Raw genomic sequence first — 52,349 nt, 5'->3', positions numbered from 1 at the left:
TTTTGCCGTTTTTCGAGCAGTTGCAGACATTTTTCAAAAACATCTGGCATCTCTGCTTCAGAGAGAAACTACGCGCAAATTGAGAAAGAATTGCTGGCAATAGTCTTTGCCTGCGTTCGGTTCGACCAATTGATAGCAGGAAACCCGAAAGCCACAGTCAAAACAGATCACAGGTCTTCAAAATTTTAGAAGTAAAAATGGTATTTGAAAAAATAGGAATAAATACTAGTAGTTAGTGAGCAACACTAAATTTCATTTTTTTATTAACACTAAACTAAACTACTGTAATTTAATTTACGCTAAATCTACCGTAAAAAGATAACAATAACAACGTCGTTAATTAAAAACCATCTTCCTTTTATCCTCCGCAAATTGCTCCAGCGCTAATTTAGTAATTTTTCCACGATTGTTGTTAACCATCTGCCGATGAACACTTAGCAAGCAGAGAGCACTCAACCATTGTTGACCTCAGCCAGGTTTTCACCCGACGTAATGTGCTGAACAAGAGTTCAATCGTGCATGTTGTACATGGTAGAGCAAGTGCAATTTTAATTGCTTTCTCAGTAGCAGGGAAAAATGAACGGGCTTCAGCAAGCAGGTCTATAAGATCCCGTTCTTCCAAGTTCTTACCGTCTGCTCTCATGCTGTTGCAATGTTGATACCAGGCTTCCACTTGTCCAACAAAATTGTCAACTTCGTGAAAAATTACGAAAGCTCCGGTTTTGCGCTTGAACTCTTCCAACGGCTTGCGAATTACGTTAGCAGGATGCAGCAAGGACAACGCGTAGGCAGGTGCACTATCTTCACTGAACCGTGTTTCCAGTGAGGTTATCAGAGAATCAAGGTAAGGAATTGTCACAGCTCGGTTCCAATACTCCAAGTTAGTTGATGCAGGCCGGTGCCCGGTACTTTTGCCGCTGCAATGTCCTTAATGGATCAACCGAAAAACCTGTGCAATTCCACGTAACATAGGGCAAGCATTTTAGTCAATTATTTTTGATCTGGCTGATACTTTACACAGGTGTTTCAATCGGCTAAAAATGTTTTTTTTTGTGCTTACGTATGCGTTAAAAAATGGATTTTTTTCTGATGATGGTAAAAAATAACTAAGACAGATAATTAGGTTAGATAAAGTTCCTATGGAAGGTAATTATGCTAGCTTACTTGCAGAAAAAATCTACGATCTCGCGTGCGGAGTTTCGGCAGTTAACCGAAACGTTCGCCATGGCAGACGAAAACATGCGTGTAGGCATGTTTTTTAGTTATTTTTTCGTTTTATTTATCAATTCCTTCTCAAATTTCGTGACAAAATTGTTGGAGTAGATCTTACGCTTCAGGCTTGCCAGAAATCCTCGATTAGACGCAACTTGGGGGCGTTGGGCGGGTTCGCCAACTTGGGTACATCGACATTTAGCCGTTCCATTTCCTCAAACGATCTCTTCGAATAGTGAGCCGACTCCAGATCCGGCCAAAACACCGTGTCTTCGGCCTTATGGTATTTTTTGGTGACCGAAGCAACTTCCGGCAGGAACCTCGTGTTTTTAATTCCCCTGTTCACGGCCAGTCCGGAGCGAAAAAAGAGCAGCTTTGACATCCCATTCTCGCTGATTGTCAGCCACAGCAGCACCCTCTTGGGGAACTTGGTGTGTGAAAGAAATTTCACCTTAGTGCTTACTTCTGTCGTGGGGGAAGTAAAATACAAAGTGCCCTACCAGTCGTTGCCATCCAGGATGAGACAGGTCTCGTCGTCCATCACCGCCACCACGTCGTGAATTGCCGGGGAAATCGATTTGACCATCTTATTCAGGCGCTGCCGCTGCGTCATTACTTGCAGCTCCGAGACTAGTGAACGGGACTGCTTCCTGACTTGTATGTCCATGTTCGCCAAGCACTGTTCTTGTCTTTTTGGCTTCTTGTCGCTCAGGGTCGTCGGCCGTCCGGAACCGGGCTTTCTTTCGATGCGTTCGATTTTTTTGAGGTAATGTCTTGAAGGATTTGACTCCCGAGTGTGTTATCGCAGCATGCAAACAAAATTTTTCCCGTTTTGGAGTACCGCAAAGAGTAGTGTCTGACAACGGTAAAAAATTTACCAGTTTCAAAATGTTTAAGTTTGCTGCTGATTGGGACTTCGAGTTGGTTGCGTCTGCTCCCTACCATCAACAAGCGAATGGGAAGGCAGAATCAGCAGTGAAAATCACTAAGCATATAATGAAGAAATTAGAAGAGAGCGGATCCGATTTTTGGTATTCATTGTTGCACTGGCGAAACATACCGAACAGAATAGGTTCCAGTCCTGTCACACGTTTGATTTCCCGTTCTATGAGCTGTGGCGTTCCGATGACTATGTGCAATCTTCAACCGAAGGTCGTGAATGACGTTCCGGTAAAAATAGAAGAGAATCGCAAGCGTACAAAATTACATTGACAGGAAAACAAAAAACTTACCAGAGCTACAAGTTGGATCTCCAGTCTACGTTCAACTGAACCTAGATTCGTCGTAACTTTGGAAACCAGGAACGGTTTCTCAGCAGTGCAATGATAGATCATACTTGGTTAATGTGAACGGAACAGAATATCGTCGTTCTTTAATTCACATCAAGCCGCGCAAGGATCCCGATACGATGCCAATCCGTAGGTCATCTTCAGAGGACTTATCACAAAGCCCCAAAACCGCTGTATTCAACCAAGATTGTGTCTCTGCCGTTCCTCCTAACCAAACGATTGCTGATTCAACAACTGTAGTACAGTCGCCAGCTGTGATGATGTTACCTGTATCACCCTAGTGTTGTCACCGTTGAAAGAAATGTTAACATTGAAAACACCTGGAGTTTCTCCAATTACACCGACTGCAACTATACCGACAACAAATTATCAACCAAAAGGGTTACCCGTTTACCAGACAAGTTGAACGATTTTGTTTTGTAGTTTACCTACTTTATAGAAAATGGAAGATGTTATGATATTCAAGAGCCAAATTAATCAACTTAAACGGACTTTACAACTTATTAAAACATACTGTACGAAAGATGTTAAGCTTAGTAAAGGTTAACTCTTGAGTTGAAAACCATGATTGCCCGGTGCATCGAATTGTCGATGTTGTCATAGTTAAATCTTGATCTTAGTTCTGTAAACACGATCTCCAATAATAGAATGTTGATTATCTGTCTTAACATTTCAGATAATTTCTCATCAAGGTAGTTTTCTTGAAACAAGATTAGAACTGATGTACTGTTAGTAATTTTTCACGGCCAAAAAACCACGATAGACCACGGGGGGGGTACGGGGGGTATAAAAAGTGATCAAAATATGACCACGTGGTTTAGGAACGGCCCCCAACAGAAGTTCATACCGAGTTAGATTCGCAGCAGTTACCGGAGGATTCTGATCGATGCTAAATTTTGGGCATGGAAACACTGCATCAAAGCAAAAACATCATATCAAGAAGACTGGGAACTATGCCTGAGATTAAGCGACAGTTTTGGAACTGACGCATGCTAGTGTGGGGGCATCAAATGGTGAGTTGACAACCTGGAAGGAGCGTCAAACATAGCTTCGGCCCGCACAAGTTCCTATCTCACACCTCCACGAGTCATATGATTACACTAGACTGCCGGTTGAAACCTGAATACAACTGTTTGGTGTTGCCTGGGCAATGTTGTCATCCGACAATAGCTAAGTGAGAAGGTGCGACGCGATTATCGGCGCGTTAACCATATTCCGGCGGTAGAGGAAATGCTTCGCCAACCTGAGCGTCTGTTCACCAAGATGGTGCGGCTCAAAACAGCGTCTGATCTCTATGTTAGGAGCGGCTGATCAACATCCTGGTGGCAGCGTGGGACTCTAAACAGAGCTGATACGATGGTCCCCCGGCGAGACAGGGGGTTGGGGAAGGCCCAACGAACCGCCCCGGAAAACAACATGTTACAAACAACGTAAGAGATAATACGGATCGGAACAATCGGCATGGACCTAGGAAACGAAATAAGGACTACGATTGGAAACTTGGGACATGGAACGGCAAATCGCTCTGCCTTCCAGGATGCGACAGGATAATATATGACGAGCTACATCCACGCAACTTCGAAGTCGTAGCGCTGCAGGAGCTTTGTAGGACAGGACAGAAGGTATGGAAAAGCGGGCATCGGGCGGCTACTTTCTACCAGAGTTGTGGTACCATCAGCGAGCTGGGAACCGGCTTCATAGTAGTGGGTAAGATGCGCCAACGCGTGATAGGGTGGCAGCCGATCAACGCAAGGATGTGCAAGTTGAGGATAAAGGGCCGGTTCTTCAACTACAGCATCATCAACGTGCACTGCCCACATGAAGGAAGACCCGACGACGAGAAGGAAGCGTTCTACGCGCAGCTGGAGCAGGTCTACGATAGCTGCCCGCGACGGGACGTGAAGATCGTTATTAGGGACTTGAATGCTAAGGTAGGACGGGAGGCAATGTACAGACCGGTAATCGGACCAGATAGCCTGCATGCCGTGTCTAATGATAACGGCCATCGGTGCGTCAACTTTGCGGCCTCCCGTGGTATGGTGGTCCGAAGTACCTTCTTCCCCCGCAAAGGTATCCACAAATCCACCTGGAGATCACCCGACCAACAGACAGAGAACCAAATCGACCACGTTTTAATCGATGGCGGGTTTTTCTCCGACATCATCAACGTTCGCACCTACCGCAGTGCGAATATAGATTCGGACCACTACCTAGCTGTGTGCATACGCTCAAAACTATCGACGGTGTATAACACCCGCCGAAGTCGAACGCCGCGACCAAATATTGAGCAACTGCGGGACGCCGGGGCTGCACAGGAATACGCGCAGCTGCTGGAGGCAGTGCTACCTACGGAAGAGCAGCTTGGCGCAGCTACCCTTGAAGATGGCTGAAAAAGCATCCGATCCGCCATAGGTAGCACTGCAGTAGCGCTACTAGGTACAAGGGCCCCGAATCATAGAAATGACTGGTTTGACGGCGAATGCAAACGGTTAGTCGAGGAGAAGTATGCAGCACGGGCGAGAATGCTGCAACACCGTACGAGAACGAACGTGGAACGATACCGACAGGCACGGAACAGCCAAAACTCAGTCCTCCGAAGGAAGAAGCGCCAGCTCGAGGACCGAGATCGCGTAGCGATGGAAGAGCTGTACCAAGCTAACGACACTCGGAAGTTCTACGAGAAGCTGAACAGCTCCCGCAAAGGCTTTGTGCCGCAAGCCGATATGTGCAGGAGCTTGGACGGCAACCTCCTAACAGACGAGTGTGAGGTGATCGAAAGGTGGAGGCAGCACTTCGACGAGCATCTAAACGGCGATGCAGTAGAGCGCGAGGACGGTATGGCAATTGATCTTGGTGCACGAGCAGAAGACATCAGAATTCCAGCCCCCGCTTTTCTGGAAAACAATAAAGCTGCTGGAGTGGACCAACTTCCCAGCGAGCTATTGAAATACGGTGGAGGAACACTGGCTAGAGCCGTGCACTGGGTCATTGTCAAGGTTTAAGAGGAAGAACGAGTACCGGAGGAGTGGATGGAGGATATTGTGTGTCCCATCTACAAAAAGGGCGACAAACTGGAGTGCTGCAATTACCGGGCAATCACTCTGTTGAACGCCGCCTACAAGGTACTCTCCCAAATACTTTGCCGTCGACTATCACCATTTGCGAAGCAGTTCGTGGGGCACTACCAGGCGGGATTTATGGGTGCCCGCGCCACCACGGATCAGATATTGGCGGTTCGGCAGGTTATGCAGAAATGCCGCGAATATAATGTGCCCACACATCATCTGTTCATCGATTTTAAATCGGCGTACGACACAATCGATCGGGACAAGCTATGGCAAATTATGCACGACTACGGATTTCCGGACAAACTGACGCGGTTGGTCAAAGCGACGATGGATCGAGTGATGTGTGTAGTTCGAGTTTCGGAGGCACTCTCGAGCCCCTTCGAAACCTGAAAAGGTCTAAGCCAAGGTGATGGTCTCTCGTGCCTACTGTTTAACATTGCCCTGGAAGGTGTTATTAGAAGAGCGGGGATTAACACGAGTGGCACGATATTCCAAAAGTCGGTTCAACAGTTTGGTTTCGCCGACGATATTGACATTGTGGCTCGGACCTTTGTGAAGATGGCGGATACGTACATCGGACTAAAGGCTGAAGCCAAACGGATTGGACTGGTCATCAATGCATCGAAGACGAAGTACATGAAAGGAAGGGGTTCACGAGAGGACAGTGCTAACCTCCCACCTCGAGTTCAAATTGGTGGTGAAAAAATCGAGGTGGTTGATGAGTTCGTGTATCTGGGCTCACTGGTAACTGCCGACAACGATACCAGCAGAGAAATTCAACGGCGCATTATGGCAGGAAATCGTGCATATTTTGGTCTCCGGAGGACGCTCCGATCGAGTAGAATTCGTCGCCGCACCAAGTTAACCATCTAGAAGACGCTGATCAGACCGGTAGTCCTCTACGGGCATGAGACATGGACTATGCTTGTGGAGGACCAACGCGCCCTTGCGGTCTTCGAGCGGAAGGTGTTGCGTACCATCTTCGGTGGACTGCAGATGGAAAGCGGAGTGTGGAGAAGGCGAATGAACCACGAACTGCAAGAGCTGCTTGGGGAGCCATCTATCGTCCACACCGCTGATAGGCAGGTTGCGGTGGGCTGGGCATGTTGTAAGGATGTCAGACCGGTAAAGATGGTTCTTGAAACCAATCCGTCAGGAACGAGACGGAGAGGTGCACAGCGGGCAAGGTGGATCGATCAGGTGGAAGACGACCTGCGGACCCTACGCAGACTGCAGAGCTGGCGAACTGCAGCCATGGACCGAGTGGAATGGAGACGACTCTTACGTACAGCAAAGACCACACCACGGCTTGGGACTGTTTGGTAAGGTAAGGTAAGCATGCTAGTGTGTGTGCTGGTGATGCGAATGCAAGCCGAGCGCAACACCATACGCACACTCTGTCTTCGCATCGCAGCGATGTAATTACCAGCACATTCATAGCAAACTTCCACCTTTAATAGATAGCTGTTTGATTTGACGCTTACCAATTTAATGGGATCGATCCACAGATGCCAGTCTTTTTGACATGATGTTTTTGATTAAAGGCTGTCTTTGTATTCACAGTTTGCCCGTTGAGATTGTCGCCGTGGTTAGATTTACATGCTCCGGAAAGATCATTAAGACGAAGGAATTTTCTTTCATTCTTTTTGCTCCAGCGTAATGCATTTTATAAACAACGCGACCCCATTTGCTTTATGTCAGCAAGCCTCAACACTGTTGCAGCCTCATTTGACTTCAACATGTCGGTAAATATATTTATGCAACTTTTTCGTAGTCAACAAGCTTGAATATTTTCCAAAAGTGATTTTTATTATGTTTACATACTATATTTAATTTATGATTAAGACCACCTATCTGTCAGATGATATAATATTATACAACTACAAATGCAGATTAATAATTGAGGATGAAATAGCATTAATAATCCAAAAAGGTCATAGCCCTTGTCCATTGCTTTTAAACCTTATAAATAACTTAGGTATCGGTTAAAACTTTTCACATTAGTCATGAAGCATAAAATCTCGAATTTCTGGAAAAGAGTATTGTTCCAACGCAAGTTTTGTTAACCGTGTATCATTTGAGACCGAATACTTTGTTGAAACCTGTTAAAACCTTTAAATGTTCAGAAACTTATAAAACAAAATCTTCACTTAACCCTAAAATATAGGAAGAAATGTTAATTGATTGATGAATGCTTTTATGTTTCAATTTTGAATACCATATTATGAACGCTAATGTTACTATAATGAATTATTCATTTGTATCAATAGTAAAGCCTTTGCTAAATTTTCATGTTTATTCGTTATTGCTGTTTGCAGAATTGTGTATCCTTTCTCATCTCGAGCATGAGTTACTATTTCTAATTCTTCTTTGTGCATTGTTTGAAGAAGCTTGATAATTTTCTTTTGTCCTTTACTGACAGCTTCAAATACCATGCTTGTTTGTTGTAATATGTTAGTGATTTCTTGATCATTGCTCAAATCTAGGGGTGTTTTAAGATCATCATTTTTCGGATTATAAATGGCGCCACGTTTTAGTAGAGTTTGTGTAACACCTTTGTGTCCATTTTTTACTGCTATATGTAATGAAGTAGTACTTGTTGACGTTGTTTTAGCATTGATAAATGCACTTAACTCTTTTGTAGTCACGCTTGCTAACAGTATTTCTGTTATTAATTCTGAACCTGTGTTAGCGGCAGTGTGTAAAGGAGTATTGCCTTTATTGGTAGCCAATTTAACATCAGCTCCCCTTCTCAAGAGATCATTAACTGCTGCTATATCCCCCTTACTAACGGCATAGTGTAAAGGTGTTCTTCCGAGTTTATTTTTCAAATTAACGTTAGTGACATTTTGTGTTTTTGATGGTAATCTTCCCCATTGTTTTTAGCGATTTTTGTTATCTTGTTATTATTATGAATAAGTGGATCGATATGCATTACTTGTGATCGAGTTACTATTTCCATTTTTGCTTCAATGTTACGAACATAGATGTTAGCAATACCGAATGTGGATTTCATTTTGTGGAAGCATTTTTTGTATGTTTCTAAAGCCTCATTCCATTTGTATTGAGCATAAAATACGTCAGCCAAACTGACCTCAGATAACAATGTGTCTGGGTGGTCAGGCCCCAAAGCTTTACACTGGAGTCTTAGCACTTCCTCGTGTATTTTTATAGATTCTGAGTATCGTTTTAGTTTACATAACACTCCCCCAATATTACGCATTGTCCTTAAAGTATCACCATGATAAGGGCCGAATATTTTTCGTTTTTTGTTCAATACCTTTTCATACACCTTTAGCGATTCTTGGCATTTGTCTTGATTTGAAAGCACTAAACCTATATTATTCTGGGCGCGGATCGTACTCGGATCATCAGCTCCTAGTAATTGCTTATATGTGTTAAATACTTCAGAATTGTTCAGCAGTGCTTCATCGTACATTTCAATTCATTGAGCACCAGGGCCATGTGAAATTGACTTTCCAATGTGTCGGTATGCTTCGGTCCTAAAATTTGCGTTTGTTTCTGCAAAACATCACGGTAAATTTGCAAAGATTCTTCATTCTTTCCCATTATATGTAGCATAAACGCGATGAAGCTTCTTGTACTTAATGTTTCCTTGTTTTCGCCTCCGAAAATTTCATTCTGCCGTTCAAGAATTTGTTCTGATATGTTCAGCGCTTCGCGATAGGAGTCTTTTACATACAATGCATTAGCTAGGGCCATTTCAATATCAATTGTACAAGGACTGTCATGGCCTAAGAGTTGCTTCATGTAATTATGAAAATTGTTGTAAATATCCAAAGCGACATCAAATTTGCCCTCATTCAAAGAAATCAGCGCTTGTTCAGTTTTTGCTGATATATTACCTTGGGCAAGATCCTTGAACTGCTTCACTTTAGAGAAGTTATTTTTTATTGCGCTTGTTAATAACGTATTTTTTGTAGTATCGCGGGCATTCAATAGTGCTTTTCTCGTATTTGTATTTTTTAATTTCTTAATTTCCACCAAGATTATTGAATTGTTATCTTGTACATGTTTAAATGATCGTTCTACCAAATCAAGTATCTCTGTGATAGCTTCGTTTGTTGTGTAATCCTTGGGAGTTTTATTATTATTACAAACTGGATTATATATTGCTCCGAATGACAGCAGATTAACAACAATGTTAGTATTGGAAAACTTTGATGCATAATGTAAAGCTGTCACTTTTAGATTGTTTGTTGCATTAGCATTAGCACCGCGCAGCAAAAGAAGTTCGACAGTTTTATCATAACTTTTCATTGTAGCATAATGTAACGGAGATTCTCCCTCAATATTTTTAGCTTGTATTACAGCACCTCGTTTTATACAAGTTTCGACTTCATTAAAGTTATTAGTCTTAACGAAATGAAACAGTTTCTCTGTTTGGATTAGTACATTTTTTATTCGTTCACTTCGAGTCATGTCCAGTGGTCGTTGGTATCCCTTCATTATTGAATTATAACAAGCACCTTTGTTCAAAAGCAACTGTAGCATTTCTTCATGGTCAAAATAGCACGCTATATGCACTGAAGTCATGTCAACTGCGTCTTTAGCGTCTACGTCTGCACCTTGGCGTATCAAATATTGTGCTACTTTAATATTATTGTTAATTGCTGCGTACTGAAGAATTGTTTGTTCGTGTTGGCTCGTTCGTTGATATCTACTCCTTGCTCAATAAAATATTTAACGGTGTCTTCAAAACCTTCTCTAGCGGCGATGTGAACAGGTTTCGATCCAGAATCATTTTCAGCGTAAATATTCGAACCTCTGTTCACTAAATATTCAACCAAGTCTAGTTTTCCTTCTTGTGAAGCGATATGCAGTAGTGTAAAGCCGTCGTTACCTTTAGCGTTTAAATTAAGTTGCTTATACTGTAGTAAATATTTAACTACCGGTAAATGACCGTGAGATACTGCCAACTCCAGTGCTGTCCTGCCATGATTGTCTTCTGATTCCACATTTGCTCCGCTGGCCAATAGAAGCTTTACTACCCTTACATGACCTTTCCCGGCAGCTATTTGAAGAGGAGCTCCATCATAATTTTAAATGTTCACTTTGGCGCCATTCGCAATCAACATTTGAGCAACATTAACATGACTCTTCTCGGCAGCATAAAGTGGTGTACATGAAGCACCACGTATGCCATCTACTTGAGCTCCATGAGATAACAAAATTTGCAATGTTTCCAAATGGCCCAATGTAGCTGCCAGGTGCAATGGCGTTATAGAGTCTGGCCCAGGAAGATCAACATGAATGTTATTTTTCAGTAAAATTTTCACTATATCACTGCGACCTAAGCTGCAGAAAATACAAGTTTGTAACCTGTTTTTGTGTTTATTTCTCTATCAAGTAAAGCTATCACCATGCTTTTGCGATTATCTCTAATAGCAGAAAGTATTGAAGTTACTCCTTTGACTTCTACTCTCGTATTAGCGCCAGTAGATAGTAGAATTTGAACGATCTCTTCGGAACCACCCTCGACAGCAAAAAATAGCGGAGTGAGTCCATCGATGGTACTAGCATTTACGTTGGCGCCATGTTTAATCAATGAAATAACAGTTTCCTTGTGTTTTCCTAAAATAGCGGCATGAAGCGCTGTATAATTGTTTCTAGCGCTGGCATTAACAGAAGCTCCATAATTAATTAGAAAAGTAACTGCTTGTATTTTTCCGAAGTAAGCTGCTAACATCAATGGAGTTCGTGCGTCCAATGTTTTATCGTCAACATCTGCATTATTAGCTAGTAAGATCTTTAAAGTTTCAATGTTACCACATCTAGCGGCAGCATGCAACGGCGTGGCGCCCTTGGAATTTCTTATGTTAATATTTGCTTTTTTGCTACTAATACATCAACAACAGAGTTTTTGCCGTTGTCAGCCGCAACATATAATGGCGTAAAACTCGAGTCGTTTTTAGCATTGATTTCTGCCCCTTTGTTGATTAATTCCTCCAGGATTTCTAGGTGTCCATTGTATGCAGCGATATGAAGCGGAGTGGCGCCAGTGTATGTGCGAATACGAACATTTGCTTTTTTATCCAGTAATATTTTGGTAATTTTTGTACGACCAAATATTGCCGCGGAATGCAAAGGGCTGATACCTTCAGTGATTTCAGCAGTGTCTATGGAAGCGCCCTTTTCTAGAAGAATGGCTACTATTTCATCGTGGCCGTATTCTACGGCATAGTGTAAGGGGGTACATCCATTTACTACTTTGGCGTTTATTTCCGCTCCATTTTGGATCAAAGCTATCACCACATCTAGATGGCCGTTTAGTGCTGCAGCGTGTAGGGGTGTGAAATTTCGGTCATTCTTCGCATTAACATCTAACTTGTGCTTTAGAAAAAATAAGCTTAGTTCCAGGTTTCCGTACTCTGCAGACGCATGGAGTGGACTAAAACCTCCCAAAACTTTTTCTATATTTCCCGTTGAAGTTTTTGTGAAAAGTAGTTTTGCAATTTCGACGTGATTGTTGATTATGGCACCATACAAAGGTGTGTAGTCGAAGTTATCCCGTATAGCAATGCTCGCATTATTGTCAAGTAAAATCTTAACAATATCTTCGTGGCCATTATGAGCAGCCAAATGCAAAGCTGTTTTACCATTTGTATTTCTGGTGTCTAGTTGTGAACGGAGTTTTTCTATGAGGAGAATTAAAATTTCACGATTGCCGAGTTCGGTAGCTATATGCAATGCAGTACGACCATCGATATCCTGAGCCGCTACAGATACATCATGCATCAAAACAAACCGTACAGTTTTTAAGTCGTTCCCTTTGGTAGCACAATATATATATATCCAGGTATATCCTCCAAGAGATTTTTTTGATCTTGCAGATTCTTTGCGAACAATTCTAAGTATTTCAAAAGCTTTTGTTTGTTTAATGTTACATTATAAAATAAATTAATTTCCTGTTTTTTCACAAAGGTTAGTATGAATCCTACCAAGCAGAATTCCATTTCCTCCCACGGCAAGCAATTGTAAGATGATTTGAATTGTCTTTTCAAAATATGAATATTCTGCGCAACTGTTTTCACAATTAACAAAAACTTTCCATCTATATGATTCGAAACATTGTAGTGCGTTTGCAACAATGTCACGTTATACAAAATGAGTTCAATATATTGGTTTTGTAGTCTCTTATGACCTTCTTATGACAGCTCAATTCATTCGAGAAAAAACGTTGATTTATAAGCTTCTCTTCAATGAATATTTCGATTGCTTCTGACAATGGTACATTTTTCAGTTTAAGTTCCTCGTATTCCGTTGATAATATTTCTTCCAATTTCTGCGATGCAAAACCTCCTTCTATACATCTATTTTAATGTTTTTCAAGTTGCTCGATGTTATTCGATTGAATTACTCATAGAAGGTCCAATCGGTTCTCGGTTTATTATGTTTGGTAGAGATCATTTTCGAATTCGCAACCCATGGATCTGGTATCCAATTTCTGGTGCTGATGTTTAAATTTTTCAGCTCTACTAGAATACTTTCAAACTGTGTGTCAGCTGTACTTGATGATATATCAGGAAAGTTGCAGGTTTCCAGCCGATGACATAGTTTCACTATACGTGGTTTGAGGTCTTCATGAATGTTAAATTGAATAGATATTTTTTTCAGTACTTCGGATGCCTCAGCGTACTTTTGTTGTTTGCGCAGTGCATGGACTAGTTGCAAATGTGTTTTGAAGCTTGTAGATTTTTCATTTTCAATGAGAGCTGGATCACGCATTGATTCCGTGCTCTCGTGCAACGACATAAGATTGTAGCAATCCCGAATGACAGTATCATAATCTTCAAGTTGCACGCAGCATTCGATACGTTCTTGAAGACAGGATATATAGCGATTCGTCGGAATTTTCTCTCCATGTTCGGTAACAAGAAGTATTTTATCGTATATATCTGTGAATGAACAAAAAAAATCATTTAATTAACTGGCGGATAAAAATGTATTGTTCTACATTAAACTATGCTTGTCGAAGTAATGAAGTTTTCAGTACAAAAAGAAATTCATTTACATTTATGTAAAGGTACGTTTGGACTTGAGAAAAAAAATGATTCGATTAAGAAACAAAACAGAAGCTTGTGTTGTACAAAAAAAACAAAAAAAAATTGTACAAAAATGGAGATGCTTTCTCGAAGTTGAATCTCTCGGCTCCGGTGTTTTTACAAAGCCAAAGCCCTCGATTCCGGTGTTTGCCGAAGTTTGAAACACCCGTGGCGAAAATGAAACACAGTCATTGGCACCGGTGATTCGGCTATCGCTCTACGTGTTGTCGATTCAACACTAACACTCAGTGGCAGTTGCAATACGCGCCGTGCCGTCTTTCAGATATGCCACTCAGTGTAGAGGGTGGTTTGGACATGGCTGACCGCTTTTCAGGATGTCTTTAACGGGTACGTTCGGTTGTTTTCCTCGGGCAGGCTTTCGAATGCAGTGACATCTCTATCATTTTCTCTTGATGAAATAATATGCCAGAGCGATCAAGTTAGCTGATAAAAATACCGCAATCGTTGGTTGGGGAATCCTGTTTTGTGCTCAATGTCCTACTGTGCTGTGTCGCAGTATTAATCCGAGATTCGTTCTCTTATATATGCTCTTTTTGAACGGAGGTAGAAAGAACTGATCAGAGTAACAACAATTTGTGCTGATCGGGTTGATTTGCTCTGCTCACAAGTGTGTAGTCTCATTTCTTACTCTGCCAGCTACTGTGCTAACCATGAGGCAACGTGATCTGCTTTTTAATGTTCGCGTTGACGGCGTTGCTGATATTTATTTAGTGTTTGCAGGCGAACAAGAAAGAAGGAAATATTTTTGCTTTTATCATTACGCACATTTTAATAATTATATATGAAAGTTCGCGTAGGTGCGAACAGCCTTCCAAATTTCTATTAACACCGGCAACGCGAATCGCTATAATATTACGTTTACTAGTAGCCAAGTTATGTCAGCTGCATTATTTAGGCAAAGCAAAGAAAATCCTACAATACCCGTCCCCGTGAGTGTACAAATTAATTTTATAAAGGATTCGTTTGGAACCACAATTTGATTTTAAATTTTTACTCCGTCGAGAACTGAGCAGATGGAATCAGTGCTCACTCGATCGGAGATGTGTTAGTTAATGTTTTTTCTTTGCACCATGAATCAAAGTGCTCTTTCTAGCATTGCGCTTATGAAAATTCGTGGTTGTAAAAATGACTACCTTTGATGTTTTTTTCTTATGAGTTGTATCAAATCAAGCAAAACTATGAGTTGAATGCATATACAGCACGTGTTTGCTGCCTACTGGTATCAAAAGCAATATTTTACATCCACACATTTCAACGAAGATGAGTATTCGGAAGCCTGTCCTCGGGCCCGAAGAGAATCTATAAGCTCGGACTTAACAACACAGTATTCGGTACACGACCAAACAACATGCTCGATGTCATTGTAGCCATCGCCACAAACGCAGTGATTACTGTCTACAAGCCCTATCAGCTTTTTACGCACCATAATGGCGGTCGCTATAATGCGTGTTCGTAATATGCGAACCTCTCTGCTTACGTCAGATTAGGAATTTCTGAATAATTGGCCATTATGGCGCGTAAAAAGCTGGATGCGTGTTTGACGTATTCAGCTTTTCACGCGCCATAATGGCGGACGCTATTATGTAACGTTCGTAATAATATGCGAACCTCTCTGTTTACGTCAGATTTTGACAACTCTGCTTACGTCAGTTTGAAGTCTTCATACAATTTATCAAAAGAAAAATATATCTGGCAACATTTGTATTGCCATTTTTTCAGAAATCGCAAATCTGACGTAAGCAGAGAGGTTCGCATATTACGAACACGCATTATAGCGACCGCCATTATGGTGCGTAAAAAGCTGGATAATGATTGGACATAAGTCTGGACATCACGCGAATGAAGTCCCGACCTACATCCAATCCCTTGAATCATGGTTGCGCCTTTTTCAAAGCTTAAACTCATTTTTTGCTCATGCAAATTGATTATAAGTAGGCAAAATATCTGTGACTACAAAATCTGAGAGACTAAAACCAATTACTGGTCGAGTTTGTATGACTTTCCAAAGAATATCGGTTATTTTAACATAAAATGGACATAACTCAACAATACGATGTACGATTTTTTCAAAAATTTACCCAGAGACGAAGAACATCTGCTAAGGCAAACTTGCAGACGATAGCGTTGTATCCATCACTGGAAGCGAGGCTAACGATCTGCAAGGACCATTGCAAAATACCTTTGAAAAATTGTCTGAGCTGAGCTTTAAGCTGGGTATCGAATTCTCTCCGGAGAAAACTGAGCTGGTCGTTTATTTCTAGGAAGCGTAACCCAGCTCAGCTGCAGCTCCTACTAACGGGTAAAACGATCACTCAGGTTTTAGTCGCTAAATATCTCGGGGTCTGGTTCGACTCAAAACGCATCTGGGCTTGTCATATTAGGTATCTGACACGAAAATGCCAACAGAGGATTATTTTCTTCGTACGATTACCGGAACCTGGTGGGGAGACCACCCAGGAGACCCTCTAAGGCTTTACCAAGCAACGATATTGTCTGTAATTGAGTACGAGTGTTTCTGCTTCCACTCCGCAGCAAACACACATTTGATCAAACTAGAGCGAATACAATATCGTTGTTTGCATGTTGCCTTAGGTTGCATGATATCGACCCATACGATGAGTCTTGAAGTGCTAGCGGGTATTCTTCCGTTGAAACATCGCTTTTGGAATCTCTCTTACCGGTTGCTAATTTCGAGAGGTTCAATCCAGATTTATGACTTTATATTTTGACTATATGGCTCAAGACATTAATCCTTCTCCATACGTTTTCTCCAATGTCGCACTATTAGATACTTCTAATAATGCTATATTCTTCGACACCACCATGAAAGAAGGCATTATTGATATCCCGGATCAATTGCAACCGCAAGATATCCCTAAGATTTTTCCTATATGTTCAAACATGTTAGTTGTAATAAAATGTCTTATACTGACGGATCTATTCTACATGAGTCCACTGGTTTCGGTGTTTTCCACGAAAATTTTACCGCCTCCTACAAATTTGATGCTCCTGCTTTCGTGTACGTCGCAGAACTTGCTGCCATTCAGTACTCTCTTAAGACCATCGAAACCTTGCCCATAGACCACTACTTCATCTTCACAGACACTCTCAGTGCCACTGAGGCTCTGCGATCGATGAAAACTGTGAGGCACATCCCGTATTTCCTGGGGAAAATACGTCGGTTTTTAAGTGCTTTAACAGATAAAAATTGGGTCCTAAAGCTATACCAGTTTTATATATCATTTGAAAAAGCCGCGTTTTCTGAGCAAAACGTGATTTTTCAAAAATGTTTATCGTTTTCCTTTGATTTTTAAATGAAGGATAAAAAAACTGCTCGAAAGGTCTTAGATGACGTTTCGCCCATGTACGGTATATGAGAGAATTGTCATTTAAGGCATTTCGAGCAGTTTTTTATTCTTCATTTAAAAATTGAAGGAAAACGATAAACATTTTTTAAAAATCACGTTTTTCTCAGAAAATTGCACTCTTCCAGCTGATATATAAAAATCAGAAAACTGTTTAAAACTTTAGGACCCCATTATCAGTTTACCTTAGCGTGAATACCTTCTCATTGTTCCATCCCGGGCAATGAAAAGGCTGACTCTTTAGCTAAGGTGGGTGCGATTGATGGCGATATTGATAATAGACCAATTGCTTAGGGACCATCCATTGATGATGTCACGCAAAATTTGGCAAAAATTAACTCCTCCCCTCCCCTTTGTCACAAACTGTCTCAACTTACTTAATACCCCACTTAATTACGTCACGTTTTGATACACCCCTCTCTCTTCTTTGATTATAATTGACTAAAAATTGAGAAATTTGTAAAAAAAAGCATTTTTTTGAAATTAGAACAATTTTGCTGAAACTAAGAAGTGAAGAAAATTATTATTAACAAGTAGAAAAGGCATCAAATCCTTAGTCCAAGGATTCTGTTGATGGAGTCGCATACTGACTATATAGAAAGCCGGGCAGTAACTGCAGCATCATTGCTGATTTCTGAAAGTCCATCCATATTCAGTTCCTCTTATTCAATCAATTCGCAAACCAAATCTTCTCTACATGTTAGTAGGATTGAGAGAGACAAAAAATGAATAAAATAGAACTAACGAACATTGTGCTTTTTAAACGAAAAAAAAAACCCAAATTAATCCACCTAGCGGTGAGACCCAGCCTTTCTCATTCAAACTTATTATATGTTAAAATAGATTTACACGATTTAACAGAAAAAATACTTCTTGAAAATTTCCGTTGGTGTCATTTTTCACTCTAAATAAGAAATTTCGGATTGCCAACAGCACAACTATACCAAAGATTCACACACACATGAGCATACATTAAAACATACATATGCAAATACCATGAAATAAACTTGTTTCAAATACATCACGCGAGAAATCCAGATGACTACTTCTGGTTGCTGAAATACACCCTAAAATGGACAAATTTTGCCTAATCCGGGTATTCCAATGGCGTAGATGCCGACTTTCAGTTTCTGGAAAACAAATTAAGATGACCAAATATCATCTATTATGAGTATTGCGGAAGCGTTACACCCAGAGACCAGAAATCAACTTAGGACGCCAATTTAAATTTCTAGATACATAGTAGTTTCCGATTTCTGGAAAACAACCTTAAAGAGACAAAAATTACCCAATGTTTTTTAGGAACCTTCTCTGGGGCCCGCAAGCCAGGAGTAAACTCCATATTTCACTTTGAAACCTGATTTTGCAGCTTCCGGTTTAAGGAAAACATCCATAAATTGTCAAATACAATTCAATGAAGGTATATCCACTTTTTGGGTACTAGAATATTGATGTTATATATAGAGTAATAATTTAGGTATCAGGCAAACTTCGATATAAGGTACATTTCGATTTTTAAGTTGTACTTTATATCGAGTTGTACCTTATATCGAATCATGAAACATTTTCAACAATAGTGCTTCGAATACTTCATTTTGTTGTCATTTGTCTACGTATAGTTTATTTTGGAAATAGAATCCAACTATAAGTGTTAATCAACTTGTTTTAAGTACAATTTGAAACACATAGTTTTTTTGGCTCTTTAGGAGACCTTTAGCCGCGTGTAATAGTTTATTTCCAAAAAGTATGTCATCTAGAAAAAAAGAAAAAAATCAAGCCGTTACGTTATTATTGCTAATTTTTTCCAACATTTATTTATTTATACAGACTTTTTATTGAAACTGCTTCTTTTTTTCTTCTTCTCGTTGTTATTTATTTTTTTGTCCGATGTATAAGAACCATCTGCTTACGGGTTGACAACTTCTTCAATAATTTTCTCGTCCTTCAGGATTTCGAAATCTGCATTTTCTTCATTGCATTTAAAAATGACCGTTTGAACTTACTTTTCTTTACACATAAGGGATGGCCTAAAATTGCACTTTGCACACTGGTTTAAAACGTGATCGTCAACCTTTTGAGTGTGAAAATGCTATTCAAATGCTGTAGTGTATTCGACAAAGTTTTTGTTTATCTTAAGGGGAAACTTTTGTTGCAAATAGATTTTTGATTAATCTGCCTAAAAGTGCAGAGAAATTATTTTTTTAAACTACTTATCAAATCAAAGTTAAGTCTTTAGCAAAGTCGTAGGTAATATTGTGCAGAAAAATTTTGCTGGACCGATTTTTACGAAATAAGTTGCAAATGAAAGGTTGAGTTGTCTCATAATACCCTATTAAATTTTATTATAATCGGACTGTAACGTTGTCTTTTATGTAACGAAATGTTAAAATTACGAAACTTCATTATCTCAGAAACTACACAACCGATTGGAACAAAGCAGGTATCAAATGAACATGCTGTCTTCAAAACCTTCCATGATTTTTACAATGAATAAACATGTGGTCCAAAAGTTATAAATATAAATGTTTTCTGATGAGTTTATATCATTCACTTATTCTTGCCTTTCTTCAAGGAAGGTCCAAACGGTCGAATGGCATATATCACTCGACTCAATTCCATGAGCTGAGCATTTTCTGTATGTGTGTGTGTGTGTATATATATGTGTGTGTGTATGTATGTATGTAACGCTCTCCCAATCCCACTAGATTTGCTCAGAGATGACTAGATCGATTTTCATGAAACTAATAATGCAAATGAAAGTTCTAGTTGCCTCATAAGATTTTATTGAAAAATGTAAAAATTATGAAACTTCATTATCTCAGAAACTAAAAAACCGATTTGAACAAAATTGGTTTTAAATAAACGGGCTCCGAGTCCAAAACTCTCCCAGCTGGTCTCGAGGTACGATGCTGGCTTAACAAGCCAGTCGTCGTAGGTTCGAGTCTCGGCTCGGGAGAGACTGTTAGTGTCAGTTGGATCGTAGTGCTAGCCCCGCAATTGTCCTGTACACTCAACAGTTGGCTGCGAAGTCTGTGTATAATAAACAGAAGGTCGAGTTCCGATACGGAATGTAGCACCAAGGCTTTGCTTTGCTTTTATATCGAGTCCAACCTATATATGAGTACAGTGACGTTTCAATTATACCACGATTTCGCGTCACATAGGGTAACTGCTCCTATATTCATCTCACTACCTATATTCATCTCATCACACCTTTATGATCAATTTATCGTCAAATTTAACCATATTTTCAACGTTAAACTTTCAGCCACTTGAGAAAATCGAGAACCAAATAGATTTTCTTTCAAAAATTTGTAGAAATTTGACGGTAAATTGAACAAATGAGAGAAATAAGATTAATATAGGTGCACCAAGCTGTTGAGATGAATAATGGAGCGATTACCCTTTTTGAAACATATTCATTTCATGTTATTCGCATGTGTTAATGTATGTTCATATATGTTTGAAAATTATGTTTTAAATGTTCGGTATGGTTTCACTGCTACCAATGATTTGTTATTTTAGAGTGATAAATAAATCCAGCAATCCGTTATCAAGGGGTATTTTTTTCTAAAACGAAGTGTTCGTGTAAATCTATTTTAACAAATAATAAGTACGAATGAGAAAGGCTGGGTCTGACCGCTAAGTGTGGAGTATTTTATGGACACTCCCCAAATGATCAATAGTAACCAGAGACGTTGACAAGATAACCAATATATTGTTTATAGAAGTTTCCATACCAATTTCGGAGTTATTTGTAACATAATAAAAATATGTACCTTATATCGAGGTAAAATGTACCTTATATCGAGTGACGCTATATCGAAGGATCCTTATAACGAGGGTACCTTATATCGAAGTTCGCCTGTAGTAAAGGAAACGTTAAATATCACGTAATATTTGTGCTAAAGAAAAAGTGAAATGATAGAGATGACTTTTATTTTAAACTAGCCGACCCGGCAAACTTCGTACCGCCGCCTCGAGTTTTATTGATTGTTGTATTGCAAAAACTGAAATACCTAACTGCTGCTAAAAAACATACCTACGATATGTTTCGGCTCTGATTTGTTTTTAGTTTTGTGATACAATCCTGCGCTCGTAAAATTCTACGTTTTTATTTCATTGAACATTATGAAGCACCTTTCAACCATAATCAAATCATTTCAATACATTTCTGAAAATAAACAGTCATTCTTCTAAATATTCTTATTTTTTCATTATTTTTTCAATTATTCAAAAGCTTGGCTTAATGCAAATATAGTAATACCCTTCTGCCTGGCCAATCTCACTGGAACAGATTTTATAAAAAACTTCAGAATTCTAAATTGTTCAAGCTTAAAATTCTGAATATAAGAAACATGTGAAAGTGGTCAAGGCGGACCTAGCCACTAAATTCTATATATTCCACAATGTCGGGGTCAGGGTCACGTGAGTATGCGACTTAGAGCTGTCCATGTGAGAAGCATGAATACTCGGAGTTTATGCCACAAATTTTCTGTGACTGTCCTTGGGTTTTATCAATAGTCATAGCGAATGCGCGACGCACGGGAAATTGCAGACGTTTGAAATTTAACGGCAAATCGGTAGGAGTAATCGAGATACGCGGAATTATTACGACTTCTCCTTTGTAGTTTCCTGTCAGAATTATCGCTTCAAGGACATTTGCCATCGGGTAGTGGTAGCAATGCATCTGTTTGGTGGTAAATTTGACCTTGAATCTATAAAGTAGTAGCACAGACAAACAGACGTGCCACTCGATGACGATTTCATCGACCAGAAAAATAACGATAATTTTGAAATTTTGCTTAGTGGGCAATAATGCCGTTGGGGTCGCTATAAGCAAGCGTGCACATTCATTATCAAAGACAAAAACCACCAGTAATGCCGCTTGTGTTGATTTAAGCTAGCGTGCACACCCATTAGCAAAGACAAAAACCGTTTTACGAAAACAAGTTAGTAGGCAATAAGTTCACATGGTGGCGCATGAGTATATCGTTTCGAATAAGGACGAAGATTTTTCAAGCTTTTTGTTCGAAGAGGCACGTCTGCTTGTCTGTGGTAGTAGTATTTGAAAATATTTGATTAGCATTTTTCTCTCAATTGAGTGTTTAAGTTATTATACTTTATTTTTCTTTTGTTCAAGACTCGTTTAAAGACTATGGAAACTAAGTTTGTAACTGACGATTTTGAGATATATGGGATGTCGAACGTCGTGCATTTCGAGCTCGTCTTGTTCTTAACCGATCAACTCCCCTTCGGGACTCGAATATTTCCTGACTTTTTAATATTCTATCTTCAGTGTTGCGGAGCCTGTCACTTTTATTGACCTGCTACTACTCGTGTCTTAACTCGCAAAACTGGAACAAAACAACGAATTTAATTTTAATTCAACGGCATGTTAAGTATTTGAACATTCCACTTACAACAACTTCATCTGAACAAAAAACACTTCGACCACAGCAGAAATTTGTCAAAGTCACCTGGAAGATATGCAAGAATCAGTTTGATCAAGTAGATTAGGGAACATTCCTTTTATAAAATACCCTTAGCGGCATCTTCGTTAGGAAGCATTCCCACAACATGTGGAAGAAAATTAATCGAAACCAACTGAAACCAGCAGGAATACCTACTCCTCAGAATTCTTGCAAAAACACATGATAATTTTTAACCTATTATGTTTATTACGTACCGACAGTGTGTTCTTCTTTCTCGAAAAACAGTCACAGCACAAATTCACAGAAACCGATGTTGAATTTAAGTGGCATCAACAGAAACCAATACGAAAGTCGCATAGAACTATTCCATAAAATATTAAAAAAAATGAAGGCTATCGTTTAAGTACGCCCCGGGGATGAAAACTTGTTTCGAATTTTTCCGAACAAAGGCAATAAAAAACCGTTATTCACTAAAACTCACAGAAAACCTCTCAGAATCTCAGAAGGGTGGGAAATATCAAGGGTTGGTTTTTAACGTTTTATAACTTTTCCAGTTGATTTTCGTTATTGCCATTGGATAGTGACAATATGGTTTTGTCCTGAACAAAAATTCTCGCAAAACCTATTGGCCAACCATTTTTCGGGTATCTTTTTTTGACGTGGGACAACGTCTTTGTTTTCTATACTGGGATGTATTCTGTAAAATAGGGAACGAAACTGGCAAATGTTACGTCAGATTTCAAACGATAATAACAGCACAACCACATGATGGATAACAATAACCAATATATTGTTGGAAAGATAAAATGTGTAACAGTTTTATAATACGCTAGTCATCATTATTATTTCACTGCTCAACGGTGAAAAATGATAAAAAGTTACAAGGAAATTTACGCGAACGATGAACCAATCACACGCGGGTATTCCTAGCACAGACGATGTGAATGGACACCAACTATTCCCAGTGATATTCTCAGTATCAATATCAAAAAAAAAAAAATGGACAGAGTTTCCCCGTCCCAATAGGTCAACTTAAGTTTGCTTCCATTAACTTAGATTAATTTGAAGTCTCGAAGGTAAAGATCTTTCGAAAAGTTTTGAAATAAGCCTTTTACTTGAACAATTTCTAAACCTGCTGCCAGAGCATAATAAAAACTGATGTCTTGAAAGAAAACATGCTGGTAAAAGCAACAATACCGTACAGTATAACATACATATTATGTGGAGCAGAGTACACGACTTCTTTTTCCGTGAAATCAAGGAAAAACTGCAATGCTGCTGCATTGATAGTAATTGAAAGTTTATTTCATGAATACGGTTACCTTTAAAAAACAATAACTACTCAACAAGAATTGAGCATTTTCGCAACGGTCATGCGATTTTTTTTTGAAGTAGAATACTTCTCTCAGGAAGTTCGGCTACATAGGGATGTGAAATGAAAATCTAAAACCGAAAAAAGTGAAAAATATGTCCAATTTCAAATGCTAATAAATCGGTTAGTATTCGATGGATTTCCTTCGTTCTTGCAGCAATAGATTGGAAAATCTTCTAAGATTCTTCCCAAAATAAGATAATTGTAATTTTATTATTCACACTATTGTACTATTGAAAATAGTCAAGCCTTGTCAAAACGAAAAATTCGACCTCTGATTGGTCGTTACATGCTTGCTTCCCAAGCACGGCCCAAGTAACAAAACTGGTTTTATCATAGTTTTATAGCGCTGTTTTGGCTGGATTGAACGCTATAAAACTTTGATAAAACCAAATTTGTTACTAGGGGGTCGACAGGATCATATACCTTGCAATTGAAAACATGCTATTTGGCCTATATAAGAGCCTGTTTCAGCCGGAGCTGCTCATAATAGGTCTAGACAGCGACAACAGTAGTCGTCCTTCCTTAGCAGCAGCGCTAGCCCTGTGGTTGGTCACCACGTCTCAGGAGCAGCGCGGGTTTTCTCAGCGTGTGTCGCCAGACAGCCATTATTCCCCCCGTGTTGGGGCAGCATGAAGATTACCATCAGGAAATCCAATTTTGAACATCAAAATGCCTTTTTGAAGGCAAATAAACAAGTCATTAAAGTAAATAATTTTTGTCAACGCAAGCAAGCATTCTGTGTTGCATATTGTCGCACCCGTCTAATTTACTGAATGTGAAATAGCTTCCATAGTGCATGTTGTCCGTGTATCTTAATTCCCCCAATGTTAGGGCAGCTCAAAGGTTGTAATTAGCAACCGATTTTGAACCGCAAAATGCTTTTTTTTAAGGCAAATAAAAAAATAATTGAAGGTTAATAATTTTCTGGCATCAACACAAGCAGACATTCTGTGCGGGATGCAATCAAATTCTGTTGTAGTTGTCTAATTTTTACTTTATTTAGTAAACCCCCCACTGCAGGGTCAGCGCAAAGGCTGCGATCAGCATAACCAACTTTGAATAACAAACTGCCCTGTTAGACCGCATTGACAAAGACAGTTAGTTCGACTATGCAGAGCTAATATGAAGTCGATTCAATCAATCAGCAGTAACAGAATTTCGTCGTCTCCCAGTTGCCAAGTTGGCAACATGATGCAACACGCAACAGCGAGCAAACGAAATCGCTTGATGTTACAAACCGCAATAAGATACGGGTTAAAACCGTTGCGTGTGTGAGAGCACCATCGGTGTTTTTTCGCTGGATACAAAAATCAAATGTGAACTGTGGAATAATTCGTCTAAAGCAGCGGTTCTCAACCTTTTTTTGTCCGCGTACCCCTTGACGATATTTTCATATCAATTGTACCCCCTGGCTTGAAATGTTCTTGCAGAGTGGGAGAGAGTAATGGTAATTCATGTTGTGGTAGTCTAGTTAAGGTTCCAAATTAAACTGTAGCTTGTTTGATTGCTACAGTCATGTTTTAGGGGCTAGATTGACCAACAAATGAAGTATTATTGAGAATTATTGCTTTGTCCGCCATTACTGATTTTTCTTTCGCGTACCCCCTGAAGGCTTTCGAGTACCCCCAGGGGTACGCGTACCCCAGGTTGAGAACCGCTGGTCTAAAGAACATAAGGAAATGGTAAACCTAAACTGAAAGGCGTGGCCTATTACGTAGCACCCTTCGGCTATAAAAGAGTGTTTCTGGGAAAACTAGCTACATTCATTAGTCGGAGGGTGAACTGGATGGACCGTCCACAACGTTGACAGCAGGAGCAGCAGATATCGGCACTTAGCAGTAACAGACCATAGCAGCGGGTCGCGCCTGTGGCTGCCTTCAAATTAAACACTTGTCCTGTGGTTGGTCACCACCTCTCAGAAGCAGCGCGGTTCTTCTCAGTGTGTGTCGCCAGACTGCCATTATTCCCCCACTGTTGGGGCAACATGAAGATTGCCATCAGGAAATCCAATTTTGGAAATCAAAATGCCTTTTTCAAGGCGAATAAACAAGTCATTGAAAGTTAATAATTTTTGTCAACGCAAGCAAGCATTCTGTGTTGCATCCTAGCAATTTAAATCTGTCGCACCCGTCGAATTTACTGAATGTGAAATAGCTTCCACAGTGCATGTTGTCCGTGTATCTTAATTCCCCCAATGTTATGGCAGCTCAAAAGTTGTAATCAGCAACCGATTTTGAACCGCAAAATGCTTTTGAAGTAGAATACTTCTCTCAGGAAGTTCGGCTATATAGGGATGTGAAATGAAAATCTAAAACTGAAAAAAGTGAGAAATACGTCCAATTTCAAATGCTAATAAATCGGTTAGTTTTCAATGGATTTCATTCGTTTTTGCAGCAATCGATTAGAAAATCTTCTATGATTCTTACCAAATGCATGAAATTGCAATTTTATTATTCGAACTATTGTAATATTGAAAATTCTTAAGCCTTGTCGAAACACAAAATTCGACCTCCGATTGGTCGCTATACGATTGCTTTCTTAAGCTCGGTCGGCAGAGTTATGGACCTAGTAAATTGGGATTGCATCATTTGGCCTATATAACATCATCAGATGATAAACAGACATTTCATTGGATATTAAATTGAACAACTGAAATTTGAAGAACACAAATGAATATTTGAAGAGTTAATATTTTCTCGTTTTGCGCTATAATCCAAAGTTAATTATCTTCATCTACATGCATACTCTGACTATTATTACGTGTTTGCGTCGCTTAGTGTTTGGCTACGGTTATGCAGAACGCAAATAACGGCACGATGCGATTCGTCAAGACGAAATGTGTTGAAATGTATAGCTCTACTTCGCCTTAAAAAGAGCTGTACATTTCACCACGGTAAGGCGAATCGCATCGCGCCGTCATTCGCGTTCTGCATAACCGTAGCCTTTGTTCCGTTCCCGTTTAATGATGTCGTATTAAATGTGCATATTACAATTCAGCAACACCTCAACTTTTCATTTGCACAAAATTTATAAATAGTTCATTCAAAATATCAAACAAAAAGAAATTACAATACTGCCATTGAACGGTCAACGTTTATATACTAGAAAAAATGACTGACACGCAAGAAGCCGGGTTATCTTTCTTGTAAAAGTATTCTACTTCAACCTTGCGGTCGTGGCTTTGCATACAACCTTCCTGTGATTTTTGTAATTTATCTTCGATATTCAACAAGTGATCGTGATCGAAAGAGTAGATTTCCGAGAATACAAATTTATAGAAGCTTAAGAGCCAGCCAGTGCTTCTGAATATTTTGTCGATTCACAAATTGAACAGATCAGAATCTTCTTTCACATTTCAACATTGTTAGATGATATATTTTTGTTTTCAACTTGACATATTATACTCTTACGTATATTAGCTGTCTTCGTAATACAGTGAATGTAATTGTTGGCAAATGAAAAAAACTTGTCAAACAAAAAACAGAAAATAATCATTTCGACTTTTAACTTTCTTGTAATTGTTGATTGTTATGATTTTTCGCTGGAATTTGTCGATAATTTTGTTCAACATATCTTCTTATGTTTTCCTATGAGTGAACCGATGTAACGGCTTCGAAATTATTTCCATAATAAGATTAATGAAATAAATTTAATTTGATCAGTGTTAAATAAGACAAAATCATGTATTATGACAACGTAGGTATTGTTCGATTTGGTTTATGAGGAAATAGAGTTCATTCTAAATTCTTGGTGCTTCTACAATAACAACGACACGCTTGTGCCTTGTTAAATAAATGTTGTTCGCACAAAAAAACACTACACAATATCGTTAAGTGTAATCGAAGTTCTTTCGAGTGTTGTTCAATAAATTTCTAAAAAGAAAGTTTATGGAGAGGCTGCGTATAAAAAATACTTAAATCACAGAACAAACGAATTGTTACTGTCTGCAGATTCTGTAACTTTTGTGACCAAAAATTCTTCTAATTACAGTGTGTAGTCCCACGTCACTTTTTCAAACAACCCTAGGGCTGTATACATTGTAGTATTTCAAACATACATGATACCAATTGTTTTTCACGTGACCATGTGACATAAAGCTGTTTATGCGAGAATATGCATGTTTTAGGTTTAATGCCACCAGTTATCAGGGCTTTGGGCATTATCGAATATCACCCAACTGTGGAGCGCGAAGGTACATACAGACGTTTGAAATTAAATGGTAAATTGGTAGGTACACGGAGATATTTCATCTGCTTTTTGAGGCAGATCTGCTGCCTAAGCACAGTGCAATGGACACTTGGCAACATTATAGTTTTCAATTCAACATTCAACAATTAATTGTAAATCCAGAGATTTGTAGGAATGCAATAGTGCCTATTTAACGAAACATGAACAGAAATCAGTGTTTTTTGAGAAGCAAAAACTACACGATTCTTTTACCAGCTAACAGAATCATTGCAGCATGAGCAAATGTCAATCATCTAAGTCAGTGTGCATTCTTGTTCTTTCTTTTCATTTATCAGATAAATAAAACGATTATTTGCAACTTTGCTCAAATAAGCCAGAAATTTAATTTACATTATCAAGTATATGCTCTTGAATAAAATCAACGCCACGTTGAGAGTATTCACATGCATGTCGAGTTTGCTGTTACCACGCTATAGCGCTTTTGCATAGAAAAGGTGTAGTAGGCAGCGAAAACGAATATCACTTTATACGTGAATCATTAACAGGTGCTTGTTTACTCAACAACGACGCCTCAATAACGACGCTACAACAGCTTGTCTACCGCTCATAGCCTGCAATCATAGTAATCTCATGACGTTGTTTTTGGAGTAAAAGGCAGGAAAAAGCGAAAACGTATTTCAATATTTTTTAAACTTTATCAGTTGATTATTGTTATTTTTATGGCTTATTAACTCGTCGGAGATCAAGACAAAACAAACACAAAAAGAATCATTCAAATCCGTTGATTCTATTTGGAGTGAAACGCCGTTATACAGACACCAACTTATTTTTATTTAATAGATTCAATCCCGAGCAAGGCCGCAAACATTGAATGATGTTGAGGCCACATATTTTGATCGTAGCTATAGTTTTAAACAGTCTCTGGGTTACGTATCTTTCTATAACTTTTAAACCACATGCATAAACATTATGAAATTCATTGTTTAAGGGTTTTAAAGCCCATTAATTTGAATTCAACTATGTTCATACCTTCTAAGATATAGAAGCGATTTTCCCATTTTGCCGCAGCACACATGTACATCTATACTTGCATACATGCAGAAAATGCTCGGTTCGTCGAACTGTGTCGAGTAGTATATGACATTCGGCCATTTGGATCACTTTTCTACCTTTTAATTAGCCAGTGATCGTTAGAAGAAATTCAATATGTTTACTTTCATTATGTGATTTCACATTTTTATGAACAACGGACAAAGTTATAATCTGATTACAATGAAATTCAATAGCAAGCTATGGGGCAACTAGACCTTTCATTTGACACTAATTTTTTGAAAATCGGTTCAGCAATCTCTGAGAAAAAAGAGTGAGTTTAAACAACCTCAGGATAACTTTTCTTCACATAACTTTTGAACCATATGTTCAATCATAACGAAATTACAAAGTTAAGGGTTTTGGAGACCGCCCGATCATTTGAAACCAGGTTTATTTAAAACGGTTATGTGGTTTCTGAGATATTGATAAAAATCCGATTACAATGAAATTCAATAGCAACCTATGGCGCAACTGACCTTTCATTTGCAATTAATTTCATGAAAATTGGTTCAGCCATATCTGAGAAAAGTGAGTGAAAAAAAAAGTTACACATACACACACACATACATACATACATACATACAGAAAATGCTCAGTTCGTCGAAAGGGGTCGAGTGGTATATGACTTTCGGCAATTGGGACCAAAACCTTTAGTTTTTCCAGTGATTGCTATACCTTTCTAGGAGAAAGGCAGAAATTGTCATTTATTTTATCCCAAGCAAATCTTAAAAAAAGGGATTGTAGAACTATGAATGAATGATGCAAGTACATATCATAAATAATTCTGAATTGAACTCTGTAGTATAGATATGTGTCTTCTTTATTTTGTTTGAGTTGAAATGTGATCTAACACCAGGGTGGCCACTCAAAATAAATTTTCGATTTCCCGGTTTTCCCGATGATATTTAATGAAATTTCCCGATGTTTTATTATTTAAACATATGAGAAAAAATTAATTTTTATTTACATGTTCATTTATGCCTTGCAAAAATAGTGTTACAAAACTATGAAAAACATTTTTACTACGTTGCTGTACGTAGCTGTTCGTCGACGTCAGCAAGTACCTTCATAGTGATCTGTTGCACGATTTTCGCCTTTTTCATCTCCAAATCGTTGTCAATCTTCGCCTTCTCGTGCTTTCTTGTTTCCTTCTGCTTTTTTCTCTGTCAACCTACTCTTGATCTCGCAATGCTTTGTATCAGGGTGCGAATGAATAGTATGGGATACAGGGGCGACTCGTGGCTGTCGAACCTACCTGTTCAACTAGAAGTTCTGAAAATCAGAGTTTGGGGAAGTAACTACAATTTTATCCGCGAATAAAAGCAAGTAATTCCCTTTGTTACTATTTAAAAATAAAACTACAAAAAAAGAAAATAAGAGCATGATTTTGGATTTTAAATTCATTTTTTGCCTGACGTCCCCATGTGCATTGCACAGGTTGCACCTATGGACGAGTCGCCCCTGATGGGATAAGACTTGGGGCGTAGAAGATTTGTCTTCTCGAGAAAAGTCCTCATGCAAAATCAAGCAAACTTTCGAAAGAAGAGCCTCAAAAAATGATTAATTGAAAAAATACATATAAAATTGTCGAAATTTTTTTACTATGCAAAGCACGTGAAACGCTGAGATCTCTTATCTCAAAACATTTTTTTTTGTCGAAAAACTTCCTCCTGGAACTTACGAAATTTTCGAGCTATGGCCAATGGAATGTATGAGAAATTTTCTCATGGTCCGTGAAATAAGTTCAACTGACACTCTGAATAAACAATTTGAAAAATAACTATTCAAAACATTCAAAGTACGCGACTTTTCCTGAGAATCCGCATAATAAACTGTGGAAATTCCGAAATTTGCGTTCAAAAGATGCGTTAAAAACCACCAGAAAACTGCGTAAAAACTAAATTCAACTTTATTTCAAAACAAATCATGACCGTTTGTCAGGAATTCGATAAATAAGAGCTCAATTTTTAAACCAGCGTACAACACATACTTACGAAATCGTCTTGAAAATTTGAAAATATGTAAAACAAATTGTTCTACCAGAAATATTGAAAAATAATTTGTGCTCGATCTGACAAGTTTTTAAATACCATTAATTTTAATTTTTTTTTTATATATATTTTATTTATTTCAAACTATAGCTATAGATTGAAATTAAAAAAATATGAAAATTTTTTTATTTGTTCCAATATTATATTTCTTAGAAATCTAGGAATTAATTTGCTTTAACTCGTCCATAGGCAATATTCGTAGAAGTTTTTGAGATACAAATTTTTAATTATTTCATCCATTAGAACCAACACGTTTTATTTTATTTTATATACATTGCTTATGTCAAAATGATCCAAATATCTACGAGAAAGTCATGTGTCTTCTAAAAAAGCAAAGCCTTGGTGCTACATTCCGTATCGAACTCGACCTTCTGTTTATTATACACAGACTTCGCAGCCAACCAGCCAATGTACAGGACAATTGCGGGGCTAGCGCTACGATCCTACTGACACTAACAGTCTCTCCCGAGCCGAGACTCGAACCTACGACGACTGGCTTGTTAGGCCAGCATCGTACCTCGAGACTAGCTGGGAGGATGTGTCTTCTAGTCGCAAGCAAATACGAAGTTCCATTCTAGTCAAAAATGCACATGTTTAACATTCATTTCGCGTTAAAATGCACATCACTCGATTGATTTATTTATAAATATGAATGAAAATCGTCACGTTTTGAAATTTTTAGGGTAGAATGCCACGGTTGCGGATTTGAAAAAATTATTTTTATGATATCTTACAAAACATTTTGATTTAAAAGCTCTAGAATAGTTTTCCTTCTTTTTGTGTAGCTATTGTTTATTTTTGATATAGAAAAAATCTGAGAAATCTTCCATAAACAGCTCTTCAAGGTGGCGTTTTTCCTCAACAAAATCCAGTAGTAAAAAGGTCGAACACAGATTGAAAAACAAAACTTTTTATTTCCTGCGAAACACTTAATGTGGAGAATGTTGAAAATAACAGAGCTTTGATTATTTATATTATTAACGAAATTTCAGTAGATATTGACCTAGTTTCCGCACCATGACAGACGAACACAGTTTGTAAAAATATCTTATATAGATTTTCTTTTGGCTCCGTAAAACATTAATTTGTATTGTGCCGTGTCAAATAAATTTTTTGTGAAAAAAAATAGATTTTCTTTAAAATATGTCACTTGTAAATATTAATCCGGTTCCGGTCCGGTTCGAAATAAAATCGAGCTTCGAAGATTCCGGTCCTACCTGAATTTTGATAAGATTCTACCCAATCCGATGTCGAACATGTATTCACACGAACTTTCAATACGTATCTCGCGGAACGGCAGACATGAAGAAGGATGATTTTCCCGGCGTGAAGTAAAATTTCCCGGTTTTCCCGTCTTTTTTTCCGGTGATTTGAAATTTCCGGCTTTTTCCCGCTTTTCCCCGGTAGAGTGGCCACCCTGTAACACTCAAACAAACCCCCCCTCTCCTATATGTCAAAATGTCACAATAATCGAAACCCCCTCCCCCCATAAATGCGTGACATCATTAATGGATGTCCCTTATGATGATTCTATAGCATTTTGCGTCAGAAAACACTCAATAGGTGGCAATTATCATGGAATTCAGATGAACTGGGATGGTGGCTACTGGCTACATTCCATTTTTCCTAAGGTATCGACGAAAACCTGGTTCAAGGGATCGGATGTAGGACGGGACTTCATTCGCGTGATGTCCAGACTTATGTCCAATTAGTATACGGTAAACACGCAACACAGTAATCACTGCGTTTGTGGCGATGGCTACCATGACATCGAGTATGTTGTTTGGTCGTGTACCGAATACTGTGTTGTTACACACTTAGATTTTATTGCCGAGAACTCAACAGCTGATAAATTCAGCGAAATGTTCTACAAGTTTTCGGCAGAATTTTCAAGAACTTCGGCAAACGAAACGTCAATACTTGCTGGTTTACGGTAAATTAGTATATTTGCTGAACGTTCGTCGAAATATAATGCTGACATTCGTTAAAAACTTCGCCGAACTCAATCAGCTGTTGGTAAGTTTGCCGAGATAAATTAAGTGTGTGGGTCCGAGCTTATAGATTCCCTTCGGGCCCGAGAAAAACAACCGAACGTACCCGTTAAAGACATCCTGGGAAGCGGTGATCTGCAGTACATTACACAGGTATAATGCTTTCTGAAAAATTTATTTATTTATTTATTTACTTAGCATCATCGGACAACAGGGTCTACATAAAAAAATAAAACTTAAAAAACTAACAAATTAAAAAGAGCTTCGGCTACGCAATCGACATTTAAACGTTTCACAGCTAATATTGAAGTCGAACAAATGGAATACGGAATTAAAAATTTTACACATAGCAGTAATTGGTTCGTTTTGACCATATGCAGTCCGATGGAAAGGGATTCTGAGAAAGTCAGTTGTCCGGAGAATTCTGGAGGGCGCGTTAACATTGACTAGAATGCATGGCGCATCTATTGATCCACAAAGCACCTTTCCAACAAATACAGCACGCGTGTCATCTCTTCTTTTCTCTAATGTGTCCATATCCAGCAACTTGCACCTATCTATATATGGAGGAAGCTCCACAGATCCTGTCAAAGGGAGACCTCGAAGTGCATATCTGATGAACCTTCTCTGTACCGATTCGATTCGTGCAGTCCAGAGCCCAGTATAAGGACTCTAAACAACTGCCGCTGTTTCAAGGATAGAGCGTACAACTGTATAGTACAAGCAGTAAGGATCACTGCTGTAAGCAGTACGGATCAAATGCTGACATTAAAATTTAAAATTCTTTTGTCTATTTGTCAGATTACGGATACAGATATATTATGCTGAAAACACGGAAACGAAGAGCCTGCATCTATGCTTACACAAATATTTCGAACCAACTACAATATTATTGTTTTACCAATGGAAAAAAAAGATTTTGAAGACCCAAAATATTTTTAAGTCAAAATTGTATCTCCCCTCCTCTTACCATAAATCCCCACTAGCTCGTAGTCGGCCGCAAGAATTAAAAGAAGTGCCTCTCTCTTTTTCCTGCTAACGTGGAAGTAATACGAATTGTGTTTGGCATACAATGCAGTGTTCAGTTCTGTTCTTTCTTAGTTTTTCATTCTATTCACGTGTTTCATAAGTTGGTTATGGACTCGCGAAATCAAGTGAAACGTGGGTTTTTTCTTCTGACTCATCAGGTTTATGTATGTCTCAAAGGGCTGCAGCAATGTGATAAGTTCTTCCTGGAGCTTTTCGTTGATTCCATATAACCGGGTTTGTTGCTTAGCTTAAAAGAGGATTGCCTGGACTCCCTTGGTTATGTCTCTAAAAAATTTCAGCATCGTTAAAACTGAGTTCCACCTAGTGGACACAGCTTGCTTGAGAGACTTCGATAATTTTTTGTTCAGTCCGGACCTCTTCATGTATGCCACCAGCCTTTTTGTAGCTTCCAGTGATTGAACTATATCCGAACAATATTTTTTACTTATTTTCTCTTCGAGTAAATGTGACACTCTCAGATTCATGACATGATGTTGACAATCAAACCGTTGCTCGGAGACGGTCTTTACGTTGCTTCCGCCGTCAGTTACACTGACTGAGTTTTTCATTATGAGATCGACTTTTGACGAATCAAAAAACTCCTCTACCTTAAGCTGGATTTTATTTCTGATATTCTCAATGGTTTTCTTCTCTTCGAATACGATTAGGCCCAAACACGGTGAGCGCAGTATTCCACGATTGTCGAAATAGTGGCTTGTGAGCGACAAAAAATGCTGCTGTTTATGTCTGTCTGACCACGAATCAAATGTAAAACTCAACTTAGGAAAAGCTGGCGCATTCACGATGCTCTCCTTCACTGCCGAAAAAACTTTTTCTCTCTTCTTCGAGCCTCGCGCGTTTCAATGTATGTCGACTTTGCAAAATTTTATCAATTCTGCAGGCTCCATGTTTTGCTGTGCGGAATCCCGATCTTTCCACGTTGCTGATTGGCATAAAATCACCTGATAGAAAGAACATAGATAAAAGAAGCCCAAAATGGTAGTTATCATGGCTATGTGCACTGGGAGACTAGCAGGAGAAGCTAATCCACTCTTTCTTTATCATTTGTTGCATTCATACAAATGATGTTTTTGAAGGTGCTCTAGAGCACCACTGTGCTTTTTGGGTCAATTTTTACATCATGTTTTTAAAGAATAGATTCATTCTGTTTAATTTCATGCTTTCGTGTTGGTTCAAAAAACCAGAAAAAATGCATCTCATAATTAGCTTTCGTTTACTTGTTCCACTCGAATCGAATAAATAAATTTTGTTGTTTGGCGAGTTGATGTGTAGGACTAATAAATAAGAAAAATGAAGCATTACGTTACTTTTTCATTAGGAAAAATTTCATATAGAACTTTCAGCTAAGATTCTAATTTTTTAGAAGTGACTTGTATAATTTCAAGTCAGTCCTTATCCTCCCAATGATACTCTGGTGCACCAATGTTTAAGCATTTACAAAAGTGTGAGTATGGTTGGAAAAAAAGCCGAAACTTCTTCTAACAAGAGTGAAAATGGTTCACTTGATATTTTCCAAAAAATTGTTTCCAGTACGAGCTGCGATTGCTCGTATCCAACTTGTGGTGCTGTAGAGCAACCACGGTTGATAGAGGGTTGATGAGTAAAATATGGTGTAACGGTTAGACCAAAAAGTAGGCGCAGGAAGAAGCGTTTTTTTTCACTTTGGAGGGTTGGAGACGAAGCATCACTATGCAACAGCGAATAACTTTTTCGTGTTTGTTGATATATTCTTACTAACTAGGCAATTGAATATCGCAAATTCAGGTGTTTTAAGTTGGAAATTGTTTCTTAAATTGATGAATATTAGTAGCAAGGTATGTAGCATTGCCATATTTATAATTTAAATGCATCCAAATGATATACCTACTATGAGATGCGATAATTTTCATGCCCTAGTTGTTTATAAACAAACCTACTCGCTAACAATTTTTTTTCCAATATGGCCGATTCTGCTTTTGATATACCTCTACACCACGTCTTTATACATCATGGGTTAAACAAAACGAAAAGTGAAATTATTTCCTGCGAATGATACGCCCTAATTGCGAAAGCGAACATATACTATTAATTAAAATTACAAATTTCTAACAGTGTTAATGGTGACTTCCACCATTTGTGATTGGCCACACGAACCCACAAACTAATATTTATCATAAATACCTTAGCTACTAACCAACCCCCCTTATTTAAAAAAGTGAAATCAGGGGCGACTCGTCCATAGGTGCAATGCACGTGGGGACGTCAGGCAAAACATGAATCTAAAATCCAAATTCATGCTCTTATTTTCCTATTTTGTAGTTTTATTTTTAAATAGTGACATAGGGAATTACTTGCTTTTATTTGCGGATAAAATTGTAGTTACTGCCCCAAACTCTGATTTTCAGAATTTCTAATTGAACAGGTAGGCACAGACTAACAGACATAACACGTCGAACAAATTTTCAATAAAATCATCGTTTGGATGATTCCAGTACTTTACGTTAGTAACACTAGCACCATCTGCTGTCGTGTTCGCGCTGCGTCATGTATTCCAACATCAGCGCCAGAGTTACTGCATGTGTCAAATGGGGAACTACAAAATATGTATGAGATTGCGTGACAACGCCCCAGACGGCGTTTTCGCGCGATGACTGGTATTTGATTGAAAATTTGAAATGAACGTTTTTTGTGGCGATGGAGCTAGTTTCCAGTGTTACGTCTGTTTGTCTGGGAGGTAGGTTTAACAGCCACGAGTCGCCCCTGAGTGAAACTATTACTCTGTCTTTGAAAAAAAAAAAAAAGAAACTACTATCTAAAGTGACTCTAATGCCCATTTCGCTTTTGCTGTGTTGCTACACTTGTGCCCTGTTGTTGTTTTGTTGCACTCTTTGCATTTTGCGGACTTATTTTGCGGACTTACGAAAATGCAGCTGATTGTAGCCCCGTTTGATTGTTCGTTTTCAGGCTTCAAAATGAAGTCTGGAACAAAGTAGCACCATCCTCAAAAGGAATTGTCACGTAGTCGGCCGCGAGATATAAAGAATGTTCCTCCATCTTTTCCCTGCTAATTTAGAATTAAAAAAAATGTACTTGGCTCAGTTAAACATAAATTGTATCGTGCCGTGTCAAATAAACTATTTTTAAACTAAACTCAAAAGGAATTCAATATAAATAAAATGAAATAAAAATACCTGCCAAGTCCTGCGCCTCTATCTGGTTTAAATGCACAATCTCCTTGTCTACGACACTGCTTTTGGTTACAAACGCCGTTATTTTCATCTGATTTGAAACAGCACTGTCTGTTTTCTTGATTTCTCGTTCATGGGCAGAGATATGAGCAGAGATGCCAGACTTTTTTTTGGCAAGTCTGTATAATCCATAAAAATGTCTGTATAAGTCTGTATTCCGCTGCGAAAAAAAGTTACCGATACATTGATACCTAATTATTTGTCGACCTGTCAGATTGTTTTGTTTTATTGCTTGTTTTGATTGTTCTTTTTCGAGTCTATCATAGTTGGTCGATTAATCGATAACTAATTTATCTTTTAAATCTAAGTAACACATAGAAGTAAGAGTCTTTCCCGTGAGAAAAATCGTCGTTCGTCGTAATGTAGCTAAACTGATACATGATGGCAGAAGTCTCGCGGTTATAAAAATAGTACCTTCAAGGTTTGGGACATTTTAAGCAATTCTTCAACGTTGGATATTACTCCGAATAGAACAAACGGTCTTTCCACCAATATAACCTGCATGGCAAGCGATCGAGACAATCAGCTGTTTGTTACTGGGGGCGAAACAGGCAGATTAATGCCCACGGGGCCGATAAAAACCCCGATAGCCTGACTCGATTCCCGTTGTCATGATTTCACTCTCAAAAACGCAAGATTAATATGTTCAGCAAAGTGTTCAGTTCCTAGTTCACTTTTTCCAGCAACGGCTACAGTGACTTTTGGTTTTTGTGTTCGTTTTTTTGTGTATACTGGTAAAACCATTATGTAGAATATCAGATATCTGTGTAATATCTGTATTATACTAAATGTCTATAAAATCTGTAGGCTTATGCGTGTCTGTATCGCAACACAGAAAGTCTGTATAATACAGATTTGTCTGTATATCTGGCATCTCTGGTTCCATGGATCGATCTGAAAAGTTACACGGTTGTTATAGGACCCATATAGAACACGAAAACTCGAGAGCGGGGGCCTAGTGTGGTTGGTAACGTCTCCGCCAACCACGCTCGACGCCTGGGTTCGAATCCCACCGCCGACATAGGTATCGATGGTTGTGAGGTGGCGTGATCCACTCACAACCAACCCAATCTGGTCTAGATTCAATCCTAGCCGACACCGGGAGATTTTCTGAGGCGAAAAATCTCTGGGATCACGCCTTCCATCGCATGAGGAAGTAAAGCCGTTGGCGCCGGTCCGTTAATAACGGATCGTGAGTTAGGGTGCTGGGTGTGGAGTCGCCTCCCTGGGCGTCGGTGATTGGCCACAACAGTGGCGGAACTAGACCGACGGAAAATAAGCGAGAATAAAAAAAAAAAGAACACGAAAACTGCATGGGAGCGAAAAAAAAATACTATCGCTTTTTTCCCATATAACCGTGTCCCGTGATTTGCACTTCAAAATGCTATTCGGTCGTTAATTTATTCAACATGTATCACGAACGATCCAATTTTATCAAGCAACTTTGAAATTTTAGGAATTTCCATGTCCCCAAAGAATTCAGCACACGTAAACTGTTTAAAATTAAATATGAAAATTGTCAAATGTTTACAAATATTCACTTTACTCAGGCTTAACCAAAGAAATAATTCACGCAGTGAGCGTTGTGTGGTCAAGTATCGAGATTTATCTGAATTATTCACATTATTGAACATGTATCAAGATAGACAGGTTTAATGTCTAATCTCCCAGATATTTAAAAAATAATGCAGATTTTTCCTGATTTTGGGACCGATTACAGGAAACGAGGCGAGCAATTTGCCACTGACGAGCAAAATGTTGTATCAGGAAACGCGAGTGAAACTTGGCTGGTGACAGCTGAGTGGAGCAGTTTCGCAGACGAACTACTCGTCCGAGATTCAGCCGACTCACCATCTGTTATAGCTAAATTGGCCAGACGAGTAACTCGCTGCTCACCTCGTTGACTGTAATAGGCCCCTTTATTTCCTTTAGCCCGCAAAACGGTCATCATTTTAAATTTTACAATTTTACCTCATAAAATGTTACTTTAAGAATTTTATCGGAGAAAAATGTCCTTTTGTTTTTATTTTTACCAGCGACAAATTCGAACTGGCAACCACAAATGAAAAAAAAAATACTGGGCAATCTCCAACAATGTCTAATATTAGGCAACATTCACGTTTCTGTTAAAAACTTACCGACTTGTGTTTTGCAATATGAGCTTGGTGATTGAAGGTAATTGCACTGCCGTTCCACGCATAATTGTCCCATGTTACTTTTTTGTCATTTTTACTTCTCATCACCAAACTTTGTTTTTCTACGTATATTTCCAGAAAAATACGTCAACAAGAATTTTTTGTTTTGAAAATGTTTAAAAAAAATACCAAGTCTGTTTGTCCCATAGTTGAGTTTCCAGGCATATCTGTCCCACTCTTCACAATTAGTTAACTATATATCGTTATTACGAAGCGTAGGGTTCAGAAATACTTGAAACTGGATGTTATGAACTTCTTAAGATTGCGGAGGAGAGTGGGGAAGTCTTCTTTCAAAAAAAGGGGGGGGGGGAGAGGGCATTATTCTAAAACACAATAGCTATTTTTTGAACAAACCACACTTTTTATTGAATCGTCAAAATGGGAAAAAAGTGAATCAAAAATGCATTAAAAACTTAAGAAACAAAGGTAATTGTTTCTATTAAACAGTCTTACTTCATTTCTTTGTGGGCAAACTTTTAAAGAAACTTAATTTATTTGCTGGAACAACTGTATGAAGCGTCGACAGCAATGCTTGCTTTCGTTCCGCGTCAATCCCTCGAGGAGACTTTTGAAACGAAAGGTGTTGGTGCAGCGTGAAATTTTTATCAGCGATCTTTTTTTTTTGTTTCTTGGAGAATAGGTTGCAATTAACTAGGTTTTCGCCATCTACGGAATCTGAGTATGCTATTTCGTATCGACCTTTGTTGAACTGGACGTTTCTTATATTATCAATAAACGGTCGAGGGTGAGTCTGGTTCAGAGTATATTGACTGACTGTTAATCTCGTTTGGAAAAAATCAGACGTCTGCATATCAAGTACTTCGACGTTCTTCGTGGCTCTCTCGTCGAAGGTCACACGTTCATGCCGCATCGACTTTTCCACCGCAGCATGGAAGCTGTGGGGGGGCATGAAGTGTGTCCTGGCTCAGAAAACTTCAAAACGATTTGTTTTAGAACAGTGTCGGTCTTGTTCAGCAGTAGGACAACGTGTTGGAAGAATCCCCAATTTTTGTTTTGGGCTGAACAGTTGTCCAGCCACAAAGTTATTTGTTCGAGGTGTCCATAGTGTTGGAAGACTCTGTGGAAGCAACTCAGCACATCGTTACTACTACGCCCAGCGATTTCCTCCGACCACAGGGAACGAACGGGTGTACCTTCCAACGGGCGCAAATGTTTCATTGTATGCCAAAATTCTTTGAGAGAAGACAACTGTCTTTAAACCATCCATTCGAGGCAGTTGTATCACCTAAAATTAAAAAATGAAACCTATTAAAAATACAAAAACAAACTCTAAATATGTAACAACTACTTTTTGCAGATCCACTGCCATAACAAGCTGTTTGGCAACAGCTTTTTCGCCATCTGCGTGGTATTCTGCTCGGGCTTGTTTTGCGTAGTCCAGATGTTTGGCTTGAGTAGTGCATACAGTACGTTCAGAATTTCCAACATCATGTCCCGAAATCTTCTGGTGCTCTTCCGAAGCGACACACAACTCGCACTCTTCGTGTCCCAATTTCACAAAAGAAATGTTCATTTCTTTTAGGACTGTATTATACAGAGAGTAGGACACTGTGGTATCATGTGTAGCTTGGTAATCATCGTGCATGGCTCTTTGTGTCAAACCTGATGGCAGGTATAAGCGATTGGGCGCATGCTCCCTTCTGTAGTGCGATACCGTTGGTCCAAATGTTAAAATGTGAGCCTTAATTGCTTCACGGGAGTCTTTGCTCCTCAAATACTTTCCACGCTTAGTGCGCCACGGAACACCCTCGTCATTTCCAGTAATGCTCCGATATAGTATGTTCCTAAAATTAATAGTTATTTATGAAACTAACATTGTTTTTATACCTTGCGAATCTCACCCGCATTGTTTGCCGAAGCAAATCGTATTCAAAAAAAATGTTCGACACGCGGTCACTGGAACATCGTTGGCTGTAGGAAGACTGCATATGTATGATCGTTTCTTTCGCAACTCTTTAGCACCATCACGGGTTTTACGTCGGTCTGTCACACTGGCAATACTCACATAATTTTGTATGAAAATGCGCTGACCATCTGCATTCAGACTCCAGTAGTTGTTGTTGACCTTCTCTCTGTCATCGTGGGACAAATGGTCCACATACTTTTTGCGGCAACCACAATCTTCCATGATAATGGAATGTGCCACTTTCCGTTTCTTAGCGGAATCCTCTCTCTGGATTTCTTTTTTGGTCTTTTTTCTCGCCTTTTGACCTCTTGGAGTTCCGAAAAAGCTTCCGTCAGAATAGTCGCTTCTTTCTGCAGGTTGCTCTGGAAAGCTTCTCTTATCCGGCTCGACACTTTTTCTTGAGCTACCAAATCGCTCACCTGATCCGCCGATGAGATCAAACCCGAAAAATTCATAATCACTGTCATCACTTCCGTATGCTTGCAACATGGCCAATGCATTCATTTTCGGTTCTGAACGAAACTTCCGATAAACGAAACAAGTCGACCCACACAACACACGATGTAAACAAAACAAACAAACTAAAGCGTCATTTGCACGAGTTAGGTGGTGCGATGCGAAATTCACAGTGGGACTTTTATGCGTGGAATTTGCCAATTCATTTTATAATTCCAGGCATAAGAGTCCCACTAAACAATTTTTCTGTTAACGACCGTAAATTAAATCCTCAAATGAAGTATTTGATAATTTTCATTGGATATGTTTGTCTTTAACGCAATCTCAATCACAACCAGAGATGCCAGATATACAGACAAATCTGTATTATGCAGACTTTCTGTGTTGCGATACAGACACGCATAAGCCTACAGATTTTATAGACATTTAGAATAATACAGATATTACACAGATATCTGATATTCTACATAATGGTTTTACCAGTATACACAAAAAAACGAACACAAAAACCAAAAGTCACTGTAGCCGTTGCTGGAAAAAGTGAACTAGGAACTGAACACTTTGCTGAACATATTAATCTTGCGTTTTTGAGAGTGAAATCATGGCAACGGGAATCGAGTCAGGCTATCGGGGTTTTTATCGGCCCCGTGGGCACTAATCTGCCTGTTTCGCCCCCAGTAACAAACAGCTGATTGTCTCGATCGATTGCCATGCAGGTTATATTGGTGAAAAGACCGTTTGTTCTATTCGGAGCAATATCCAACGTTGAAGAATTGCCTAAAATGTCCCAAACCTTGAAGGTACTATTTTTATAACCGCGAGACTTCTGCCATCATGTATCAGTTTAGCTATATTACGACGAACGACGATTTTTATCACGGGAAAGACTCTTACTTCTATGTGTTACTTAGATTTAAAAGATAAATTAGCTATCGATTAATCGACCAACTATGATAGACTCGAAAAAGAACAATCAAAACAAGCAATAAAACAAAACAATCTGACAGGTCGACAAATAATTAGGTATCAATGTATAGGTAACTTTTTTTCGCAGCAGTATACAGACTTATACAGACATTTTTATGGATTATACAGACTTGCCAAAAAAAAGTCTGGCATCTCTGGTTGTAGCGCAAAGCACACTGTCTCTTCTTTGTGCGAGCGAGATTTCAGGAAGTCTGTTCACAACTGATGTAGGGATGGGAAATATCGACTAAAATGGCTATCGATAATTATCGATAAATTCCCTGATGCCATCGATAACTATCGATAATTATCGATAGTTTGACAGCCAGAACCAGATGAAGAAAAACAACAAAGTGTTGCTCCCGTTGTGGACAGGAACAATATTTAAAAGTCTATTCGCACACATAATTCGCACTTAAGCGAAACCACGTCGTTGTCCGTATAAGGTAGAGTGAGCGAAAATGAGTATCCCTCAATTTTCTAACAATTTCAAAGTGGATTTCATGTGAGAGCGAACAATCATCGAATTCTCTTTAAACAAAGGCAAGGCCAATATATTTTTCCAGTTCTGGCATCATTGTGGAGTATAAATGCCAATGCGAGGAAAATATCAATAACTATCGATAACGCGGAAAGCTTAACGATTCTATCGATAACCAGCAACAATCGATACTATCGATAATTATCGATAGGTTTCCCATCCCTAAACTGATGCACTTCCCACGCCTGGCTCACCTATTCTATAGAAATATACTGTTTTCAACTAGATAGGCCTAACTATCACAAACAATAAAAATAATTCACTGAATATAACCTTTTGCTTTTTGCCACTGTTGGTTCTTAAGTTGCTTGCGTGCCACTTCGACAGTCATAGTTTCCAAATATTGTAGTCCGGGTTCTCTAACTTTTTAACTATTGCTTGTAAACTATTCACATCGAACTGAGTCGGTAGTTCTCACAGAGTAACTGTATACAAAGTTTATTCGAAGTGGCGATTAAACGGAGGGTAAACAAAACGTATGCGATATCTAATTCTATACCTAATGGAAACTGATACCCGTCGACAAAGGGTAAACAGCATTACTTCTTCTTTTTAGCTCAATTATAAAAATGACTCGTGTTTTTCTGCTCTGTTTTTTTTAACAGACTTGCAGTCAATTGTTAGTGTATAGTAGACTTTTGGAATTTTGTTCGGGATCAAAAGCTTTGCGCTTCGTCTTCTCGGAAAAAGCTCCCGTGCAAAATTTGAGCTCAATCAGATTTCGAGAAGTGGACCCTCAAAACGATTAAAGTTTCACATTCAATTGCGGGGCACGCGCTCGATCCTACTGACTTCAACAGTCTCTCCCGGGCCGGGATTCAAACATAGCACAACTTGCATAGAATGTCGAGATCTTGTTTTTCAACAGATTGACTTTTTTTTCGGACTGGGAGATTGAATTGAATATGAAATGAAGGATTTGAATGAAATTGCTGTAATGTTCATGACAATAGGTAGTATTGAAACAAATCCTATATCACTGTATGACACTGCTGGTATAAGTTTTATTATGTGTTACCGTTTCGAACCTTCACCCTATAATACCCATGCAAGGAGATTGCGTTTCATGCACGGAGGCGCAGTATAGTAGCGTTCGGGATGAATTGTATGCAGAAATAGGTTGGGTGTGCGATAAAATTCAATTCTCCTAAGATTAATTATGGTTGAACCTGAATACAATTATTATTAAAACAAGTAATATAACTTATAAGAAACGATAAAATAACGAAATATCAACTCCTAGGATCATTAGCATGTAGTTATAAAATAAAAATGTAACGGCTAATTTAAAAAGAACTCGCGGTGCAATACACAATCCACAAGTCTCCACACAGAAACAATCGTTCATTGAGAACGCAAGAACTGCAGTTCAGTGGCTAAGTAGTCCAGGAAATGAATAAAAAGAGCAGGTCCGTTCTTCCTGTGAAACCGCAGCGACGATCACTTTAGGTCAATTGGCGTTGACGGTGTTGCTGATATTTGTTTGGTTTCTGCGTGCGAAAAAGAAAGAAGGAAATATTTTTGCTTTTGTCATCACGCACATTTTGACAATTACATACGAGAGTTCACGTAGGTGCGAACAGCCTTCGAAATCTCTTTCAACGCGAATAAACCGAATATCACATACATAAGACATACGTAACACTGGCGTTTTTTTCTGGTACACGTTTCCCCATAGTACTCCGTACCTCGTCCTGTCCAACTGCTCGACAAAAAATGGACCAAATGAATTTTCTTTTTCCCGGATTTAGGAGTAGGAACAAGACAAATGCAGGGCTGCGCAGGTACACTGCCTTAAAAAACAACTCAAACAGTGATTTTATTCAGATGGTGGTACCATTCGAGTAGTTCATTTTGTACCAACTTTTTTGGAAGATTTCTTCCTGAGTATTACGTATGTCTTATGTAAGTGGTATGCAGTGCATGCAATTTTATGAAATGCGAAAAATGAACGAGAACTGAAGATGTGACTTTGGCTGGGAAAAAATATACCTCATCCAAACGGGACATAAACCGTTGCGTGGAGATTGCAGTTCATGTTCTGTTTGAATGAGGTATATTCACATGCATAAGGGGCCGTTCAATAATTACGTAAGCATAATTTTCCACTTTTTCGACCTCCCCTCCCCCCATTGTAAGACATCGTAAGATTTTTTGATACCCCCCCTCCCCCATAGTTAGATCTTACTGCCAGCATGTAGAGTTTTTTTATTTTAGTTTTATCATTATGAAGCAAGCACAGTACTTCGTTTCCTCTTCTGTCCTTTATTCGAGTAATCCCGAATTTCCTTCAATGAATTTTACCGTCCACGCTTTCATGAACATGGGTATTTGAACAGCTGTAATAACAATATTGTTCTTACGTAAGGTAATCAATTCTCCCCCCTCCCTCCTCTGTAAGATAGCGTAAGAAAATTGCATACCCCCTCCTCCCCTATTTGCTTACGTAAATATTGAACGGCCCCTAAAACATACGTAACACTGGCGTTTTTTCTGGTACACGTTGCCCCATGGTACTCCGTACCTCGTCTTGTCCAACTGCTCGACAAATAATGAACAAAATGAATTTTCTTTTTCTCGGCTTTATCGAGCCCCAAAGAAAATCCCATAAGAAACTGTCAAAAAGTTATTTACAAAACCAATGCATCATTTTTCGTGTAGGGACGAGACAAATGCAGGGCTGCGCAGGCACACTGCCTTCAAAAACAACTCAAACGGGGATTTTATTCAGAGGTAGGTACCATTCGAGTAGTTCATTTTGTACCAACTTTTTTGGAAGATTTCTTCCTGAGTATTACGTATGTCTTATGTATGTGGTATATTCTTCTCTGAACCTGAGTCACATCCTCAGTTCTCGTTTACCCCCGTTGATAAAACTTTATGCACTGCGCTTTTATATTATTTTCTGATAATCATTGGCCACTATTCGGCTTATTCGGCCCAATTATGTAAGATACTTTTCGGCGGGCCAAATATTCGGCAAAATCCAATTTTTGCTGATATTCGGCCGGCCGAATATTCGGTGCATCTCTAATATAATCTAATATAAAAAGGTGAATATCTCATAGAAGGAGCTACCGATTTGTGAAGAGTTGGTGATATAAAAAGAGGCAGGTAGGCGATTCAAAGACCGAATCACGATTTCTTATCCTGTACGAGTTAGCATCTCCGGCCCTAACCTACATATATATTACTCTAAGAGAGCCTTTTATTTGACCTCGTGGTAGGACCCATTAATTATAATAACGCGGAATGCTACCGGAGAATTAGCACCGCCACCTGCATGAAAGGACAGCTGAGATATCATTTGAAATGGAGAATACCTTTATTATTTTATTTTGACATCATCAAGATACTCGTCAGAGTAATCGGAACGATTTCAGTTCTGCTGGTTGTTATTGGACATTGGTTTCCTTGCCGGTCTAGCATATTTTCGAGTTGGAAATATTTTCGACTTCCTTAGGTGGGGGCTCTCTTATAAATCACATCGAAGTTGACAGTTGGGCTTATGCTTTGCTTGCTGCTCACGCAGGAATGGCCTCGTCGGGATTGTATCGACTTTGTGGATGATTACACTGAATGTTGGCTTAACTCAGATGCAATTAATGTCTTTTGGCTGACAGTTGCAGATAAATTGATACCGACAACGCTTTGTCGATGAATTACTTGATTTTTGACGAATATTTTCTCTATTCGAATCGCTGCAAAGCATTGGATCAATTGTGAAGAAATTTATATCTGTGATGAAAACCAGTTCGTTTTGTTTGCTTATCTGGTTTAATTGTTTTATAATAATTATCTTGTAAATAAATCGTCTTTCTCAAACCTTTGTAGGGGTAAGAGGTGGGACCAGCCATGTCCAAAACACGCTCTGCACTGAGGGATATATTTGAAACACGAAACGGCGTGCTTAGCAATTGCCACTCAGTGTTGGTGTAAGACAGACGGCACGAAGGGCGAAACTTGAAACACCGAAGCCAGTGGCATTGTTATACGATCGCCACATGTGCCTCAAGCTTCGGCAAACACCGGAAACGAGGGCTTTACTTTCAGCACCGTAGCCGAATGTTTGAACTTCGTAGAAACACCTCGGTCGCTGCTACATGGCTCTGCTAGGCCTAATGCGAAGCGAAACATTTCCAAAAATACTCACATTGTTGATATTATTCTTTACGTGAGACCAGAATTTTCCGAAGCCAGATTCACCGGCGCCGGTGTTTGCCGAAGCTTAAGGCACCAGTGGCGATCATATAACACTGACACTGCCTTGGTGTTTCAAGTTTCGCCCTTCGTGCCGTCTGTCTAACACTAACACTGAGTGGTGGTAGCAAGACACGTCATATCGTGTTGCTATGCAAAAACCGCACCAGTGCAGCACGGTTCAGTGTTTATACCATTGCTGGGTGGGACCATCATCATCATCATCATATCAGAAGAACAACAGGAAGCCACCCCGTGGTTGATGCCCCGCCTTTGAGGTTACATGCGCTCGAACTGGAGGCTGTGAAGACCGCTAGAACCGTCCAGAGTTAGAATTGACGTCGCCAGCTCACCAAGTGTCAGCCGAACTATCTAAACTAAACTATCGGCAGATCAACAGAAAATACCGCCCAGCGGTCGATCCCCGCCTTTGAGGTCACACGCGCTCTGGCTTGGGGCTGTGACGGGCCGGGGAAGTATTTCCCAGCAGAGAAGCAGCATAACGCGAGCAGTAGCAGTAGCAGAACGGTCGGCCGACCCGCGACAGATTGCACCGTGAGTCATAGTACTAAGCAAAGTGGATAGTAATAAAGAGATTAAGGTAAAGCTGTGGTTTTTCGAATTACATTGATCTGAAAGTAGACCCGGAGCCGACCCTGAGTACCTTCCTGTGTCTCAAAGTCGAGCAGGCGGAAAAGAGCACCCACTCCGGAAGTCCACAGAGGAACGACCAGGGACTTGGGGCTTTCTAGCAGCCTGCCCTTCTGGCAGGTTGAGCGATAACATAAGGTGGCTCTTTTATTTCCCTTAGGATGGCGCGAAAATGCCAAAAATTTATAGCATATTAAGGACAGTAGTGTTCAAACACCTCTATTACCATCATAGAAAATTGTGAACATTTGTGATTTACTTATTTTTCTTGTCGGAAAAATGAAAAATATGAGAATTTGAATGGAATCATAAAAATAATAGTATTGAAACATTTCATTCATATTTCATTAGGGTGGTTTGCTTGTTTTTCATAAAAATTGTCCTTTAAGTCAAAAAAATTGAAAAAAAGTTCATTTGTTGCGGACATTTGGAATTTTATCAGAGTTTCAGAAATACGATTTTTTTCGAATAATTTTTCTAGATAACACTGGATCTAGACCAGCGGTTCTCAACTTTTTTTTGTTCGCGTTCCCCTTGGCGATATTTTTCATATCGATTGTACCCCTGGCTTGGAATGTTTTCGCAGAGTGGGAGAGAGTAGTGATAGATCATGTTGCGTTAGTCTTGTTTAGGTTTCAAATTAAACTATGGTTTGGTTGATTGCTACAGTTCTAAGAGCAAGATTGAAAAACAAATAAAGTATTTGAGAGAAAAATTGCTTTGTCCGCCATTACTGATTTTTTTTTCGCGTACCCCCTGAAGGCTTTCGAGTACCCCCAGGGGTACACTTTATACACTTTTCAACTTCCACAGTTAGAGTAGCATTTTGATTCTTTTCTCTTGAACTGTTAACATAGAACTGATCGGATTATATTCAAGAAACTGACGCGAAGCGTTTCGCTGACATGACGATTTAGAAAATAAACATCAATTCAAGATAAGTGTGTTTTATACATGTTTCAACTCCATGCTAGCTGTGGAAAGAAGGGTAGATGGAGAATACTCACAAATGAAATTTATATTTGAGTTGCGTTGTTTGGATTCTTGTGTATCTGTTTATGGTTAAGGAAATCATTCTTTTAATCCTCCGTCAGATGAATTGAACTGGTCAGAGCTATTGCGATTTTGAATTCCATTTAAATGTATTCAATACTAAACAAATATCTCGAATTTTATTTTACCGAAGCATGTCCTGGTCATATATCCAGAGCCGGCTGACCAATTCCAGCCTCGTCATCGATGACATAAAGGACTATAATATTTTTTTTTTATTTTTGAGCTAAAATTATTTAAAAGAGAGACAAGAAAAATACAAAATATGATTGAATACTACAAGGTATACAGAGTGATGAATGGCCAAACGTTAAAGTCACTATAATTAAATGAGTAGTAATAATAATACGGGGTATACAGCTCTAGGGCTTGTATGAAATGGTGACGTGGGATGAAAAATTGTGATTAGAGAGATTTTTTACATTTTTTAGTTAGTCCCCACAGACAGAATCTAGTCATTTGTTCTGTGCATAACGCATTTTTGTTCTCAGCCTTCCCCAGAAATCCTTTTTTAGAAATAAATTTTATTATACTCGAAAGAATTTCGATATAGTTCCTTTAATGTATTTTTGTTCAAAATATATTCATTTGACACGGCACAAGCGTATCGTTGATGATGAATAAGCACCAAGAATTTCTCATAATGCGTCTAAATCATAATTAATTCTAGCTCCTCAAAAACCAATTCTCGCAAATCCAACAATACTTACGTTATAGTGGCACGCATTTAGTTCCGACCAGAAGATCGTAGGTACCTCGTATTTCTTCAACAGAGGAAGTAGACGCTTCTGTAGACGTTCCTCGAGGTAGATATCCCCGTTTACAGTCCAGGTATTCACGAACGGCACACTCTTTTTGTCACATAATCAGATCGCCTGCTAAATCAGATTTTCTACTTCCTTACTTCCTTCGGAACATCAAACTTGTGCCGGGCAATGAAGAACAGTAGCCTCGGGAGCTGCCGGAAGTCCGCCTTAACGTAAGTCTCACACAGTTAGAGTAGCGTTTCGATTCTTTTCTCTTGAACTGTTAACATAGAACTGATCGGATTATATTCAAGAAACTGACGCGAAGCGTTTCGCTGCCATGACGATTTAGAAAATAAACATCAATTCAAAATAAGTGTGTTTTATACATGTTTCAACTCCATGCTAGCTGTGGAAAGAAGGGTAGATGGAGAATACTCACAAATGAAATTTATATTTGAGTTGCGTTGTTTGGATTCTTGTGTATCTGTTTATGGTTAAGGAAATCATTCTTTTAATCCTCCGTCAGATGAATTGAACTGGTCAGAGCTATTGCGATTTTGAATTCCATTTAAATGTATTTAATACTAAACAAATATCTCGAATCTTATTTTACCGAAGCATGTCCTGGTCATATATCCAGAGCCGGCTGACCAATTCCAGCCTCGTCATCGATGACATAAAGGACTATAATATTTTTTTTTTATTTTTGAGCTAAAATTATTTAAAAGAGAGACAAGAAAAATACAAAATATGATTGAATACTACAAGGTATACAGAGTGATGAATGGCCAAACGTTAAAGTCACTATAATTAAATGAGTAGTAATAATAATACGGGGTATACAGCTCTAGGGCTTGTATGAAATGGTGACGTGGGATGAAAAACTGTGATTAGAGAGATTTTTTACATTTTTTAGTTAGTCCCCACAGACAGAATCTAGTCATTTGTTCTGTGCATAACGCATTTTTGTTCTCAGCCTTCCCCAGAAATCCTTTTTTAGAAATAAATTTTATTATACTCGAAAGAATTTCGATATAGTTCCTTTAATGTATTTTTGTTCAAAATATATTCATTTGACACGGCACAAGCGTATCGTTGATGATGAATAAGCACCAAGAATTTCTCATAATGCGTCTAAATCATAATTAATTCTAGCTCCTCAAAAACCAATTCTCGCAAATCCAACAATACTTACGTTATAGTGGCACGCATTTAGTTCCGACCAGAAGATCGTAGGTACCTCGTATTTCTTCAACAGAGGAAGTAGACGCTTCTGTAGACGTTCCTCGAGGTAGATATCCCCGTTTACAGTCCAGGTATTCACGAACGGCACACTCTTTTTGTCACATAATCAGATCGCCTGCTAAATCAGATTTTCTACTTCCTTACTTCCTTCGGAACATCAAACTTGTGCCGGGCAATGAAGAACAGTAGCCTCGGGAGCTGCCGGAAGTCCGCCTTAACGTAAGTCTCACACAGTTAGAGTAGCATTTCGATTCTTTTCTCTTGAACTGTTAACATAGAACTGATCGGATTATATTCAAGAAACTGACGCGAAGCGTTTCGCTGCCATGACGATTTAGAAAATAAACATCAATTCAAGATAAGAGTGTTTTATACATGTTTCAACTCCATGCTAGCTGTGGAAAGAAGGGTAGATGAAGAATACTCACAAATGAAATTTATATTTGAGTTGCGTTGTTTGGATTCTTGTGTATCTGTTTATGGTTAAGGAAATCATTCTTTTAATCCTCCGTCAGATGAATTGAACTGGTCAGAGCTATTGCGATTTTGAATTCCATTTAAATGTATTCAATACTAAACAAATATCTCGAATCTTATTTTACCGAAGCATGTCCTGGTCATATATCCAGAGCCGGCTGACCAATTCCAGCCTCGTCATCGATGACATAAAGGACTATAATATTTTTTATTTATTTTTGAGCTAAAATTATTTAAAAGAGAGACAAGAAAAATACAAAATATGATTGAATACTACAAGGTATACAGAGTGATGGATGGCCAAACGTTAAAGTCACTATAATTAAATGAGAAGTAATAATAATACGAGGTATACAGCTCTAGGGCTTGTATGAAATGGTGACGTGGGATGAAAAACTGTGATTAGAGAGATTTTTTACATTTTTTAGTTAGTCCCCACAGACAGAATCTAGTCATTTG

The 52,349-nt window shown here is 38.9% G+C and overlaps 1 protein-coding gene, 2 long non-coding RNA genes and 1 pseudogene across 5 annotated transcripts; all 4 read right to left on the bottom strand.

The window, feature by feature from the left end:
- Positions 1–244: 244 nt before the first annotated feature.
- LOC129721390 (uncharacterized) lies at positions 245–2,496 on the bottom strand. Of its 2 annotated transcripts, none has more exons than XR_008727387.1 (3): positions 2,445–2,496; positions 1,165–2,317; positions 245–1,106 (listed from the first exon to the last, which is right to left on the bottom strand). It is a non-coding gene; the product is annotated as an uncharacterized LOC129721390 (long non-coding RNA). The 2 variants fall into 2 exon arrangements; XR_008727388.1 differs by having other exon boundaries at positions 245–2,197; positions 2,273–2,317.
- A 5,821-nt stretch (positions 2,497–8,317) lies between these two features.
- On the bottom strand, positions 8,318–10,267 carry LOC129721384 (serine/threonine-protein phosphatase 6 regulatory ankyrin repeat subunit B-like). Its single transcript, XM_055673898.1, has one exon. The coding sequence runs from the start codon at positions 10,124–10,126 to the stop codon at positions 8,987–8,989; it is 1,140 nt and encodes a 379-aa protein (XP_055529873.1). The 5' UTR covers positions 10,127–10,267; the 3' UTR covers positions 8,318–8,986.
- A 221-nt stretch (positions 10,268–10,488) lies between these two features.
- Positions 10,489–37,515, bottom strand: LOC129721383 (ankyrin-3-like; annotated as a pseudogene).
- Positions 37,516–44,554: 7,039 nt separating this feature from the next.
- LOC129721389 (uncharacterized) lies at positions 44,555–51,949 on the bottom strand. 2 transcript variants are annotated; one of them, XR_008727385.1, is made up of 6 exons: positions 51,842–51,949; positions 51,364–51,734; positions 50,782–50,879; positions 50,130–50,714; positions 49,548–49,645; positions 49,387–49,480 (listed from the first exon to the last, which is right to left on the bottom strand). It is a non-coding gene; the product is annotated as an uncharacterized LOC129721389 (long non-coding RNA). The 2 variants fall into 2 exon arrangements; XR_008727386.1 differs by lacking the exons at positions 49,387–49,480; positions 49,548–49,645 and adding an exon at positions 44,555–45,005.
- Between the last annotated feature and the right edge of the window lie 400 nt (positions 51,950–52,349).

The sequence above is a fragment of the Wyeomyia smithii genome, chromosome 2 (assembly GCF_029784165.1).
Source record: "Wyeomyia smithii strain HCP4-BCI-WySm-NY-G18 chromosome 2, ASM2978416v1, whole genome shotgun sequence".
NCBI classification, from domain to species: Eukaryota; Metazoa; Arthropoda; class Insecta; order Diptera; family Culicidae; genus Wyeomyia; species Wyeomyia smithii.
The sequence above is the reverse complement of the archived record's forward strand: the minus strand, read 5'-3'. Positions and strand labels throughout refer to the sequence as shown.

Bases quoted from the DNA above. Each gene is read 5' to 3' on its own strand.
- LOC129721384 (XM_055673898.1), bottom strand. From the start codon at position 10,126: ATGACTTCAGTGCATATAGCGTGCTATTTTGACCATGAAGAAATGCTA.